General features: G+C 42.1%; 1 protein-coding gene, 1 long non-coding RNA gene and 1 other non-coding gene across 3 annotated transcripts; 1 reads left to right on the top strand and 2 right to left on the bottom strand.

The window, feature by feature from the left end:
* The first annotated feature begins 20,580 nt into the window (after positions 1–20,580).
* Sike1 (suppressor of IKBKE 1) lies at positions 20,581–29,026 on the top strand. The gene is made up of 5 exons (XM_021653353.2): positions 20,581–20,826; positions 21,017–21,122; positions 22,145–22,287; positions 23,494–23,607; positions 26,980–29,026. Exons 1-5 carry the CDS (start codon positions 20,668–20,670, stop codon positions 27,079–27,081), a joined length of 624 nt encoding a protein of 207 aa, XP_021509028.1. The 5' UTR covers positions 20,581–20,667; the 3' UTR covers positions 27,082–29,026.
* On the bottom strand, positions 27,869–30,952 carry LOC132656948 (uncharacterized). The gene is made up of 2 exons (XR_009594788.1): positions 30,044–30,952; positions 27,869–29,828 (listed from the first exon to the last, which is right to left on the bottom strand). It is a non-coding gene; the product is annotated as an uncharacterized LOC132656948 (long non-coding RNA).
* Positions 30,953–43,813: 12,861 nt separating this feature from the next.
* Positions 43,814–43,920, bottom strand: LOC132646124 (U6 spliceosomal RNA). The gene has a single exon (XR_009584255.1). It is a non-coding gene; the product is annotated as a U6 spliceosomal RNA (small nuclear RNA).
* Positions 43,921–51,600: the final 7,680 nt, after the last annotated feature.

Raw genomic sequence — 51,600 nt, 5'->3', positions numbered from 1 at the left:
TTTGGTTTTGCTTTTTGTTTTTCCAGACAGGGTTTCTCTGTGTAGCGTTGGCTGTCCTAGACTCCGTTTGTAGGCCAAGTTGTCCTCAAACTCACAGAGGACACCTCTTGAGTCCTCTGCCACCCCAAGTACTGGGATAAAAGCATGTAGCACTGTGCCCAGCTAGGATCCCATTCTTTACCAAGTAATGCCTTTACTTTAACCACCAACACCCTCTGTGGCTGGAACTTGAATCTTCACTGTAATTCAGCCAATCTTATAGTGAAGGTTTTGGGTTGATTTTCCAAGCAAGCTCTGTAGCTGTTGTGAAAAGATTCTCTTTAAGGGCACACTTAGAAACCTTTAGACTGTTTATGCTCATCTGGAACTGGTCAATTTTATCTCTAAATTCATTGTCCTTCACCATATTCTGAAGTTGGTTAATTTTTATCATGGAGCTCATTCCTGTCCTTTATCAATTCATCCAGAGATGCTAAGCGCAAACAACCGGCAGCAGCAGTTTCCTTATTTTTCCCAAACTACCAAAAGTTTTACATACGGGATCACCAAATCCATTGCCACTTCCAATGGATGAATCCAGATAGTCAAAGGCATTTACATCTTTAAGTTTGAAACATAGTTTCCACCATAGACTTTCAACTCTCTGGGCTTCCAAGAGAGTGACTGGAGAAATTTCAGTAGCTGAAAGTGCTGCTGAATTTGTAGGTGTTAACAAATTATAAAGCCTATTTCGTATAGTTAAAGGAGTTATCCTTACACTCCTGTTCCTCTAGAACCACTTCTGATACCAAATTCTGTATTAGTTGGGGTTCTCTAAAGTCACAGAATTTATGGGATGAAGATAAATAATAGATAGTGTACAGAATTTATTGGAATGACTTACAAGCTACAGTCCAACAACGGCCAGCTGTAAATGGAAAGTCCAAGAATCTAGCAGTTGCTCAGTCCCACAAGGCTGGGTGTTTTAGCTGGTCTTCTATATAAGCTAAAATCCCAAAGAAGTAGGCTCCAATGCCAGTGAAGTAATGGATGTGAAGGCAATGTGAAGGCAAGTAGGAAAAGAACAAATGAACCCTTCTTTCTTCCACAGTTCCTGGATAAGCTTCCAGCAAAAAGTATGGCCCAGAATAAAAGTGTCTCAAGATCTGGATTAAAGGCATGTGTCATCCTCCCTCAAGACCTGGATCAAAAGTCTGTTTTTACAGTTATTTTTATAAAACTGTGTTTGTTTCTCAGTTTCTCTCTTAACCAGGCTATCATTCAAATAATTGAGACTCTATGACATTATTTTAACAAGCTTCACAACACAAGAACTAAGCAGTCATTAATCCATTCTTCACCTTCTATGATAATTTGGTTTCCTCCCAGCCTACATACCAGAGATACTTGCAGTTTGTAGCTTGCTGATCCAGCTGCTTCTCCTGATCTCTCCTGGACATATCTGTGGGTGAATCCCCTACTTTCTCTTCTAACTCCTCCTCTCCTGGCTGGCAGGGAGTCCAGCCCTATTATCTCCCCTACTCATTGATAGGCTGTAAGCTGCCTTATGGGCATATCAGGAGACAATTGAGGAGCAGTGTTTACACAACACTGAGACAGGAGATTCTCAGAACAAGGATTGCAACCAGATATGGGGGGAATGAGTACAGAAATCAGCATTTGAATTATGCATATGCAATAACTTTACAGCCAATGTCTTCCTGCCTCAAGGTCCAGATAATGGGTGCACCCTCCATTTCTGGATTGTATTTTACTCCAGATATAGTCAAGATGACCACTGAGAATAGCCATCACAAGCTGAGAGAAAATATTTGCAAATAATAATATCCAGAATTTTAAATAACTCTTACAACTCAACAACAAAAACAATCTAGTTATTACTTAAAATATTTTTTTATCCATGTGTATGAGAGCCACAAGCATGCAATGCCAGAAAAAGCTAGAAGAGGGCATCAAATCCTTTAGAGCTGGAGTTTCAGGTGCTTTGAGTCAAACCTGGTTCCTCTTCAAGAGCAGCAAGCCCTTGAAGAGGGCTAAGCCATCTCTCCAGTCCCAAGACATTCTAATTTACATGAAATGATTAGAGAACTTCAATAGGTATCTCTCTAAAAATACACAAATGGAAAAAAATGTACACGTTAAAAAAGATGCTCAATACTATCAGCAACTAGAGAAATGTAGATAAAAATTATAATGAAGTGTTGGGCCCTGCTGTTAAGGCTGAAGTCTGGCATTACGGAAAGCCCCTGAGCTCGATGGTAAATGACAGGCTCCCTTCCTCAGCTGGGTTCTCTCCTCTCTGCCTGATCTGGGGAAACCCCAGACCCTCAGGGAGATTACAGGCCCAACCCTTTCTCGATAAATAACTCATTCAGTGTGAACCTGGGGATGTCTGGAAATACCCTCCCCTAATAAGATGACTTGGTACCTTAGCTTTCAGCCAATAACCAATTTTTTTTATACCTCAAACTGTTCTTTCCCCAACCCCTACCCCCACCTGCTGCCCATAGGATAATGAAGTACTTCATTACCGTCCTATGATAGGACTGTGCAGCTACATGTAAATGAAGTATCCCTGGCACTCCTAGCCCCAGTGAATCAAACACTTTCACCTCCAAAACCCTTCCCAGTCCCCCTTGATTCACTAAAGAAACTCTCTCACTCCATTCCTCCACCATGACCATCTGAGACTTGTCATTTATTCTGGGAAAAGAACGGCTTTCCCCTCTCCCTCAGCCCCCGAAGAATTCACCACTGTACCCCCAGGCTTAACTTCAGGTCAGGCAGTCACTCGATGCTGGCCACCTTGAGCTTCCAAGGATTCCTGCTCCCATCTTTCTTGTACTGCTCCACCCGCCGCCACGCCCACCTTTGAAGGCAAGTGGCCAGCTGTTCTCAAAGCAGCCACTCTGTCCACCGGACCCAAACTGGGCTCCCGCCACAGCCTCTGGGTTTCGGAGCTACAAGCCTCCATAACCAGCTGTTCCCAAAACAGCCACTGACTCACTGGAGTTGAGCCTAACTTGGGGTTTGGAGCCCTGAGCTTCCTCCTGCCGCCTAGCCTGTGCCTGCAGCCCAGTGAAAAGAGCAGTGACACTTATTTCTAATAATCTTTTCTCTTGCACCTCCGGCTGAATGGGAGATACTCTAGCACAGACCTCAGTTCTGTGTTCCACCCTTCACAGCCTGGAGACTAGCATTCTTGGGAGAGGCAGAACCTTTGACCCGACCTTCATCCTTTTCAGCGGGGCAACCAATGTAACCCTTGACCTTCCGGTGGAGGAGCATGCACCTCCAGTTTGGTGCTCAACAAGGCCCGGGAGAGTACCCAACAAGGCCCAGGCTCCCACCAGAAAGAGCATTACTCTAGACCCAGCAGAATGTGCATAACAGAGAAGAAAAAAGGAAGTGTGGAGGAGCATGTAGAGAAATTGGAAGGCTCCATATTGCTGATAGGAATATAAAATGATGGCACCTCAAACAACAAAACATACAATCTCTATGTGGCCAAGCAGTTCCACTCCTATAAATTTAACCAGAAAAACTTAAAACGGATACTGCATGTTCTTAACAACACTATTCAAAAGATGAAAATCACACAAACGTGCATCAACAGATGAATGAGTAAGCAAGTTGTAGTATAGTTGATGGAATATTACTCAGCCACAGAGATAAATGAGGTATTTTTATATGATACAATAAGAAACAAAACCTCGGGGGCTGGAGAGATGGCTCAGAGGTTGAGAGCACTGTCTGCTCTTCCAGAGGTCCTGAGTTCAATTCCCAGCAAACACATGGTGGCTCACAACCATCTATAATGAGATCTGGCGCCCTCTTCTGATGTGAAAGCATACATGCAGATATTGTACACATAATAAATAAATAATTTAAAAAAAAAAAAAAAAAGAAACAAAACCTCACAAACGTTACACTGGGTGAAAGAACACAGCCACAAAAGGTCATATGGCATGTCTTCTGGTTCTGTTTCTATGAAACATCCAGAGTCAGAAGCCACCTTACGGTTGCCAAGAGATGGGGACGGGGGAAATAGCTCAGTGGGTACGGGCTTTCCTTTCGGGATCATAAATGTGTTTTGGAACTAGAGAGAGGTGGTAATTACACAATACTATAAGTGTGCTGGTCTCCGGTGAATCCTTCTCTTTAAAACGTCATTAATGTCTAGGCTGAAGAGATAACACAACAGTGAAGACTGCCAGCTGCTCCTCTAGACTACCCAGGTTCAATCCCCAGCACCTACGTGGTAGCTCACAACATCTGTAACTGCAGTTCCAGTGGACCTCATGCCTTCTTCTGGCCTCCAAAGGCTCCAGGCACACATGCACATGACATAAAAACGGGCACAACTCTCAGACTCAAGGCGAACAGTCCTATGCTTAATACAAACACAGACCTTTAAAATAGTTAATTTTATATTTTATAAATCTTAGTTGAATTTTTTATGAGCCAGGCTTTATAGCCCATTCATATTAAGCACCCAGAAAGGACACTTCTAACAGTAACAGTTCACCTTTTGTCCAGTTCAAGTGAATTCCATTCTGTTTTGAAGCTGTTTCAATGAATTTGAAAACAAAACTTGATGCAGCTTCCAATCCTAAACAAAACAGTGTGGATCAGAATTAACGATAAGTGTTTTAAAACATACTTGAGGTTTTTAATATCGAAAGGAAACTGTATTAAACACAGCTGGATCATTTCTACGTAATTGGCATTTCAGTCTTAATCTGGCTCTGAACTGTTTACTCCATTTTGGTAATTAACCATTCTCAAGCTCATTAATGAAACAGAAACCACCAACCATTAATAAAAAGTTGTCACACGGAATTTAAACAAAGAACAGGACGTGGACACACAACAGCCTGTTAGAAACCGCTCCTACTAAGGACACCAGCATGTCAGTTATGTTGTGTCGTTTTCTGCAGACCCACAATGTTTCCTTCTGATGGCATGGCTGTCCGGCAGTCTGTGCGAACTCTTTTATACAAGAGCAGTAATTTAACAGAAGGTTTTTTTTAAATCCAGTACATGAAACGCTGAGTTTCCAGCTCCTTATCTGCATATGTGAATATCAAAAATGGGATTCCCCACTTAATCAAGCCACCATGGAGTCCTTGTTTTCTATCTAATTTCCAATTCAAGTGAAAGATGTATTTCTTAGTATAACACGTATTTCTAGAATAAAAAAAAACAACAGAAAGACACATTTCTCATGAGATGACAGAGTAAAATTATAGCTTATATACTGGAAAACAATACTAAATTTCCAATTAAAAAATGTTGTTTGCTTGGGTTTAATGAGAATGCCACAAGGTTTTAGGTAATTGGCAAGAAGATAAGCTTCACCTCTGTGATTACTTCCCCCCAAAGTTTAACATTTTACAAGGTTACGTACATGAATCATTTAAGATAAGGGAAAATATTGCAATGTAGTTCAAAACACATGGGATAGTAAGGAGACGCACGCTCTGTCCACTCAGGGTCGTAGGGACTGATCACCAGCTAAGCATGACCTTTGAGCTGCTCTTTTAGTTCATTCTCACACTTGGCTGGCCAAAGGGACCAATCTGTAACTATAGAGTAAGAAAAAGCCATGAGATGGATCGACAGGTAGAACACACTTGCTGCCAAGCCTCATGACCCAAGTTTGATCCCCAGAATCTACACAGTGGAAGAGAAAACCACCTCCTGCAAGTGATCCTCTGTCCTCCCAGTACAACACAGACCATGATGTGCGTGTGCGCACACACACACATACACACACACAAACACACACACACACAAATAAATGTCATTAAAAAAAAAAACAGGAAGAGAGAAGCCCCAATATATGGTTAGAGATGAGATCCACGCTTTTTCTTTCATTATTATCCCATCACTCTGTCTTCTTCGTGACTTGAGTCCCCCCAGTCCACAGGGTCTGCTTCATCGTGAACTCAGTGTTGCAAAAAGGAACAGATGGCATGAACAAGAACGAATGAACGGCTACTGTCATGACCACCTGGGTTTCCTCTAGCACCCAGGAGGCAGATGGTTTTGTTTTAACGAGTATTTATTAAATACTGTTTATACATAAATTACTATAGTAAGTTCCAGGGAAATGAAGATGGGCTCCCTTTTATAAAATGTACATAATCAATCAGTTTAGGCAGACGTGAATTGAGGCAATTGCATCCCAGTTAGGTAAAGCACCTGATAGAGGCATAAACAAGTTGCCTACTGCTGGGGTTCACCTGTGCTTCTATGAAACCAGACAAATAGACCTTACGTTCCAAATAGACATGCCATTCGGAAATCTTTTCCTTTTCTTTAAATTTTCATTTTATTGATTATTCTTGTTTGAGTGTGAGTGTGTGCATGCCACAGCACGAGCCTCTATTTCAGTTGATAAACTCTGGGCAGTCCATTCTCTCCTCTCCTTCTGAGGTTCAGGAAGCAAACTCAGGCTGCCTGAGAACCGCTGCCGCCTGCTGAGCCACCTCCCCAGCCTCTTTGTCTTCCTGTCGTTTCTACTACTTTAATGGAATGCAGACTTTTCAAAACAATCTATAGAAAATGTCAAGGACATTTCTACCTGTTGAAAACTACTTAGTCCAAATTTGCTTGACCGAAAGCAACTTGGGGGAGGGAAGCGTTTATTTATCTGATATATCACAGTGCACATAGAGGGAAGCCAAGGCAGGGACTGAAAAAGCATAGGAACCAGGAGGTGAACTGTTTTTTTCATAACCCACGACCACCTGTCCAGGGATGTCGCTGTTCGATGTGGTCTGCATCCTCCTGCATCAATCATCAGTCAAAAAACTGCCTCAGTTTACCGGCCTACGGTCCACTCTGATGCAGACACTTTCTCAATTGAAGTTCCCTCTTCCCAGAGGACTCCAGCTTGTGTCAACTCGACAAAAAAACTAGTGAGCACATCATATTTTTTCCTAAATATTAATGATTAGCAATGGTTTACTTTGTTTGATTCATGTTAAGCAGAATGTTGCTGTTTTATGGGGGAGGGGGCTCTCATAGTACTATAGATCTAATCCAGGGCCTCAAACATGCTAATCAAGCAAGCATTCCATCATCAAGCTCTGTCCCCAGCCCCAACAACTATCTTTTGAAATGACTCAAAAAATTATGGCTTCTAATTAAAACTAGATTACATTTCCAGGAAATTGTTCTAGTGGTCTTTTACATATACAGTCCAAACATATCAATAAAATTGTCATGAAGGCTAGGACTCTGACCTAAACTCAGATCCCCAGTATTCAATTAAGCCAGCATGATGGTACCTATAAGGGAAACAGGAAGGTCCCCAGAGCTCTTGGGCAAGACAGTTTAGTCAATCCATGAGCTCTGGGGCCAATAAAAGACATTGCAAAACACTGCACCAAATAATGAAGGGGGGGTGGAAGCAGACAGGAGGCTCGGTGGGTAAAATGCTTTGTCCTTCAAGCCTCATAGCCTGGTTTACATTCCCTGAACCTGGATAAAGATGGAAGGACAGAACAAACTCCACAAAGCTGTTCTCTGATCAACTCACACACATGATGGCACTCTCCACAATACATGTATCATGTACACAAAATAATAATCAAAAATAAGAGTAGAGAGTGTTACAAGACACCCTAACACCCACCTCTGGCTTACACACACACACACACACACACACACACACACACACACACACACACAGATGTGGAGATTTTTGCTGTGTATGAGTGTTTTGCATGTTGTGCACCATGTACATACCTATTGACTATAGAAGTTAGAAGAAGGCATCAAATCCCCAGGAACTGTAGTTATGAATGGTTGTGAGCTACTGTGTTAGCCCTCAGAACTTAACCAAGGTCCTCTGCATGAGCAATACATGATCTCGGTATTGGAGACATCGTTATAACCTTCACCCCAGAAAAGGGGGGAGGTGTAAAAATCACTATGGAAAAAATAAATCTCGTGATCTCAATGTCAACGAGAGTACATTTTTTAATGTAATCTCAGTATAATTTTTCAATCTAGAGAATTAGGAAAATAAATACTGCCCGATACTTTTTTCATAATAGCAGTCAAAAGTATATGAGCACTTACCAGGGCTGAAGCAATGGCTCAGCTGTTAAGAACACTGGCTGCTCTTGCAGAGAATTCTGAGGTTCAATCCCTAATATTCACCTGGTGCTTAAAGCCGTCTGTGACTCCAGTTCCAGGGGATCCAACACACCCTTCTGACCTCCACAGCTACCAGGCACATGGTACACACATACACGTAAGCAAAATATAGATATGAAAAGTAAAAATCTTAGAAATTAATAAATAAATAAATTTAATTAATTAAAAATTAAGAAAAACAAAAGCCGGATGTGGTGGTACATGCCTTTTAATCTCAGCAGGGGCAGATGGATCACTGTGAGTTCAACGCCAGCCTGTTCTACAAAGTGAGTCCAGGACAGTCAAGGATACACAGAGAAACCCTGTCTGGAAAAATCAGAATAAATAAATAAATTTAAAAACCGCATTTGTGTGGGGAGGGGCATGTGTGAAGAAGGGGGAGGGAAGATGGGATTAGGAGGGGAGGAGGGCGGGGTTTATGGGGGGATACAAAGTGAATAAAGTGTAATTAATAAAAGTTTTTTTTAAAAAAACTGCATTTGTGTTAATTAGAGAGCTGAACAGCATAAATGAAAATTTGAGACCCCGACATTTTACTTAGAAATCTCACCTTTATTTTTAGACTGTCAGATATTTTGTGTATTTTGCAGAAAGCCCATTAAATGCTGCCATTTCATTGCACTCCCTAGTCAATTATGTGCTTGGCATAGTGGTGCAGAAACACACGCACGTGTTCTGGCCGCGTTCTGGCTTTCCTTTTGTGTCTCTGCAGAGCTGGGCTCTTTCCTTTGGGAACACTGACAGTTTGCTCTGGGTCATGGGTGGGGGTGGGTCAGCTTAGGCTCTGAATGCACGGGGAGGGTATTGAATGCAGGGCTTATTACTACCATGCACTTTTATTTATACTAGTACCAGGTCTGAATGGGCATTTCAAAATGATCTATGGAAGAGAATGTTTGCCTTCGCTGTTCCCTTTTTAACTAAATCAACAGTTCCTCTCTTAGGAGCTCTTCTGGTTCCTGCCACAATGGTATGCATTACTCTGACAAGACGCAGGCATGCTGTTAATAGTTATTAAAAGCATTAAAGCATTAACCTTTAGCAACCTCATTTTTCACTTGGTATGCACATTTAAGTATTTTTTATCAAGCTGAAGCTAAACACTAAAAATTCAAGTTAAAAAATGATCAGCTTTCTTCTGCCTAATAGGAAAACATACGATAAAAAGTGAAGGCATTGGAAGAATGAGGCAGCAAAAATAGTTGTTTTAGGATCAATTAACATATATGTATTCCCTTGTAACTGTGGAAACGAAAATGCCAGAGGGGAACTGACTTAGAAAAGCCACGACAATTATTTAATCTTCAGAATTCAAGAATAAAAAACTGTGGATACCCAGGAAGTTCCTTGTTTTATATTGAATATGAACACCAAGTTAAGGAATTTTCTGATCACAATATATAAAACAAAAAGCCCCTATGAAAGATATAATTCAGTAGAACATACAGCTACTCATAGGATTTCCAGGCAGCGAGTTCTCAACAACCAATATTAATGTCTATCCCAAACCCCTTCCACTAAACAACAAACGAGTTTCTTGGTTACTAAAGGAATGGAAAGATAAATAAAACATAATTTTTTTCAGGATGAAAAATAAGACATGTATACATATACTGCTACACAGGGCGGAGTGTGATAACCACTGTATAAACAAAGACTCATAGGGACAGAGCAAAAGAAAAAATAATTTGTATTTCCCACAATAAACATTTATAGCTGAAATGATCCTTTTTAGATACTTAGTATCTGAGCTCTCCACTACGTTCATAAAATTTCCCCACATACTATTCTTATGTGGTATGGCTCTAGTTTCACTATGGAACTTTAACCATCCTCCCTTCCAGCTAAAATGCAGGCCTGTGACTTAAGTTCAACTGCTCAGACATCACCACCACCCCCAACCCTGTCCAGTGACAATGAGTACTATGGATGTGCTTGAACACTGTCCCAGCAGGAGAATGGTGCCAGGAAGGTCCTCACTGGCCCACATCCACAACGTGATTTTGAATACTTCTTTGGGTCTCAAAAACTTAGATCTTCCAGTTTTCCTAACCATTATATAGACAATCTGTAGTTTTGAAGTGAAAGATTCTCCACTCAAACCAACCATAGGCAACAAATAGCAATGAACAATGGCAAGTGGCTTTGCTTCTCCCAACCCAAGATGCCAAGCAGCATCCTCTATGCACATAATGGGGCCACAGGAACTGCCTCCAAAGTAGAATCACCTCCAGAATCAAGTTAAGGAGCTTTCAAATTCAAACTATAGATTAGAATACAATCTATACTTGTCCTTTTTTGAGGGGTTTAAGGGCTCAAGATAGAGTTCCTCTACAGACCAGGCTGGCCTCAAACTCAGAGACCCACCTGCCTCTGCCTCCTGAGTGTTGGGATTACAGGAGTAGGCCACCCCACCCAGCTTACAATCCATTCTTTAACAGTATTAATTGAGTATATACTACTTTTCACACACTCTGTAGGTGCTAGGGATCAACTGTTTTCACTTTTATGGAGACTGTTGTCTTATATGGAAAATTAATCTCATAACCATCCCAGTAAGAATATAATTATAAATGAAATAAGCATTCTAAAAGCACAATTTTTGACGATACAAAACACAGGAGCTAACCAAAACTAACAGTGTCTTAGTAGTGTTTCCTGTTTCTGTGAAGGAGAGAGGGTTTATTAGCTCACAGTTGTGGACCACAGTCCCTCATAGCAAGGAAGTCAAAGCAGCAGGAACGTGGAAGCAGCCAGCCGAGAGCAGAGAGACAATAAATACGCACGCTGGTGCTCAGTTCACTATTTTCTCCACCCTTCTCTTCTCAACGGACTGTGTATATGTATTTTGTCTGTGTGCATGTCTGTATTTAAGTATATCACCTATGTGCCTGGTGCCCACAAAGGCCAGAAGAGGGCACTAGGTATCCTGGAGCTGGAGTTACAGATGGTTTTGAACCACCACATAGATCTGCTAGAAACTGAACGCAGGTCCTCTGCAAACACCACAGCCTTTGCTGTTAACCTCCATGCCATCTTTCCCGGCCCTACTCTCCCTACTCCTACACAGTTCAGGAGTCCCTGGCTCAGGAAGGACGCTACCCACAGCGGGTGATTCTTCTCACTTCAATTAATACAAATAACGGTAATTCCTCATAGACCTGTCTGGGAGCCAACCCGGGGCTCTCTTTCCATATTTTTCTAGATTTTGTCAAGTTGACAATTAAGAGGGATTACAGAAGTTTTCTCTGATGAAAGATGCTTAAGTTGAGGTTCAAACAATGAAAAATTTTTGAGTTGGGCCTTAAAGGGATCACAGTCAGGAATAAAAGAATGCATCAGGTTAGCATGTATATATATATATACACATATATATGTATATATATATATATATATGTGTGTGTGTGTGTGTGTGTGTGTGTGTGTATAATTTCCTGAAACTCTAAGATATACAAAAACATTTCTTGGGCGTGGTGGCACACACATTTAATCCCAGCTTTCAGGAGGCAGAGGGAGGAGGATTAATGTGAGTCTGAGGTCTACATAGCAAGTTCCAGGACAGCCAGACCTACGTTGGGGTGGAGTGGGGGACAGTCCTCATCCATATTTCAATGAGAAAAAGATAATTTAAGGAGAGAGAAACAGATGAAAATATATTGAAGAACTCAAAAAGCCAAGATTCACAAAAGAAAGGATGATTTTTAAGGGAATGGTGCACATAATCTCCAAGCTGGTACCAAACCTGGACACTGGAAATGCCCCAGTGTTTCTAAGAAACTAGTTAGTGAGTCATCAAAAAAAAAAAACCTTTTCATAAGGTAAAGAGCAATACAGGAAGACACTGATACTGACCTCTGACCTCCACATAAACATACATGCATGTGCTGGGCTCTTGAATGCACATATGCGTGCGTGCGCACACACACAAGCACGCGCACACACACAAGCACACGCACACAGTGAGAGAGACAGAGACAGAGAGATCTTTAAAACCAGGCACGTGGCACCTGCCTGTAGTCCCAGCTAAGACAAAAGAACTGCAAATTCCAGGCCAGCCTGGGAAATAAGCAAGTAAGAAGCCCCTGCTAACAAAGAGAACTCTCGACAGCTGATCCGAGAATGAGTGTATGCTCTTCCTCCCACTCTACTAATAAATAGACTCCCCTCCCGATCAGATTTCAGCATGATACTTTCCCTTCCAAAGCACCAAACAAAAGCATAAGAGAGTCTGACAACATGGCGCAGCAGGTAGTGATGCTTGGTGTCAACCTGAAGACCTGAGTTCAATCCCCAGGACCCCGCATAGAAGTTAATTCTCTAAGTTGCCCTCTAACGTCCACATACATACTGTGGCACATATATATATGTGTGTGTGTGTGTGTGTGTGTGTGTGTGTGTGTGCATACACACGCTCACACACACGTGCACACACAGAAAGAGAAAGAGATTAAGAGAGAAACTAAATGTAATTTTGAAAAGAATAAATAAAAAGACACATTTGAAAGAATTCTCTCTTCACAAAGCACACTAGGCCATAGGGCTTCCTATCATTCTTAATTTATATTTAGTATTTGGCACACTGAGATCTTACGAACTAAGACCTACTAAAATAAGTGCAAACTACTTGGGACAGCTCTCTTAGCTATAAATGGGTATCTCATGGCATTCTCAATCTGCTCAGACTGACTGAAACCCTCAGACACATGGTGTGAGTGTCATGCTCAGTTAGGGGTAACTGGGTTGGAGGAGGTGCTCAGTTGGTAGAGTGCTTGCCTACATGCATGCATAGATACCTGGTTTGAATCCCAGGACTGTGTAAACCAAGAGAGGTGTCACACATCTGTAACCCCAGCACTCAGGAGGTGGAGGCAGGAGGATGAAAAATTGAAGACTGTCATTCTCAGCTACATATAGAATTAATGGCTTTCCTAGTCTATAACAGACCCTGTCCTGAGTAGGGCACAGTGGTGTATACATGCAATTCCAGCACCCAGGGAGGCAGAGGCAGGCGGATCTCTGTGAGTTCGAGGCCAGCCTGGTCTACAGAGCAGGTTCAGGACAGCCGGGGCTATACAAAAAGACCCTGTCTCGAAAAACTAAAAGAGAGAGAGAGAAAGAGGGGAGGGAGGGTTGAAGCATGTTGGTGGCACACACCTTTAATACCAGCCAATCTTCAGCATCTCAAGATTATAGAATTAATAGTAATAGAAACTGATTTATAATGTATTACATGAGAGCCATTCAATTATTTATCTCATTCCGTTCTCATCATTTAAATGTCTATTATTTCCCTTCTTCCAAAAATGACATTGTGGCATCAATGCAAGGTTATAATCTAAATCTAAAGCAAATCTAAATTCTCATTCTCTTATCTCCTAGACCATGCAACTATTCACCAGGGAGAAAAATCAGGAAAAAAAAAAAAAAAAAAAAAGGAAGGAGTGAGCAAAGGTGGAAGCCCACAGATGTAAAGCCAAAATTGATGAAGGTATTTAAGACCCCTGATGGTTGGAGAGATTCAAACCTAAATGAACTTACATTTTCTGAAAGCAATGGAATAGCAAAGGTAACTTAGCTATCCAAAGTATATTGAAAAACAAAAGCTTCTTTATTTTTTTGAGATTTATTTAAGTTTATATATATGGGTCTCTTGCCTTCATGAATGTGTGCATATCATAGACATGCGGTTCCCACAGGGGCCAGAGAAGGGTATCAGATACCCTGGACCTAGAGTTACATATGGTTGTGAGCTGTCATGTGCATTTGGTGTTAATAATCAAACACTGGTCCTCTGGGAAAGCAGTCAGTGCTCTTAACTGCTGAGCCAGCTCTCCAGCCCAGAGAAAACATTTTAGTAACCAAAACATATGGAAGACAAAAGATTATAAAGATACCATCAGCAACAGGAAGAGAATAAAATAAAGTCAAGAACAGTAATACAAATAATCTAAAAGATGGTCTCAACCATTTTATCTACAACTTAAATTTATATCTTTTTTTTTTTTTCTTTCAGACAATTCAGAAATTGTTAAATAATTGAATTCAATTTCCAGGGTGTTGCTGATATAGTAATTGATATAAAATTGCTGATATAAAACAATTTTAGTTGGGTGTTTTTTTGTTTGTTTGTTTGATTTTTGTTTTTCAAGACAGGGTTTCTCTGTGTAGCTCTGGCTACTGGAAGTTGCTCTGTAGACCAGGCTGGCCTTGAACTCTGCCTCCTAAGTGCTGGGATCAAAGGTGTGCACCACCACTGATTCTTTAAGTCAGTTTTTAAAAGCTAAAAGGCTGGCGTGCAGAGTACTTTTGCTGCTCTTGTAGAGGATCCGGTTTCACTCCCAGCCCCCAAGAGCAGCTTGCAACTGCCAGTAACTGTGGTTCTAGGGGCAGCTGGTGCCCTCCTCTGGTCCCCACAAGCACTGCATGCATGTGGTGTACTTAGCCAGAAAAAGACAATGTTAAAGTCTTCTTTATAGAAAATTGTGTTTGTTTCTCAGTTTCTCTCTTACCCCCACTAGTATTAAAATAATTAAGACTATGCCAGGTGGTGGTGGTGCATGCCATTAATCCCAGCACTTGGGAGGCAGAGGCAGGTGAATCAGTTCAAGGCCATCCTGGTGTACCCAGTGAGTTCCAGGACAGCCAAGGCTACACAGAGAAAGCCTGTCTCAAAATAAAATAAAATAATAATAAATAATTGAGACTAATATATATTTCTTATACTCATTTCTTCCCTCAGCTTCCTGATATGATTTAATAAAAATTATTAATGAGTAGATGAACACCTTAAAGATTTAAAGTTGAAATGACTTTTATATAAAAGTTTAGATTTGTGATTCTTTTGAGATTTTTATAAGATTACTTTTTAAGATAATTGATTCTTTCTTTGTAATCGAAAACTGCAGACTGCCAACAAAGAAAAGCTGGCTGAGAAGTTACCTTACTTGCTCATACTTTGTTAACCTGTAACAAGGTGCTTAGTTACAAATGCATATGGGTTCTTGGGAATAATTATTTCTCACCCATAATACATAAAACATTTGATCATGTCAGGGTATTGGGGAACATGTTTTTCTTACGTACACTCATCGTAATCATTCACTTAAAAAAAAAAAAAACAGAACACAACCACACTGTGATTTTTACACTTCTTGAAAGATCGTGCTAGAATATATAAGCTGTGGGAGAAATAACAAAGTTGTTGGAACTCGCTCTTTGTAGTTTGTTCCACCCACCAAGATGTGTGTATGTGTGCATGTATGTGTGTAAGGCTGGGTTGGAATTTGTTCTTTGGAGTTTGCTCCATCCACCCAATGAGTGAATGTGTATGAATGTATGTATGTATGTATGTCCCAGAGCCCACCGGCAGAGTCGAACAGTTCCTGAATGGGGAGTGAGGATTGAAATAATTAAAGCAAGTCACAGTACACATGGGATGGGCTTGAGAGGGCTGTCGGTAAGACTGCAGCGTGGGGTTTATCCCACAATTCCTTTTTTATAGGCAAAGCAAAAACAAGTCACATCAATACAAGAAAAAAAAAGTTCTTGGAACCGTCAAGCTTGTTTTCTAAAACTACTTCCCTATAGCAGATATGGTCCAGGGTCACACAAACAAGTTTTAAGAACTTGGAAAAAGTTTTAAGGAACTTGGCGAAACTCCTCTTTTCTCTGCCTCAGATGAAGGCCAGGGTGAAAACATGTTTTTTGATAAATAACAAAGCAGCTTGACAAACAAGCAGCTCTCCACATGTATGTATATATATATGTATATGTATGTGTATATGTATATGTATGTGTATGCATGTGTATGTGTAAAGTAGGAGAAGCTTTAAAGAAGTTTATTGAAACCTACCTGCTGGAGTTTGTCTTCATCATCAAGTGTGTGTGTGTGTGTGTGTGTGTGTGTGTGTGTTTCTCCTTTCCTTTCCTTTTTAGATACTTGCCACAATTAGGTGGAAGCCCCTGCCAGGAAGCTACTAGCTCTGGCCCCTATCAGGGAACGAATCAGTTCAGGCCTGGAAAGTTACCCTCAGAGAAAGTTTGCTGGGTGACCCGCCAGCCCCAGAGCTATGCCCTGCCTCAGCTTCCCCTGATGATATCGAAGCTGGTCTTCGATATGAACATACCTCTTTGAATCGCCTCTGTAAATCTCTTTGAATCACTTCTGTTTTTGTTTGTTTTCTGTGGTTTTGGTTTGGAATATCAGTGGGTGGTTTTGCTGTTGGTTGGTTGGTTGGTTGGCTGTTTTTGATGTGGTTTATTTTGAGCAAAGATCTTGATACAGACTAAACCAGCTTCTAAATCATATGTGACCCAGGCTGGCCATGAACTCATTGTCCTCCTACCTCAGCCTTCCAAATACTAGAATTCCCAGTATATGTGACTATATCTGGCTTCTCTCTTTTAAATTCTATGGCTTGGGCTGTTAATGTAGCTAAGTGATAGAGCATGTGCAGTAAAATTTCAGGTTCTAGATTCAATTCCCAACACACATAAAAAAAAGAAAGAGTAAAGATTTACTTGTTATTTGTTATGAAAAAAAATTACCATTATTGAATTTAAATAACCTTTAAGAAAGTTTTAAAGTACCATCAATGCCTTCTATTGGTGTTTATTTGCTAAAACTCTTGTGAAAACTAAAGAAATACTTGTAGCTGTTTACATATGCCTAAAACACAGAAAGTAGTCAATGAATATCCAGTATGGCTGTGATGATGATGATGATGATGATGGTGGTGGTGGTGATGATAATGGTAAAAGAAACTTTGGGGGATGGAAAGTTGTCTCAACATCTGGGCTGTAGGGATACACACCTTTAGTCCCAGTACTCAGGAGGCAGAGGCAGTTGGATCTGACTTCAAGGCCAGCCTGGTCTACAGAGTGAGTTCCAGGACATCCAAGGCAAAAAAAAAAAAAAAAAAAAAAAAGCCTCAACAGTTAAAACCACTCACTGCTGTTGCAGAGGACTCAGATTCAGTTCCTAGCACCATATAGCAGCTCACTGTCAGCAACTCCAGTGCCAGGTGGATCTGATACCTTCCTCTGGCTCTGGTGGTGGGCACCTACATGTATGCAGGCGAAACACCCATGCATATAAAATATAAAAAGAAGAAATAAAGGTACTTAGGTGTTTTGTGTGGATTTATTCAATGTAAGTTTCGATACCATTTTATTAATTTAAAAAAGGTTTATTTTGTATGCAAACACATGTTGGGGGACACATAGGCCACAAAGTGCATACTAAGGTTAGAGGACAGCTAGCAGACAAGTTCTTTCCAGTTATATGGGCGTCAGGTGAGTGGCAAGAGCCCTTACCCCTGAGGCTTCTCTACAGCCCTCTTTTATACTCTTTAATAAAGATGACACATTAATCCAGACTGTGACGAGCTCCAGAACCTGAGGTTTTGGTATATCTTTGGGGCTGCTTCCCCAGGAGCAGGCTTCTTTGGCTTGTGAGCCTTCAGCAGATGCCTGTCACTTCCAGCACGCCTTGCTGGCCGTCCTTCTGGTGTGGAGCAAGCTGATTCCCTGATACGCTTCTCCCGCAATGGTCAGAAAAGCAATTGAAATTCTGTGGCCAACAGCATGTGAGAGCACATTTTCTGCGTCATAGTTTCTGCTGCTGCAGGCTTTGGGAATGTCCACCTTGGCTACACTCTGAATAAGGGCTGCCCCACACACACACACCCCAATATGCCCCTGGGAGAACTCCAGTGTCAACCTTGGTGTGGCATCCGTGAAGAGCTACTGCTGCCAACACTCCTTCAGCACAGCTGGCCTCGGGCCAGTGTCCCACCACTGGGCCTTGGAATCCTGCTCAGCTTGTTCACCTTGCTGCAGCTGGGCCCCCGACTGGCCCCAGGATTCCCCATATTCCCCCAGCTCAGCTAGAAAAGCCCAGCCCCTTTTAGGTCCCAGGGGACCCTAGGAGCCTTCAACTCCTCTTGGGCGTGTCTAATACCCCTTTATACTTCCTCGGCATCAGGGCTAAGCACCGAAAGCACCCGGAAATGGGACTGGCTACCCTTGCTTCCAGAGCCAATCCTGTGGCCGCCCTTGGAGAACCAGGAGAGGGGTAAAGCTCTTCCTGGAGTCTCGGAGTGCGCCTGTGGACACTGACAAGAATATCTACCCAAATGAACACGCACCTGAATCACGTTTCTGCATGTTCAGTTTACCCATGTGTGCATGAAGCCACTTGGGTTCTGAGATGGATGGGCAAGGGGGACCTAGAAGACACTAGGGCAGAAGGCCTCTGTCCCCAACAAAGCCCTTTCCCCTGGCATTGCTGTGCCCACGTTGTACTCCATTCAGGAGGCTGCAAAGGCTCCCACCCCAGATCCAGCTGAGTCCCTGCATGCCCTCTCTGCCCACACTGGCTTCCTGCTGCTATTCTAGTGCCTCAAATAAACCGTTCACACGCGCATGAAAGATGACACGTTAAGTCAAATCCACCAGAAAAATCTCTCCTTTACTTTTTAAAAGAAAAAAAAAATGTCTAATGATACCCAAAATGCTCATATTGTGTGGGAGCCACTTGACATTCCTTAACCTTTACTAAGAATACTGACAATCTCGAAGCCGTGCAGAAATGTTGGCAACGGTCCGGAAGAGGAAGTCGACTACACAGCCACTGACAAGCCACATGGGACTAGCAAAGCTAAAGTCGTAACCCTGCCAGTATGCTCCATGTGTACACAAACTACTCACTATATTTAATGCTTATTTATTGATTTGTTTAGAGGAAGAGAGAGGAAGGGGAAGGGAGGAAGGGAGAGAATTCAGATGTCTGTGCAGAGGTCAGAGGACAACTCCTGCACAGAGTTCTATCCCACCAACTTATGGGGTCCAGGAGTCAAACTCCAGCATTCAGCTTGTGTGCAAGAATCTCCATCTGCTCAGCAATGTCACTCATCTTTTTTTTTTTTTTTTTTTTTTTTTTCAAGACAGGGTTTCTTTGTGTAACAGCCCTGGATGTCCTGGACTCAGTTTGTAGACCAGGCTGGCCTCTAACTCACAGAGATCCACCTGCCTCTGCCTCCCAAGTACTGGGATCAAAGACATGCACCACCACACCTGGCTTCATCTTAATTTTTTAGCATTTATTTATTCATAGGTCTTTGGGGACAGAGGACAACTTATGGGTGCATCCTGGGGATAGAACTCATGCAAGCACCTAGTATAACCTTCAAGTGTCCCCCAATTTCTACAGAACTGAGGGGATCTTTACCCCTTAATATCCACTTTGCATGATCTAAGCCCGCATCCTGTGTGACTTCAAAAGAACTGTACACTCCTCAAGTATTTCTAAGAATCCTGGGAAATGCTCCCTACAAAACTTACACAAATATATCCTGGTCTTTGCTGTAAACTTATTCCAGGCTAGTATTATGTTTTTCCTAAGCTCCCTTCCTTCCATATGAAAATCACTTCATTTCCCCTGAGGCAACATCTTCATACATCTTTACAAGTGTAGAAATTTTACAATAGGCACTTACTTACTTCCCCAAATCACTAAGTACAGCTAAAATCACGTTTCTACATTTTTACTGCTGAACTAGAGATAGAAGAGACTGCAGCACGGGGGAAATGATTCTTAGAAACCAAACATCACTGTTATTCTATTGTTCTAGAATCTTCTGGATAAAAAATACTTTACCCAAGAATACCCTGCCAGTACCTTACTCGTTAACCACAATCAGCCTTACTGTACAATGGCAGATTTCCTCCCAAAGTCGAGAAGCTCTTCAATACTGCTCTAAAGAGTTCCCATTTGTGTATGCATGTGACTGTGCCTATTTGTTTGTATACACAGATCCAACTGTTTTTGTTGTTGTTGTTTTGGTGTTTTGTTTTGTTGGTTCTTCAAGACAGGGTTTTTCTGTGTAGCTTTGGCTGTTCTGGACTCACTTTGTAGACCAGGCTGGCCTTAACTCACAAAGATCCACCTGCCTCTGCCTCCCTGGGTGCTGGAATTAAAGGTGTGTGCCACCGGGCTCACTGGTGCAGGGGTGGATGTGGAGGTCAAAGGACAACCTCGTGTCATTCCCGGACACTGTTCACCTTTAGAAGACAAGGGAGGGAAGAAGGGATAGGAACGAACTGGGAAGGACACAGAGGAAGGAAGAGAAGAGGAAGGGGTTCCGGTGCATTTTACTACTTGTTGGGGGAGATGGGTGTTTGTCTCATCAATCTGTTGAAACCCCATGACTGAATAACAAACCCCATCAACCAAAACCATAAGAAAAGTGGAACTGAGACCGGGACAGAAGCAACAACGTGAGGTTGCGGCACACACCCGACCTCTGCTGCTCCACCCTAGAAACGCTGCGGCGAACCTGAGGGCACGGGAATCCACCACTGCGCAGGCGCCGACGGGGCTGACAGGGCGCCTTCGGAGCGTGCCCGGAAGTGACGCGATCCGCCGGGCCAGGGCTGGGGCAGGGCGGAACGAATCGCCTAGGCTAGCGGGCCGGGCGGGCCTCCTCGGCCGCTATGAGCTGCACGATCGAGAAGATCCTGACGGACGCCAAGACGCTGCTGGAGCGGCTGCGCGAACACGATGCGGCGGCCGAGTCGCTGGTGGACCAGTCGGCCGCGCTGCACCGGCGGGTGGCGGCGATGCGGGAGGCGGGCGCCGTGCAGCCCGAGCAGGTCGGCCGGGCTGCACCCCGGAGTGGGCGCTGCGGGCATCGGGTGGCTGGGTGGCGGCCTGATTTACCGTGGTCCGGAGGGCAGGGCGGGCGGGAGAGCTTCCGGCGCGGGGCGGTGGGTGGGACCGTGCAGCTGTCTCCGCTGCGCCTGCTTCTGTTTTTGCAGCGACTTAGTCTGTCTCTCTGTCCAGTATCAAGAGGATGCATCCGACGTGAAGGACATGTCTAAATATAAACCTCACATTCTGCTGTCTCAAGAGAATACCCAGATTAGAGACTTGCAGCAGGAAAACAGAGGTCAGTCAGGCCCCTCCTCTGTGTGTGAGTGGTGTGTATGTGCAGTGAGCGCTGAGAATTTTTTTTTTTTTTTTTTTTTTTTTTTTTTTTTTTTTTGCTAATACTTTGGACGATCTTACACAAGTGCCTGCACAGATCACAAGAGTGCACATCTCATCTATATCTAGCTCAATGCTTAAGAGGGTATTCTGTTAGATTACTCTTTTTTAGTCTCCTGATGGATGTCTCTGAAAGAGGTGTTTGGTAGAATTGAATTGTTATATGGCTGGGGTTGGGGATCACATACCACTTGGAGTTTTTTATCACTAAAGTCTGTAGTCTCAAAATGTAACATTCCAATATTAACGTGAACACTAAAAATAAGGTCGATTTTTTTTTTTAATGTTCCTGTGGAAGATGGAAGGCTAGAACTTTGTCCCCAAAATATATATTGTTAGGGTTGTTAATGATAACAGTATGTTGTCTCACAGAGACCTTTTTCGGCTGTCATTCCACCATATTCTCCTGTCATCCTTTTGAAGTAGAGAATCCAAGTATTTACACAAATTCAGTGAAGAAGCAGGTTCACAGGTACCTGCAAGACAGCCCAGCAGGTCATGACAGCAGCAAGGCAGCCTGAAGAGCCAAGCCTGAGGACCTGACTTCCATTCCAAGGACCCACATGGTACAAGGAGAGAACTGACTGCTGAAACGGTTCTCTGGCCTCACATGTACCCTCAGGGGTTCGCCCAGAAATCAACAAACTGTAGCGACTTTTTCTTTTAATGGGCTCATTTTGCTTCTGAGTCTTAAGCGAGTAAGTTAGGAAACTGATTTCAAATCCATGTGTTGTGGTTACACTTCCTGTCTTATTTCTGCCAAGCCCTAGTGCCCTTCACTGTTCACTTCTGTGGGGCTGAATACTGACTTCCAACTTTAGGTTCACAGCAGCCCATCAGGCATCAGGAATGCTCCAGCTGTTAGGAGGTTTGCCTTGAGACCTGTCATAGATGTCATTGCCCAGATGTTTGCTTTCTTGCTAGAGCTGTGGGTTTCCTTGGAGGAACACCAGGATGCTTTGGAACTCATCATGAGCAAGTACCGGAAACAGATGTTACAGTTAATGGTTGCTAAAAAAGCAGTGGATGCTGAACCAGTTCTGAAAGCTCACCAGTCTCACTCTGCAGTAAGAAACACGATAAATCAATGCTAAATAAGCCGAACTGAAATTGTGAAGTGTTGTTTTGTTTGCAGAAAAGCATGTTCCTCTTTCTGTGCAATTTCACGTTCACTCTGTATTTGGCTGTGGCTTTGTGAAGATATGAATAAAAGACGAGGATAAGGGGCTTCTCACATCTTTTTCAGTGTTTTCAAGTTACCTCTCTCCCTCCCTCAATAAGATCTCTTTTTAACCTGAGACAGGAAGATTAGAGTTGTTGGCCAACCTGGGCTACATAGCAAACTACTTACCAAGCCTAATACCAGCTAGTGTTAAAGGCAGTCAGTGAATACTTAGCTGATTATTGTAGAGTCTACCAAACCATAGGTTTTGTAGCTATAAGGGCATGAGTTCAGTTTTATCCATATCTTCCACACAGCAAGCAGTCACTGACGTCATTAAATTACTCACTGTGTTATGGGGGTAGGGAGGATCTTGTTTGTTTGTTGTTATATATTTGCATGTTTTACATTTTAATCTATAGTTATTAATTGGAAGCTACCATTTACTGCAATGAAAGATGCACTACATTTCATCTTCCCTTCCATTGGATACATTTTACTGACTTAGAAGTTATAGGGAACTGGAATCTTTGGTTTGGTTTGTTTTTTGGTACAGGGTTTCTCTGTGTAGCCCTGGCTATCCTGGACTTGCTTTGTAGACCAGGCTGGCCTGGAACTCACAGAGATCTGCCTGCCTCTACCTCCCCAGCTACTGGGATTTCTGGCATGCGCCACCATACCCATCTAGAATGTTTTAAATATTTGAATGTTTTAAATACCTAAATATTTGAGTTGTCTGTTTTGTTACTTTTTTTTTTTTTTAATGGTTGGTTGGTTTGGGTTGTTTTGTTGTTGTTTTTTACCTCTTAACTACTAATCCTCCTTCCTCGGCCTTCCAAGGACTAGTATTACAAGTATGTGCTATGGTATGGTACCTGGCACCTGGATATCAAATGCTTTTTTGAAAATGGAAATTATTTGAAATACAGGTTTATATTGTTATGGCACAAAATATAGTGTAATTGCAGTGTAATTTTTGTAGCATGTACTAAATGAACCACTCCCAGTTCATTTTTATTTCTCAAGGCTTTTACTAGATTAAAAATTCATAATGCACATGCTTTTCGTGGTCTTTATAACTGGAAACTTTTTTTCCATCTTATTTTCACAGGAAATTGAGAGTCAGATTGATAGAATCTGTGAAATGGGAGAAGTGATGAGGAAAGCAGTTCAAGTGGATGATAACCAGTTTTGTAAGATTCAGGAAAAACTAGCTCAACTAGAGGTAAGGCGGTGCTGTTTGAAGGTCAGCTTTTTTTTTTTTCTGTCTCTCATGGATTTTGTTAAGCTCAGTTTTCGAGCAGTTTTTATAGGGTCTCAGAGTATTTCACCACTGTCCTATCACTACAGTGTATTAATGTTTTTCTTTTTATGAGAATGTCTCAAAAAAGGAGAGAGGAGAGGTGGTTTCTCCTCAGAGTGTGGCCTGATGGGCTGAGAGCTCAAAATTGCCCTGCCTCAGCCTCTTGTGCGCCTCAGTTAATAGTATTGGTGTTCTCTGTATCCTAATGATTTAGAATTTCAATTTCTCCTTTATGCCCTTTTCAGGAAAATAAATAAATGTTAGCAGCAATCAATGGAAATGTCAATTGTGCAACCAGGGGCAGAACTCAGTTGATATTAGTGTGTGTATACACACACACACACATATACACACACATATATATATGTATGTATGTATATTTAAACAGCAGAGAGAGAAAGAGGAAAAGGTTATATATAAGCTGAACTTCTTCATGTGCCTTAATAGGAAGTCAGGTAGATAAAAGCTAAATTTGATGGTCAGTCCTAGAAAGGACAGGAGCTCTACAAGGAGAGCAACACAACCAAAAAATCTGGGCACAGGGGTCTTTTCTGAGACTGATACTCCAACCAAGGACCAACCAAGGGTTCATGGATATAACCTAGAACCCCTGCTCAGCTGTAGTCCTTGGCAGCTCAGTCTCCAAGGGGATACCCTAGTAAGGAGAACAGGGACTGTCTCTGACATAAACTCAGTGGCAGGCTCTTTGATCACCTCCCTCTGAATGGGGAGCAGTCTTGCCAGAGGAGGACAATGCTGCCATTCCTGATGAGACCTGATAAGGTAGGGTCAGATAGAAGGGGAGGAGAACTTCCTTTATCAGTGGACTTGGAGAGGGGCATAGGAGAAGATAAGGGATGGAATGGGGGGGGGGGCTACAGCTGGGATACAAAGTGAATAAACTAATTAATATAAAAATTAAAATTTAATAAAAAAAATTGATGGTCAGGAAACTGGGCATTAGTGCCATATGCCTTTAATCCCAGCACTCAGGAGGCAGAGGCAGGCAGATCTCTGAGTTTGAGACCAGCCTGGTCTACAAAGCAAGTTCAGAAAAGCCAAGGGTACATGAAGAAACCCTGTCGTTAAAAAAATAGAGTGCTTACTTAGCATTCATGAGGCATTGGGTTGGGTCCCTAACACTTCATAAACTAGGTGTGATTATATACACCTACAATCACAGAACCTAAGAGTTAGAGTTAGGGGGTACTTAGTAAGTTCAAGACTAGCCTCTGTTGTATACAGCACTGTCTAAAAAACAAACAAAACTTAAAAGGGACTAGAAAGATGGCTCAGCAATCAAGAACACTTGCTGTCCTTGGGGGAACTTGAGTTTAATTTCCAGCACTTACATGGCCACTCACAGCCTTCGTAGACTCTAGTTCCAGGAGATCTGATGCCCTTTTCTGACCTCAAAGGATATCAGGCAATCATGTACCATGCATGTATGTATGAATGTATATATACATATACATGCAAACACACAGAAAATAACTAGTAAATGCTGGGCAGTGGTGGCATACACCTTTAATCCCAGCACTTGGGAGGCAAAGGTTCTCTGAGTTCGAGGCCAGCCTGGTCTACAGCGTGAGTCCAGGACAGCCACGGCTACACAGAGAAACCCTGTCTCAAAAACAAAAAAGTAAATAATAATAAAATAACAACATGAGCAAACCCATGAGGCTTTATTTTTAATGTTATTTTATGTGTATGAGTGTAAAAATATGAAGAGAATACACTTCAGCAAGTGGTTTGAAGGTTTGACTGCTTTTCAAGTGCTATCATGGGCTCTTAGAGAAATTCCAGACAGGAAAAGGTAAGGTCCCTATCCATATCTAGTAAGGGAAGAACATAGTACGAAACTATGTAAGTGCTGGAGGAGTGATTCAGAATACTGAGACTGAAGAAAAGCCCAGAAGTTGAGAGCACTTAGTGCTCTTGCAGAGGACCCAGTTCCCAGCAGCCACATGGTGGCTCACTGTCATTTATTTCAGTTCCAGGGGATCTGATGCCCACTTCTGGCCTTCCAGGGCACCAGGCACTCAGATGGTACACTTACATAGGTGCAAGCAGAACACACACACACACATAAAGTAAAAATGGATCAAGAGCACTGAGAGAAGCGGTTTATATGATAGAGCATTTGCTGATTATGCTGTTCAACCTGTTGATGAAGCTAGAAATGCTGTACTTTATCAGGATGTCCTCTAAAGAGCTGGACATGGTGGCACACACCTGTTATCCAAGCAGATAGAAGCAGAAGGGTCAGGAGTTCCAAGCCAGCCTCCATCCCCTACCTGAGACCCTATCTCAAAACAGAAGAGAATTTTCTACAGAGAGGATAAAGGTTGGAGTGTAACTTGTCCTATCTTGATAGAAATCAAAGGAAATGATAAGTGTTAAGTGTCAGAATTAGTAGTTAAATTCAGATCAGAGAGATGGCTCAGTGTTTCGGAGCACTTGTGTCTCTTACAGAGGACCTGGGTTTGATTCCTAGCACCCACAAAGCAGTGACTCACAACTATGTAACTGTAGACCTAGGACATCCAGTATCCTCTTCTGACCTTTCAGGGTACCAGGCATGCATGTGGTACACAGACGTACATGGAAGCAAAACATTCACACATGTAAACTAATTAAAAATAAATCTAAAGAGAAAAAAAAATGGTGGTCATTTATGGTCCAGGTGTGGTGGTGCATGACTCTAATCTCAGTATTCTGGAGGTGGAGATGGACAGATATCTGTTAGTGTAAGGCTAACTTGGTCTGCACATCAGTTTCTAGGCCAGCAAAGTCCACTCAGTAAGACTTTGTCTCCAAAACCAAATTTTTAATTATTTAATTCTTTAAACATATTTTTACCCTGTCATGAGAATGCTAAAGTGAAGTTCTTCACAGCTGATGGCTTCTGATGGGGGTTGGATAGGGGAAGGACTCAGTTTGCTGGCCTGGAACTCAGAGATCCGCCTGCCTCTGCTTCCCAGAGAGCTGGGATTACAGGTGTGCGCACCAGCATCCCACGGACTCAGTTCTCTTTAAGGGGCTGGCCATTGGGAGTGTGCCAATGCTCCAGTGAGTATATGGGCAACACAAATTGGAGTTGGTGGTTTTTTTCTTCTGTTTGGTAGGGGTGTGAGGAGTGGGCAGTGAATGGGATTGGGGTGCACCATGTGAAATTTCCAAATAATCAATAAAAATGTTAAGTTAAAAAAGGTTTTTACTTCTTTCTGGACCAAAATAATATGTTCTGACACAGTTTAACAGTTAAAATACAAGAAATATCTTTTTCCCCAGCTTGAAAATAAGGAACTTCGAGAACTATTGTCCATCAGCAGCGAGTCTCTTCAGGTTGGACGGGAAAGTTCCATAGCTTCTGCTCCTCAGCCCATCAAGTAACTGAACTCTGGCCTCTCACTGCAGATTACCCGGCATGGAGAGAAGCGATTTCCTCTCCATTGAGCAAGTGTCTGCTCCAGTGACTTGCCACAGGCTTGATTTGGTGTTGGTTAAAGGTATGGGCTGGCAGTATAGAATTGCGGCTTTCTACTCATCATCCACAAACCAGTTTGGGGTGTATTCGTGAGAACAGACAAGTCTCGCCCTTCCTTTGTCAGAGACTGTTTAGTTTTCACTCTGGGACCTAATTTATATAAACTGTTGTTTTCAGTTCATTTTTGTTTTTCACATCTCTGAAACTATGAACATTTTATTATACACCAGTGATTTTATTTTATATAGGATTATAAATTTTACTTCTAAGAATTAAGAGCTTTAACTTTTTAAAAATACATGTTTGGTGTAAGCCTGGAAATTTTTTTCTCCACTTATGAAAGTAACATGATTTCCCAAAAGCAGACAAGCAGACTCTCCGGGTTATGTCACTCGTACGTGGGGTTCTGATTCTCTCTGGTGCTAGGAGTTGGCACTTGGTGATCAGGTGCCTTTACTCTTAATTTGGGAGAATATTACTAGTGCCCAGAAATACACTTGAAAACAGGTAAGCTGGGTTTGGGTTGTTTCTCCTCCCCGCAGGGATGACACGGTCATTCAGAGAATGCTGAGGGAACTGGGTCCATCATGGACAGCTGCACATGACTATACACATACACTTGATTTAAATGCCAAAAGCGGCTTTTATTTATTTGATCAAGTAGTCAGCTTTTTCACTTTTTCTGACTCGGGAATCTTCAGCTTCGGTAGCGGCCTGCGGTGAAGAGCGTAACCTAGAGTTCCCCACATCATAGTTTGTAGGCACGGTGTCCCACTAGGTGATCAACACATAGCTGTGATGGTGACGAAGAGCACTGCTTAGATGGTTTAATCACTGGCAGCAGTTGTTTGCTGTCTCTACATCTCTCTAGGTTTTACATGGAAGCACTTTTATTACCCACAGGAAGTCAGCACGTTTCCTGTGACTTGCAGGCATTTAAGAACTGAGACTAATGCTGAGATTTGGGTGCAGGAGCGTTCTATTCCCTTGTCAACTCCTTCCCCTGTCTTGGCTTACTCGTATTTCAAATTTATAAATCCATTTACACTATTTGTTTTCCCAAAATGGCTGAAATAATCTTAAACCTGTCAATATTTGCCAATCCTAAGCACTATACCACATAGGAAAGATGTATTTAAAAAGCTGTTTGCTAGCGTTTTATGTATCATAAAGCTTCTTTTGTGTGGTCCAAAGAACTAATTCCAGCTGAAGCAACAAAGTCTATCCAGATATTCTGAGGCCATCTGAGCCCAGTAATACTGATAGATGTCGATTGGAGTAGTGGACGTTAATGAGCAGGTATGTGCTGTCTTAGGACTTGTCAGATTTCCTTCAGCAAGTTTGAGAAATACCTTCTCCCATAAATTAAAGCATCTTATTTCATTTCCCAATGTTTACCCCAGCTGATGGTCTTGCAGTATCCTCTAAGTGCCCAACATGTACTGTGCAGGCCCATTCAGGGGCAGGTGTCCTTCACCACTTGTCAGCTGTCACAGCAGGTCTCATTGAAAATGATAGCATTGTCAGACTGTTTCAGCAGTGTGCACAGCGCCCCTGTGTCTGCCTTCTGTTCCCCTAGTGCTCATTACCCAGCTCTTTACTCTTAGCTACCAGAGGGATCTCTTCATTTTAGTCCCGGGGTTGAGTGAGCGTTCAGTGCCCTGTGTCATGGAAATTCTGCCTGGTCTGAACTGCTGTGAGGGTATTACAGAGTTTCTGTATTGAACGGAGGAGGAATGCTTCTTCACACCCTGTGTACAGATGTTAATATCTTGGAGTGGATGGAAGAATTTAATGTATACAATTTTAGTATAAGATTATCTTTGCTAATAAAAACCTTTTTTGAGAAGATTTCCCTGAGTAATGAGTCTAATTAAAGTGCAGCTGGGCAGTGGCGGTGCTCTCCATTAATCCTAGCCCTAGGGAGGCTGAGGCAGGTGGATCTCCGTGAATTGGAGGCCAGCCTGGTCTACGGAGTGAGTTCCAGGAATACACAAGGAGACCCTCTCTCAAAAAAAAAAAGGAAGAAGAAAGTTATAGATCGTTTGCACATATTCACGTATATAGCAACCTTGTCAAAGAGCACAACATGGATTTCATAAGCAGTTGGCAGTTAACACAATATATTCAGCAGTATAACCTTCAAATAGCACGTGAAAGCTGTTCATTGCAGAAGTACCATATATGTTTTCATGTCCCTTAACATGTGGTTCACTCACCTACTGAAATAGAATTTTATGGATGGAATCTGAAATGTATATTTTAAGACGGTGTCTGTTAGGGCCAGGGCGCTGGCTCCGTGGGTGAAAGTGCTTACCTGGAAGCTGGGTAGTCTGAGTTCAGTCCCCAGAACCCACATAGAGGTAGGTGAAAATCACCTCCTGCAAATTACGTTCTGACCTCCTGCCCGCAAACAACAAATAAGTTACGTGTTTTGGTCTATGTAGAGCACTTCAGTAGGAGTTACACAAGTTGAACAAGAATTAATAAACAGACTCTAAAAAGAAAAGTACAGTAAAGGGAACCAAGCAAGAGTACACATGAGGTTTGGGGTATGGCAGAGCTGTGTGGCACTTGCTAGCGTTGACAGCGCCAGACTTTACTCAGCATCAGAGAAACTGGGTGTAGTGGCACCTGCCTGTAATCCCAGAACCTGGAGGCAAAGACAGGAAAATCAGGAATTCAGAGTCATCCTTGGCCACATAGCAGGTTCAAAACCAGCCTCAGATATAAGACCCTATCTCAAAAAAACAAAACAAAATGTGCATATAGTTATAATGCGGTATGAAAAATCTGAGTGTAGGGAACTGAAAGGACTGTTTAAAGTTGAGACTCCAGCAGTGAACAGGTGGCTAGGAAGAGACTTACAAAACAGCTGCAGAAGCGAAATCCAGATAGTTCTCCAGTGATTGCTAGCTGGTACTGAGGGCCTTTCTGTATCGGATACTGACCAATGTTTGTTCTTAGTTATACGGCGGCAACATTCACACCGGGCACTCTTCGGTACATTTCTCGAGCACCAAGTTAACACCAGCTACGCAAATACTTTGTGGAGCTCATGGATCTTGATTGGAGGAGTCTGTTCTAATTAACAGGGCAAAAGAAACACCATGAATTCAATTTAGTAGCGTCACCTAGTGAGAATGCGCCGTTGTGTGTTTCCTAGACTGCCATGCGTATGAACGGTCCTCACCATGGAGGGAAAAGGAGTGTTTTCTCTTAGCATGCTGGCTTTCCTCTGTCATGCTATTCTCTCATCATTGGAGATTACTGCTGTAGGAAATTGCCTGCCCTGGAGATACATGGGAAAATCAAGTTTCCAGAATTTCTAAATGGAATTCTGTCCATATTTGCCTCACTTATTATTAAGTAGACGTGTCTAATTGCAAAGAAGTCTAGGTACACAGCTGTGCCAAATCAAATCAGTATTTTCTTAGCAAAGAGAAGTAACATTGATACCTGATTAATACCTGATTTTTCCATTAAACCACTTTACCTTAAATAGACTTTTTAGCAAGTTTAAATTATTAGCTGTAGGGATGCTTACGTTGAGTCACCAAGAAAGTGGCCTGTAGTGGACACTGTCATTTGTTTACTGACTGTCCAGTATCCTACCCCTACCTTGGGAAGGATTCCCTTGCCTAATGTGTCAGAGCCTTCCGCTTTCCTAAAGAATCTGGAAATACCAGATACACGTTTCCCAGCCTCCCTTGCAGCTAGGGAAGATTCAGCTGCCTTGGATTTCAAAGTTAGTGATATGGCAAAGCAGGGAACCACACAGAAACCTCTGAACCTGGGTACCAGCAACACTGGCTGCTACATTCAGATCCATAGAAGAGCAGCAAAAATGGGTCAGTTTTGTAAGCTTCAGTGTCTGCAGTTGAGACAGATCTGTGCTGCAAACATCCTCTAATAGCATTGGACACAAACCTCTAATTCTCATTTCCTGGCTGCCCAAGATAGCTTGAGAAATACTTTTAATAAAGTCATTTTTATTAAAATTACCCTGAATTACCTATAACTAAGAAAACTCATTAGGAACATAAATTTTTAAGATTTATTTATTTATTGTATATGAGTCCTCTATCTGCATGCACACCTGCATCCAAGAAGAGGACATCAGATCACGTTATAGATGTTTGTGAGCCACCATGTGGTTGCTGGGACTTGAATGCATGACCTCTAGAAGAGCAAACAGTCCTCTTAACCACTGAGCCATCTCTCTAGCTTCCAAGAACATATATTTTTAAACAACTATGCACATATAAATTTTATCAGTGCTTTGTTATTTTTGCAGCTTAAATTTTATGTAATACTGGACATTTATACAAGGTAAGATGGCATGCAGATACATTATCATGCATTCACTCCCTAATTTAAGAACTGAATCACACCAGTGCTGGGACAAATGCTTGCGTAGGATACACAGAGTCCTGGTTCAGTCCCCAGCACCACAGAAGCAAAACCAGCCAGTACCAGTGCCAGCCATGTGAGGTAGCCCACACCTTTAATCCCAGCACTCCGAGTGGAGCTAGCAGCAGGCGATCTCTAGAGTTCAGAGGCCAGCCTGGTCTACATAATCGTGTCTCAAGTTATGGTTACACAGTGAGATCCTGTCTCAAAAACGTGTGTGTGTGTGTGTGTATATTTGGGAGGGATAGGTATTATTTTCAAGACAGGGTTTCTCTGTGTAGCCCTGGCTGGCCTGGACTTGCTTTGTAGACCAGGCTGGTCTAGAACTTAGAGACTGCTTCCCTCTACCTCCCTGAGTGCTGGAATTACAGGTGTGTGCCACCATGCCTGGCTCGAAATACAATCTTTAAACCAAGATTTTTCTCCTGTTTTCTTGGGTTCCTGCTTCTCCCCGCTCCTTCTCTTCTTTTTCAATAGCTTTAATCACAGACAAAAATACTTAAAATGTATGTGTACCCCTTAGGTGACCTACTTTTTCAGTTTTGTTCCTTTATGAACTTTATAGAAATGGCTTCATACTGTATATAATGATCTAGAGAATGGAATTGTTTTCACTTGGTGTATCTATAAAATTCATTTTGTTGTGGATAGCTGTCATTTTTTCAGTGCTGTACGTTTCATTGTGTGAATATAAAACATTTAAGAAATACTATATGTCATTAAAAAAACACTATATGTGAGATTGCAGCTTCGTGCTAAACATGTGCCCAGCATGCAACATGCACACACAGACACACGTGCATACATATACACACAGAGAAATAAGCTATAATAAAGTACGTTTTGCAAGTTATCTACTATTGACTTAATTCCCCAACTATCCCACATTAACCACATTTGCTACTTCATACTTTGTCGTTATTTCTCTAGGCGTCTCTTGTGGGCTATCGGGTGTACCAAGGAGTACTAGTCTCTAAACAGAGTAGTGGTTTATCTCCTGTCGCTCTCCAAGCCTGGTGAAAAGGAAACGGAAGCTTCAGAGTTCTCCTAACCCAGCTGCAGCGCCAGCACTTCTAACTTTTGTTGTGCGGCTTTTCTTGGGGCGTCCACTCCAAAGGAAGGATTCTGCTCAAGGATAGCTGATGAACCAGTGAGTTGTGTGTAGATACAGGACATGGACAACTTAACTGCCGGTTACAACGAAAGAAGAGTGGCCTCTCCCCACTCCCACTTTGGCAATCACTAACTGCTTTTATGTCCTCAGGAAGTTGTGCCCGTGTCACCCTTGCGTGCCTGGAGACAAGATTCTTCAACGCTTCCCCTCTTCTTCTAGCTCGTACATTATTTCCACTTCCTGAGATGTTCCTTGAGCCTTGGAAAAGGTGGTAGAGATGTATGCTTATTTTCTGAGCACTGGGCCACTATGTCGGCAGCAGATCCATACTCCCAGCAGTTTGACTAGTTGTCTGGATGTTTGTCCACACAGGTTAGTGCTGCTCTCGGTCTCAGCAGAGGAGCTTTGTGAGATTTTGTTGTTGTTGTTGTTTTGTCAACTTGGAGTTCCTTAGGAGGAAAGTGCCTTTTATCCAGTTAGCTTGCAGGCAAGCCTGTGTGGCATTTTCTAGATTAATGATTGTGTAGGCAGTGTCACCCCTAGGCAGGTAGGTGATACTGGAAATTACATTGGGAAGCAAGCCAATAAACAGTATTCCTCTGTGGTCTCCACTTAATCCCTGCCCTGACTTCACTTGGTGATGGACTCTCCAAGTTGCTCTCTTGGTCATGCTGTTGTATCGCAGCAAGAGAAAGAAGCTGCTTTTTGCAGTGAGCATCATTTAGTACAGTCTCACGACTGACTGGAGTGGTGAGAATAAATGACCTTTGAGTGCTCAGCCTGAGGTAGGACATCTATCCCACCTCTTCCAAGTCTCGGGGACATTACAGCAAAGCCGGTCGGAAGGCTGCAAGTGACAAAGACCGGAAGGAGTGCTGCGAGGTGGTGCCTTCTGGAAGTGATAAGGCTGTTGTGTCTGAACTCACAGCAGCTTTGATTACCCACACGAGGCCTGCGAATCAAATGAGCCAGCATTTCTGCATGGTTGACTGAGGGTCTCACCAACAGATCCCTAGCTGGAGAAGTAGACACTGTGGAAAGAGGTGACGTTATTTTTCTCCACGGGCTGTCAGGTAGCCCATGTTCCTGTGGATGGCCCCACACTCACACATATAGACAGCAGGAATTAGGCTTAGTGGGTTATTTAAAAAAAAAAAAAAACAACAACAAAAAACGTGAGAGTAGGAGGCCAGGAAGGTGGGATTTCAGGGGACTGGGGGGAGCAGTTGGCCGTGAGTACAATCAAGACACATGTATGTATTGTCAAAAAATTTAAAATATTATTTTAAGCATAAATAAAATTTTCTGAAGTCAGTAGAACTGGGTTTAGGGCCACCCTAATCCAATATGAATCTTGTTTACACATACAATAACACAAATCAAATCAAGGTCTAAGGTCCTGTTTTTTTGAGTTTTTTTGGTTTTGTGTTGTTTTTTAATTTTGTATTTTTGTTTGGTTTGGGTTTTTTGTTTGGTTGTTTGTTTTTTGGGTTTTTTGTTTTTTTTTTTTTTTTGAGACAGTTTCTCTGTATAGCCTTGGCTGTCTGGACTTGCTTTCTAGACCAGGCTGGCCTTAAACTCACAGAGATCTGCTTGCCTCTGCCTCCCTCAGTGCTGTACCACTGTGCCTGGCTAAGCGCTAAGGTTCTAGATAAGGATGGATTTAGCATGGGGGTGGGGTGGGAGACAATATTCTATTTCCCACCACCAATCTTTAGTTATAAAGGAAAAATATAGTAACTTTATGATGGAGAAACCTGACATACCAAAAGATTTAGGCAAAACACTTAAGTATACATTTAATTAACACATTAATTAACACCTTAGTTAATTAATACAGTAATACATTTAAGTACCTTCTAGACCAGATATGTTGTAATGAGGATATCACCTCTGTAGTCTTCCTCCAGATGTAGTCATAAGCCACTGAATAAGGGGAGATGGTGTTAAAAAACAGTTGGATGAGTTAGTTATTGTACAAACACCATGAAGTGTATTTAGCCTAGATGGTTTAAGTCAATAGCTATGTAACAGAACCTCTCTCTCACTGTACTCCCACCTTCACAGAAATGAAATTGTATGGGGGACTGAGTGGTTAAGAGCACCCAGGTTCAATTCCCAGAACCCATATGGCAATTCACAACTGTCTAACTCCAGTTTGAAGGAATCTCATACACCCTCACATAGACATACATGTAGGCAAAACACCAGTGCACATAAAATAAAATAAAAATATTTTTTTAAGGAAATGAAATTGTACCTTAGCAGTAGCAAGGTACAATTGACCTCATTCCCCCGCCCCCTTTTTAGACAGTCTTACCAGGTAGCGTAGGCTGGGCTGAAGCCGAAACTCTGTATGTGGACCAGGAGGTCCTTGATCTCACCAGATCTGCCTAATTCTGCCTCCTGATGCTGGAATTAAAGGCAGGTGTCACCATGCCTAGCCAATTGTGCTTTTTGGAGACCGTATCTCCCTGTGAAGCCCAGGCTGGCCTTGAATTCAAGCTTTCCTGCCTCAACCTCACAAATATTTGGATTATAGGTGTATACTCCCGGGAGCAGTGGAGACTGAAAGGAGGGGCCCAGTCACTAACCTAGATTAATTCCATTTTATCATAGACACTATTAATTGCATTTTATTTCTGATACTATGTGGTTTCCGAACCCTCATGGTTGTCTCTTTGACAGTTACCTTGGGTCCCAGAAACTTGAGGCTTGATTAACAAACACCTTAAAACAAAGGACTGAAACCGCCTCTAAGCAACAGAGTCTTTCTTGGCACCAACATAGCTTTGCATACCTGATTCCAAGAAAGCAACTTTGGAGTAGACCAAGGCCAGTTGGCCTAGACTACCATGGAAACCCCACTCTTACTTTTGTTCTCGTCTCTGTAGAGCCTTAAAATTGTTGCAAGAGCTTTGAAGACAGATCTGAGTCAGGCAAGCACAGAAGACAGTTTAGCAGCCTAGAACCCCATTGATTTCAAATTCCTCTCCCCACCTACACACACACATACACAAACACATAGAAAAGTCTTTATAGTACTGTCTCTTTGCTAGAACAGACTAAAAATAAAATAAATCTTTTAAAACGGTAAGTACTCTTTACAAGAAGTTGAGCTGTGTTGGTACTAGCCTTTAATCCCAGAACTTGGGAGGCAGAGGCAGGCAGATCTCTGTGAATCAATTCACAAGGCCAACTTGGTCTACATGGTGAGTTCCAGGACAGTCAGTGCTACACAGAGAAACCCTTTCTTGAAAAACTGATGATGGTGATGATGATTTGTAGCTGGTCTTTGCTACATTGTGGGTTCTACTTCTGCCACCCATTATCTCCCTACCCCAAGTTTCACCCCCTATCACTAGATAGGAGAGAGAGTAGGAGAAAGGAGAGAGAGAGCTCAAATTTCTTTGTGTTTCTTCTCTGAGTACGCCCACTAACTGCAGCCAACCCCTCTGAAAGACCAACAGCCACTAACCCCACCTAGTGGGGCCTCTAGCATTTATGTACCCTCTGAAAAGTTCCCAGAATTCCAAAGTCACACAATCACAGAAACTATCTGCAGCTGGCAAAACCATGCCTCTGCTAGAGCACATGATAAATCATAGTCAGCTGCTGAGGACAATCCAAAGCAGCCCCATATCCCCACACCTGGGATTAAGATGAAAACAATCTTAAAATGTTTCTGTGTTTTTAAAGAAACCAAAATTCCAGAATTGTCACTATAAATAATAATAATCATCATCATCATGAGGTAGGGCTGGAGAGAGGGCTCAGTGGTTAAGATGCCTGATGCTGTTACAGAGGACCTAAATTCAGTTCACAGTCCCCACATGGTGGCTAGCAACTGTAACACCAGTTACAGAAAAGCCAATGCCTTGTTCAGTCTCCTCAGGTGATGTACATACATACACACAGACACGCTCATACATTTAAAAAAAATTTCTTTAAAAAAATGAAGGCAGTGGTGCTCAGGTTTTATCCTGCTCGTAGCTACCTTAGGGGCCCAGGTGAAGAGTCTACTCCTTTCAACACACTTTCTGAGTAGCCTTTCTTTGCGTGTGCTGTGAATGAAGCTGCTGCTTTCCTGCAGTCCCCAGTGCTCCTCTCTCTTCAAAGAGAAAAAAAAAAAAAACTGATAGCAAAGATACTAGAAAAGAAAGGCTGTATAGTTTTTATTAATAAAAGATGCATTAGAATCTGGAAATAAAGAGAAAGGTTTTGAGTGTATGTGTGTATATTCATGTGTGTGAGGGCAGCAGGCACTTGCATGCCACCGGTGCGCATGTGGAGGTGAGGACAGCCTTGGTCTTCCTCGTCTTCCACCTTGGTAGCAGCAGTCTCTTGTTTCCTCCTCTGTATACCAGGCTAGCTGGCTCATGAGCCTCCGAGGTTTCTCCATCTCCACCTCGAAGCTCTCCACAGAAAAGCCGGGTTACAGCTGTGTTGATCCCTCCCCTGGCTTTACTCTGCAGGTTCTGGGGATTCCAGGTCAGGTCCTGGGTGCCGAGCACTGGACCACGATCTGCTCCTCTCTAGGTGGCTTTCTGGGACTGGTGTGAGAGCCCAGTCTGGAGCGACTACCAGGAGCTGGGGCATTGGCCCTAACTTCAGTAACGACTCATGGTAGCTTCTCAATACTGGTGAGAGACTCAGGAAAAACAAGAAGTGTGAAGCTGCTGCCCATGCAACAGGCCATACTAGTTTACAATAAATTTTGTACAAATAAGAGTATGCCAATGTTCAAAAAGTATAGATTACTACATGAGCTGGTAACAATCATTTGTTTTCATTATCAGTTATGCACTCCACATAATTGTATGTGCTGTGCTCTTTCAGGACTGGCACTGCAGGTTTCTCCACATGAGTGACATCAAAAAGGCATGACTAATGCACCTCCCCACAAATCCACTACCTGTGACATCCCTAGGCAACAGGAATTGTTTGGCTCCATTATAACACAGAACCACCTTCGTATGTGGGGCCTAATACAGATCAGAGGTCATTGTGTGATATGGAATCATCATACATGATCTCCATCTCATCAAGAGGAAATATTAGACAAAACAAAATTGGGGGACAGTAACAAAATAGATGACTGACATTCTTCCAAAGAAGTAAAGACAGAGAGAGGGCTGGGAGGTCACTCAGCTGTCGGGGAAAACATGGACCCAAGCTTGATTCCAACACCCACATTGGACAGCTCACAATCAATTGTAACTCCAGATCCAATGCATCTGACACCTCTGGCCTCCAAGGAACACCCACACGCATGTGCAGTATGCCAGTAAAGACACACTCACATACACACACATACTATACCGAAGACAGAGATAAAAATGGGAAAGACTGAGGACTGTGGATAAGGGCAATGCACAGTCCTAAATTTGATTCTGAGAAAGAAAAGGGGAATTCAAGAAAACGTTGGTAAAATCCAGGTGGATTTTGCAGTTGATTGATACTATTATTCTGTCAAGGTTAATTGCCCAATTTTGAAAAATGTTCTTTTATCACATAAAGGAACATAGGAGGAGCTGGTTGAAATGTTCCTTATATCTTCCTGTTGCTATAACTAAGTCCTCTGTAAGCCGAAAATTACCCCAAAACAAATACATCCCTGATGTCTGATGAGGCTTAGCATAGTTTCCAGTGTTTACTTGCCTATATTGTTTGTGGTTTTTGTTTGTTTGTTTGTTTCGAGATAGGGTTTTTCTGGGTAACCTTGCTGTCCTTGACTCACTTTGTAGAACAAGCTGGCCTCAAACTCACAAAAATTCACCTGCTTCTGCCTCCCTGAATGCTAGGACTACAGGCATGCACCACAACGCCCAGCAATTTGTTGTTGTTTTGTTTTGTTTTGTTTTTTGAGACAGTTTCTCTGTTTAGGCCTGGCTGTCCTGGGGAACTGACTCTGTAGACCAGAATGGCCTCAATCTCAGGGATCTACCTGCCTCTGCCTCCCAAGTGCTGGGATTAAAGGCATGCACCACCACCACCTGGCTTTGTTTGGTTTTTAAAATGCACATTCAAGTATTCCCTTCATTTTTCCTTTGTTTGGCTTTTTTTTTTTTTTTTTTTTTTACATTTCTACAAAATCATACTGTTTTATATGTAGCTGCTCTCCTAAGCTGTTAATTTTTAAAATCTTTGTATTGATTCTTTGTTAATTTCATATCATGCACCCTAATCTTGCTCATCTCTCTGTCCCTTTGTATCTGCCCTCTGCCCTTGCAAACCCCCCCCCAAATAAAATAAAATAAAATAATAAAATAAAATAAAATAGAATGAAAAACACTTACCTGGGTGCAGTGGCACTTGTCTATACTCCCAGCACTCAGGGAGGCAGAAGCAGACAGATCTCTGTGAATTCAAGGCCAGCATGGTCTACAAATTGAGTACAGGCCAGCCAGGGCTACACAGAGAAACCCTGTCCCAAAACCCTCCCCCACCAAGAAAAAGCTATAGCATGTCACAGTGTGCCCCACATTATAACCTTTTGTCCATGCATCTTTACTTGAAAATATTCATTGCAATGAGTCGTTGATCTTTGATCTGGTTTGAGGCCTCTGGCTTCTGCTACACCATCAATACTGGATCCTCACCCTCATCCTCATCCTGTCGTTGGCCTGTGTCATGGATCTGCCTTTTCACACACTTCAGCAGATCATAGACGGGGTAGATGTTGGTGTGGGCCAACTCCAAGCCCTGGATCTGGGCCTGGGAGAGAGCTGACATGATCAGCCCGCCAGCTCACCTGGGCCTGCAGCGAGGCGAGCCCTCCGGCACTGCCCCTGCTAGCTCACTCGGCGCCAGAGTTGGCAAGGCGCAGGGCCAGCCCTCCTGCTCTCGCGTCCTTGGGGGCTGGCTCTACTGTGCTGCCCAGAGGAGGTACAGGGCCTCTTCTCCCTAGTGCTGCAGTCAGTGAGGGGCGGGACAGCTCTCCTCTCCTGCTCTCATGACCTGGGTCAGGGGCAGCTCATCGACCTGCCTCTGGTGGAGAGGGGTTTGGAGGGTGGGCATCTCCCTCACCCACACCACCCCGGGGCAGCTCACCAGAACCCCAGCCACCATTAGGACCCCAGCTCTACCATGCTGCCCAGGCAAGGGGCAGGCTGCTTCAGGCAGGAGTCAGACCGGGACATCTGCATGGCCTTTGGTGGTAACATAAGCCTGGAACATCAACAAAGACCCCCAGCTGTCACAGAACCATGGACCCTGACATGACCCCTGCGGCAGCCTGGGCCCAGATGTTCCCGAGGCCTCAGGTGGCAGCGCAGGCCATTCAGATCAGCACACACTCCACGTGCACAGCCCTCGGATAACCACATAGTGTCTGGTGGCAACCAAGACATCGCTTGGCCTTTTGTGGTAACTTGGGCCCAAGACATCAACACAAACCCCAGCTGCAGCAGGACCAGAGACTCGACATAGCTCTTGGCAGCCTGGGCCAGGACCTCACCATGGCCTCCTCAGATCTGCCTGTTCCTCACTGCCATTGAGTCTCCAGTTCCACCTTTCTCCACAGTATACAAAGCCCTCAGCTTCACTTTTTCTTTCATTTCTCTACCACGTATGCATCTTTCCCATCTCTCCAGCACACATTCATCTATCTTAGCGGCACTCATGAAGGTGCTTGGGTATCTTTCTTCTAGCTTCCCCAGGCCAGTATGGCAAAATAATAATAATTTTTTTTCTTAGCTTAATTTTTTTTCATTTTAATTTAATTTCCTTTTATTTTATGTGTAGGTGTTTTGTCTAGGTATATGTCTGTTCATCACAGATGAACCGTACCCAGGGTGGTCAGAATAGGGTCTTGGATCCCCTGGGACCGGAGTTACAGGCAGTGTGGATCTCCATGGAGGGGCTGGGAATCAAATCTGGGTCCTCTGGAAGAGCAGCCAGTGCTCTAAGCCACAGAGTCATCTGTCTGGCATTGCTTGGGACAGGGTGTCATAGCCCAGGTTGGTCTTAATCCTTCAGCATAGTTCAGGCTGGCCTTAAATGTACAAGCCTCTTGCCTCAGCCTCTCGAGTGCTGGGATTACAGTTGTGTGCCAACTCAGAAAGGGAAAATTTTATGCTGCTTCTTGGTGAGTTTTCAAAATGTAATCAAACTTATCACTAAAAAGAAAAAGGTGCTGTCAAGGTGCTTAAATGGGTAAAGACGCTTGTCCAAAAGTTGTCCTCCAACCTACACACACACACATTAAAATGATAATTTAAAAAATAATAAAAAGGGCTGGTGAGGGGCCTAGAGGTTAAAGTGCTGATTGTTCTTTCAGAGGCTCCAGATTCAAGTCCCAGCACTCCCATAGAGCCTCACAGCTGTCTGTAATTCCAGTCCTAAGAAAAGCACCCCAGTCTGTCGTAGTGGCACACACCTATAATCCCAGCATTCTGGGAGGGAGAGGCAGGTGGATCTCTGTGAGCTTGAAGCCAGCCTGGTCTACAGAGCGAGTCCTTGGCTACACAGAGAAATCCTGGCCTGAGGAAAAAAATAAGAAAGGAAGGAAAGGAACAGAAATCAAACATGCTTGTCTGGCCTTCATGGGTTCTGTTCACATGTGGTGGGCAGATACAAATGTACACAAAATACCTACATACATAATATAAAGCAAATCCTTAAAAATGTTTGTTGTAGGATGTTTGATCCCATTATGAACCTGTAAATTGTGAACTGTAAAAACCTGTCTTTTCTTTGGTGTGGTTCAACCCTAACACACACCTTTAATCCAAGAACTTTCTGTTTGTAGTAAACAGGTGATTATATTGTGGTTCAGCACTAGCACACACCTTTATTCTAAGAGCTTTCTGTACACAGGATTTAATAAAGTTAACCCTAGGTCAAGAGGTAGAGCAAGAAACCAGCTGACAGGGATTAAACAGTAAGGCAGACTGAGAGAGGAGTGTTTAAGGCATGGTGAAAAAAAAGGAGTGTTTCAGCTCTTTATCCTTTAGCTTTTAGCTCTTTAGCTCTTTGGCTTTTAGCATTTGGGCTTTTTCCTCCTGGGCTGTCAGGTAAGCTAGTAGGCCTTTTCCTCCTATGATGTGGGCTGAGCAGGAAGATCAGCTAGCTAGGTGCTTTCTCTGCTTTTCTGAGCTAGGACATTTTTACCCCAGCATCTGGCTCCTGAGTCTTATTGGCAAAATCGAATGGTTGGGATTTTCATTATCTATAACAATATTTTGGCACTCCAATAAGTGGCAAGACCCCATTGACAGAGAGATCACTTCACTTTGGACAAACTAAGAAGCTATCAGATTTGGAAAGTCATCTGGAAGTACTCAATTAAAGAGTTAAGGATGAGGGGCATAGGAGGAGATGAGGGAGGGAGCCTGGGAATGGGAGAAGAGGAGGGAGGGAGCTACAGCTGGGATACAAAGTGAATAAACTGTAATTAATATAAAAAATAAAAATTTAAAAAAAGTTACGGATGGGAAGTATCATAATAGCAGGCTCTAGGACCCTGTTTAGTGCTACTTCAGATGGCTTAAAAATAGGAGCAGTAAACAAAAAGCTAAATAAACTGAAATTGACTGAATATCAATTATGATTATTATCATTTTGGTATTTTATACTTTTTATTAATAGTCATAAGGGTTTTCTGTATCCACTCAAAGAAAAAAATCTTTGGAAATACAGGAAAAAGAAAAACATGAAAAATGGATTGACAAGGTACAAACCTTAGAAGGAAAATTAGAAAGACTTATAAACTATAATAAGAAAAATACTTAGACACAGACAGAGGAATTTAGGCAAGCTTTAGAAAGACCTATGAGAATAGGGAAAATTCTGAGACACAGAGGAATTTAGACAAGAGCCTACCACACCACTACAAAATAAAACTGAAAGAGGTCAGTCAAGGTTGTTGGAAACCAACCTTAGTTTATCCAGTTACTATACAAGACCCACCAGAAGATGATAGGCACCCCCAAGGTTATAATGAATTTAAATGGATATGTTAAATTTGAAGAGATTTAAGGAAGCAATTTTCTCCTGTGGTATTCATTTTACCCTATGTGAAGCAGATTATAAATTCATGGGCAACTCAGAACAGAATTATCCTCTGAGAAGCCCTAATTACAGGATCTGGCGCAGCTTGACTCCAATCTAGCTAATCTGACTCCAGGACAAGCTTCATTTGAACTCAGCCTTAACTAGGTTTGAGTTTCTGTTTCTCAGACAGTTCCTGGAAAGCCTCAGTAAAAACCCCTGACTGAGAGCAATCAATCAGTCTAAACTTCAACATCTGGCCTGACATCAGGCAACCAATCACCTTAAACCTCAACATACGGTTCAAGTCAGATGACAATGGCTCAATACCGGACCTGGAAAGTCCCTGAGCACACATCCAATCATGAACTCTCCTATATCCCTTAGCTCACCACCAGCCAATCAATGTAAAGGTTACCTCACCACTGGGAATTTTCCACTGGGAAATTCCCTAATTGCCTTCAAATTGAGCCTATGTGCTTGCTTGTGGATCACCATTTCTTGAATCTGGTGACCTCCGCATGCTGGAGTTTTTGCAGAATAAACACTCTTTGCTATTGCATACTATCTGAGTCTGGGGTCTTTCCTCAGAGATTCTCAGACCCTAACATCCCCCAAGACTAGAAAGGTCTGGCAACAGCAATATTGGAACCTGGTCCTCAGTTACAAAGGCAATCATGGTGGAAAGAGGAATTGAAGGCCGTAGAACAATGAAATCAGGCCAGAGGTATTGATATTTCCCATCATCAGTTACGAGGTGAAGGTCAATATGCTGATTTACAAAGACAGTTTGAATTTGATCATCACACCTTAGCACTATGTTATGAAGCAGCTTTAAATCCTCCCTCTTCCCCCTATTCTCCTCCCCTATTTCTCAGAAAAGGGGAGCCCTACTATCTGACCCCAGCCTATCAATCAAGTCTCATTAGGACTGCCTGCATCCTCTTCCTCTGTGGTCTGGCAAGGTCCTCCCACCCTCAGGGGGAAGTGAGCAAGATCAGGCAATAGAATCAATGTCAAAGACAGCCCCTGCTCCCCTTACTAGGGTACCCACATGGAGACTGAGCTGCCTATCAGCAATATCTGAGCAGGGGGGTCTAGGTCCTCTTCATACATGGAAAAATGTTGAACATTTCACGAATTTGCATGTCACCCTTGCACAGGGGCTGTGCTAATCTTTTCTCTATCATTCCAATTTTCGTATATGTGCTGCCAAAGAGAGCACATAATCCTATTTTTTTTAAGATTTATTTATTTATTTTACATATGAGTACTCTATCTGCATGTACACCTGCATGCCAGAAGAGGGCATCAGATTCCATTATAGATGGTTGTGAGCCACCATGTGGTTGTCCAGAATTGAATTCAGGACCTCTAGAAGAGCAAGCAGACAGTGCTCTTAATTACTGAGCCATCTCTCCAGCCCTTCCCATGGAAATTATTATGCAGAAAGAAGATAGTATCTTAGAATGGGTAGTTTTAGCACATAAACAGTGTAAAATATTAAAGACTTATGTAAAAAGATTTCTGAACTGATTCTGAAAGGAAAAATGAGACTTCATCAATTAGCAGAAATAGACCCAGCAGAAATTGTGGTACCCTTTACTAATGCTGAAATTGCCTCATTATGGGCAGAAAATGAACACTGGCAAAGAGCTTGCAGTAATTTTTTGGGAGAGATTAACAACAAATATTCCAAAATCAAGAGACTTCCATTTATAAAAAGAACTAATTGGATTCTCCCTCATGGTAAAAGGGACATCAATTTCTGGACCATCTGCATTTTATACTGATGCAAATAAATCTGGAAAGGCAGGTTATAAGTCAGGAAAAATAAATAAAATGGCTGAGAGCCTTTACGATTCAGTTAAAAAATCAGAGTTGTATGCCATTCTTAGGGCATTATGTAATTTTCATGAATCCCTTCATATAGTTACTGACTCACTAGATGCAGAGTTGTTTAACATATGAAAACTGTTGAAGTTATTCCAGATGATTCAGAATTAACTTTACTATTTATTCAACTACAACAAGTAATTAGAAATAGAAATCATTCAGTGTATATAACACACATCAGATGCTATACGAGTCTACCAGGCCTTCTAGCACAAGGTAATGATGAAATTGATCAGCTGTTCATAGGAAATGTGCTAGAAGCCTCAGATTTCATAATAACCATGTTCACAGCAAAGGTTTGAAGAAAGATTTTACTATCACTTGGCAACAAGCTAAGGAAATTATAATGCAATGTCCTACATATTTTTGTATAATCAAACTCCATTACTTTCAGGAAGTAACCCACAAAGTAGCCAAAGAAATGAAATTTGGCAAATGGATGTGTTTCATCTTGCATAGTTTGAAATTTTAAAGTACATGCACCACACCATAGATACATATTCAGGATTTCTGTTTGTTTGTTTGTTTTTGTTTTTCAAGACAGGGTTTTTCTGTGTATCTCTGGCTGTCCTGGACAATTGTCTTTTTTCTTTCTTTTCTCTTTCTCTTTCTTTCTTTCTTTCTTTTTTTTTTTTTTTTTTTTTTTTTTTTTTTTTTTTTTGAGACAGGGTTTTTCTGTGTGGCCTTGGCTGTCCTGGACTTGCTTTGTAGATCAGGCTGGCCTGGAACTCACAGAGATCCACCTGCCTCTGCCTCCAGAGTGCTGGGATCAAAGGCATGCACCACCATGCCCAGCTTCATCTTCAGGATTTCAATGGGCAACTGCTTTAAGTTCTGAAAAGGCTGATTTTGTAATTAAACATTTATTAGAAGTTATGGCTAATATAGGGGTACCTGTATAAGTTAACACTGACAATGCTTCAGCGTGTATCTAATAAAATGAAACAGTTTTTTTTTTATATTACAACATAAAGCATATTACAGGTATACCACACAATCCTACAGGACAAGCAGTTATAGAAAGATCTAATCACACCTTAAAAGATATGCTTAATGAACAGCAAGGGGTATTAAAGGCCCCTGGAGATGGATTACACAGTGCTTTATTAAGTTTAAATTTTTAGGCACTAATGAGAAGGGAACAAGAGCTGCAGAGAGACATTGGATAATAGAAAAAAAAACTGCTTGAATTAACTCAAGCTGTATGTTTTAAAGATGTGTTGACTTCAGAATGGAACCCAGGATATGTGTTACTTTGGGGAAGAGGTTTTGCCTTTGTTTCCACAGGAGAAGAAAAACTGTAGACACCATTAAAATTGATAAAGATTGGATTCAAACAAGAGATATTTTCTGAATAAAGAGAGGCAGTATTTCAGAGAGCTTGATCATTCAGTTCAAACTGACTTATAAAGACTAAAGATTTCTTAAGTTAAAAAGGATGTTTTTGCTGTTTGGTAGTAAAAACACAGTTAAGAGATTTAAAATAGGGCTGGAGAGATGGCTTAGCAGACAGCATTGTCTGCTCTTCTAGAGGTTCCGAGTTTAATTTCCAGCACCATATGGTGGCTCACAACCATCTATACTAGAATCTGATGCCTTCTTTTGGCATGCAGGCCTACATGAAGATAAAGCACTCATTCATAAAATAAATAAATAAAATCTTTAAAAAAAACAATAGCGGGTTGGTGGTGACACACACCTTTGATCCCAGCACTCAGAGGCAGAGGCAGGCAGATCTCTTTGAGTTCAGGCCAAATTGGTCTACAAAGCTATTCCATGACAGCCAATGCTACAGAGAGAAACCCTGTCTCAAAATATAAAAAAGGAATTTTTTTAATGCTTTCAGTAAATTCAAAGAGTAACTACAGTTCAAACTTGTTTTCTACATCTCTGAGCATTGGAGTAATTTGGAGCTATGATAAATTTGGGCAGGGGAGTAACCACAGCAGAAATTATGATCTCTATAAATTAGTTGTCTTCTAAATTCTAGAGTTACAATAGTCCACACCTTTCATCTCAGAATTTGGGAGGCCTTTAATCCCAACACTCAGGAGACTGAAGCATGCAGATCTCTGAGTTCAAGGCCATCCTGATACAGAGCAAGTTCCAAGTAGAGAAAAATCCAGGTATGGTGGTTCACACCTTTAACCCCAGCATTTAGGAGGCACACACCTTTTATCCCAACAATTGGGAGGCTGTTTTACTGGCTCAGTAATAGAGAGATGGGTTGCAGAAAGAGAACTCAGATAAAGATCGAATGAGCCAGAGAATGAGAAGCAGCCAGGAGATTAGAGCAGATTGCTTGAGTTAATTTGAGACCAAGCAGAGCAATTCAGAGGCTGAGAGAAAAGCCAGATTGAATAAATTAGCTGTGAAAGGAGTTTCAGCCAGAACTGCTGAGTTGAACCAGCCAGACCAGAGCTCAGTAAGAGCACGAAAGGGTGAGTTTATTAAGCTGTAATTCTCAAAGGCTGAAAATATTCTAGGCTTAGGTTAGCAGAAGGAGGCAGTGAGCTTCTAAGACAACAATTGAAACAGGGAAATAAAGAGTTCCTTTTACAAAATTTTGCTTAAAAAAATAAAAAATTCAAGCTGAGGAGATAGCTCAGTGGTTAAAAGCACTGTCTGCTCTTCCAAAGGATGTGGGTTCAATTCCCAGCACCCACATGGCAGCTCACAACTGTAGAACTCCTGTTCCAGGGGACCCAACCACTTTACACATGCAGACAAAACACCAATGTACATTAAAAAAAACTTACAAATTAAAAATTCAAAAAAATTACTTTATCAGGAAATTTTCAAAATATGTTTGCTTATTTATTTTGCATAATTTTGGCTTCCTGTATACATAATTAAAAAATCTATGTCTAAACATGTTTAAATGACTTGTTTAAAATTTTTTTTAATTGTAGCTAGGTTTAGCATATGGCTATAGTCTGAAGTACTTGAAAAAAAATATACAGTTTCTCTTTGTAGCCTTGACTATCGTGGAACTCAGTCTGTACATGAGACTGACCTCACACTCAGAGATCTGCCTGCCTCTGCCTCCCAAGTGCTGGGGTTAAAGCTGGGATATCCAGCTTTATGTCTAAACATCTTTAAATGACCTGTTTTAATAAATAAATTTTTAAATTGTAGTTTGGTTTGCCATGTGGCTGCAGTCCCAGGTACTTGGGACACTTAGGGTAGTCTTGGAGCTCATAAATTCAAGGTCATCCTGTGCAAAACAGTAAGAATTTGCTTCAAAGATAAGAAACAGGGTACCTGTTAATCCCAGCACTCGGGAGGGAAAGGCAGGAGGATCTCTGTGAGTTCGAGGCCAGCCTGGCCTACAAAGCAATTACAGGACAGTCAAGGCTATACAGAGAAACCGTGTCTCAAAAAACCAAAAAAAAGAAAGAAATCTGGAGTCGGTTCAACAGTTAAGAGCATTTCTTGCTCTTGCAGAGGACCCAGGTTCAGTTCCCAGCACCAGCTCACAACTGTCTGATTTTTAAGGATATAGTGAAAAAAACTACACAGAAAGCTGAGCTTTGGGCTTTATACAGTTCATGAAGATGGACAATTAACAAAATCATAACTATGTTAAGTGTGGATAGCAATACACTCACTAAAGACAGTAAATGTTGTGGAGAGTGGCAGCGGGAAAGCCAGTGGCAATTGACCCTAATCCTGAATGATGAGAACAGGCCAAATAAGTGACGATGTAGGAAAGTTTCCAGATCAGATGACAGCAGATTCACGGGCTTTGAAGCAGGCTTTCCAACTTGTAGTGTTGGAAGGACCAGAGTGGTGGTAGAACAAACAAATCATAGCAAATTAGGTAGGCCCTAGAGCCTGAACACCACTGCGTAAGAGTTTGCACTCTAGTCTAAGTATAGCTGCTTTTTGTCAGTAGCTGAAATGAGCTAAATTAAAAATATATTAGGGTTGGGTATGGTGGGTGGCACATGCCTTTAATCCCAGCACTCAAGAGGCAGAGGCAGACGGATGTCTGTGAGTTCAAGGCCAGCCTGGTCTATAGAGTGAGTTCCAGAACACCCAGGGCTATTTAGAGGGAGCTTGTCTTAAACAAACAAAAATAACAAAACCACATATTAGTGCTCTGCAGTTTAGAACACTACCTGCTGTTCTAGAGGACTCAAGGTTAGTACCCGCACCTGCTTTGAGTGACTTACAATTGGTTGGACCTGTATCTCCAGAGGATTCTATACACACACACACACACACACAGTGCATTCACATAATTCTTCCTTTAAGTACAATGTGGAGGTTTCCCATTCTTTGTCTTACACTGTTATTTATATTATAATTTTTTGTTCTTTGAGACAAAATCACATTTCGTAGCCTTGGGTAGCTTTGTGGCCTAAGCTGGCCTTGGCTGCCAGGTCTTTCTGCGTAGCTTCCCAAGTGTTATTGTTACAAGCTGACATTTCCATATTAGTGTTATTATTCATATGACCTGTAGTTGATAAGTTAAGGAATAAAATGTTTGGATCGTAGTGTTTTAGGATGAAATTAAAGTTTTTTACATCAATTTTAGTCTTGCTTTGTTTCATCTCACAGTGTATTCCTGGCTGGCCTGTTAACCAGGCTGATTTTGAACTCCCAGAGCTACATGCCACTGCCTCCAAAATGCCAGGTTAATGGAGTTCTTCATCACACCCTGCTTGTTTTTGTTTTTGCTTATTTTCAAGCACAGTCTCCTGTCTCAGCCTGATCTCGAGCTCATTGTGAAGCTGAGGATGTCCTTGAATTCCTGATCCTGCTATTTCAACCTCCCTAGGAGGATCACAGGTGTGCACCACCACCCACAGTCTCAATTTTGTGGAAATTCTGCTCTAGAGTATGTTCATGTTTCACAAAATAACTTCACTTTCTATCTTTCTCACATCAGAACGATATACAGTCAGAACAAAGCCATCCTTAAAATATTGAGTAAATTTACAGCTAGGCTCCAGGGCGCTTACCTGTAATCCCAGCACTCTGGGAAGGCAAAGGCAGGTAGACCACTGTGAGTTCGAGGCCAGCCTGCTATACAAAGTTAGTCCAGGACAGCCAAGGCTACACAAAGAAACCCTGTCTCAAAAAAACAAACAACAGCAACAAAATAGTAAATTAACTTTATGAAAAGAAAAGGAAAGGAGAAAGGAAAAGAAAGAGCACTGGCTTCTCTTCCAGAGGTGCTGAGTTCAATTTCTGGCAACCTCATGGTGGCTCATAACCATCTCTAATGTGATCTGATGCCCTCTTCTGGTGTGCAGGTGAGATATGAATATATACAGATATATGCAGGTGAGATATACAGATAGAGCATTCATACATTAAAAGAAAGAGAGAGAGAGAAAGAGAAAGAAGAAAAGGGCCCCCACTGGCCTAACTTTTTTCGTTTGATGGAAAACTGACCAAAAAACAAAACAAAACACAACACCACTCCTTGTCTACCATTACTCAAGAAGAACCAGGTGTGATGGTGAACACCTTTAATCACAGCACGTGGAGGCAGAAGCAGGTGAATTTTGTGAGTTTGAGGCCAGACCGTCCTAGAATAGCTGGAGCTACATAGAGAGAACCTGTCTCAAGACAAACAACAACAACAAAATGTGTATAGGGGCTGAAGAAACCGTTCAGCAGTTCCTGGACCCAGATTCTACCTACCTGGGTCTGCAACTTCAGTTTCAGAAGATATGACCTCTTTAGCCCTCTTTAGGCAGCACACATGCACTTTGGTTCAAAGGCATTCATGCAGGCAAAACAACATAATTTTTTTTTAGGTTATTAAAAAAAAAAAAAAGAAAAGAAAGAAAGTGAGCCAGGCAGGTGGTGGCACATGCCTTTCAAGCCAGGTGTGATGATATACACTTTTAATCAACACACCTGGAGGCAGGGGTAAGTAGATCTCAGTGAATTCAATGCTAGCCTGGTCTACAAAATGAGTTCCATAAAGGCCCAGGCTTTGCAGAGAAACTGTGTCTCATTAAAAAATAAAAAAAATAAAAAGACAGTGATGGCTCGTGCCTTTAATCCCAGCACTTGGAAGGCAGAGGCAGGAGGATCTCTGTGAGTTCCAGGCCAGCCTGGTATACAAAATGAATCCAGGGTAGCCAAAACTACACAAAGAAACTCTGGCTCAGGAAAAAAAAAAAAAAAAAAGGAGAGGGGAAGAACACATGTAAGGAAATGGGTTGGGATGTATTTGGCTCTTAAAAAGCTATTTTCAGATTCCAGAGCTAAGGTGCATATTGATAACTGCAGAGATAAAAAGCACAGGGCCATAATCAGTTTGTTTATGTAAGTTTCTGAGAACATAAAAATAAATGACCATTTGAGGCTTAAAGGCTCCTGTAACTCTAGAAGTCACAAATTTATCCTATTTTTATCACATGAGTCATACTGATAGAACACAGTGACACTGTTATGTTTTACATTTCTCTTTGCTGTGATATTTCGGAATGTGTGCTTCTAGACCTAATTCTACCTTTAATCCAGTTTCCCATGACTTCGATTCAGGTACAAGAGCCCACGGTGGCTCTTTCGTAAAGTTAGATGAGAATTTCTACATTTGATGTGTGGCCAGGGAAAGGAGAAAGTATCTGTATTTAAGAAACAGGCAAATAAAATAGAACAACTGTTCTGTGATGTTTACATGCTATATTTCTCAGGCATGACACTGGGTTTTATTTTTTAGTGTGTGAGTTTAAGGGAGAGAGAGGGAGAGCTATCCAGTGAGTAGTCATTCAAGCTTGTATAAACTAATAATTATAATAAAGTGAGCTATGAAAGTGATGAGAGTATCCATGTTTAGGAAAGTACAGTAAAACTTAAGGTGTCATGGATGGAATGGAGCCAACAGCAACAAAGACAGAGCAAATTTTTTAACAGAAATAGAATACTGCTTCCTCTTATAATTCAAGATTATTTGCTCATAACTGAAAGTTATCTGTTCTAATACTGTGCATCTTCCTTTTATGGCACTTAAACAGTCGTATTTGTTTTGTGATTAATGAAG

Source organism: Meriones unguiculatus, chromosome 10, assembly GCF_030254825.1.
Source record: "Meriones unguiculatus strain TT.TT164.6M chromosome 10, Bangor_MerUng_6.1, whole genome shotgun sequence".
NCBI classification, from domain to species: domain Eukaryota; kingdom Metazoa; phylum Chordata; class Mammalia; order Rodentia; family Muridae; genus Meriones; species Meriones unguiculatus.
Note: the sequence above shows the minus strand (reverse complement) of the source record. Positions and strands in the feature narration are given on the sequence as shown.

Coding starts and splice junctions, on each gene's coding strand:
- Sike1 (XM_021653353.2), top strand. CDS start 20,668: ATGAGCTGCACGATCGAGAAGATCCTGACGGACGCCAAGACGCTGCTG. Junction 20,827..21,016: donor GCGCCGTGCAGCCCGAGCAG/GTCGGCCGGGCT, acceptor CTCTCTGTCCAG/TATCAAGAGGATGCATCCGA. Junction 22,288..23,493: donor CTCACCAGTCTCACTCTGCA/GTAAGAAACACG, acceptor TTATTTTCACAG/GAAATTGAGAGTCAGATTGA.